This window comes from Lynx canadensis, chromosome B2, assembly GCF_007474595.2.
Source record: "Lynx canadensis isolate LIC74 chromosome B2, mLynCan4.pri.v2, whole genome shotgun sequence".
Taxonomy (NCBI): domain Eukaryota; kingdom Metazoa; phylum Chordata; class Mammalia; order Carnivora; family Felidae; genus Lynx; species Lynx canadensis.
The window spans coordinates 94,897,346-94,969,434 of NC_044307.1; the positions used below are offsets into that span (position 1 = coordinate 94,897,346).

The following is a 72,089-nucleotide window of genomic DNA, read 5'->3' on the forward strand; positions in this document are numbered from 1 at the left end:
CTAGAAGTTTTACTTATGATTCATCATTTCAAGGAAAAAATGATAATCCTATGCATTTCATTATTCCCAACTAATTTAAAAGCATCAGTAAAACAGCAGAGAGACAGAAGAAATCAGGACATGGAGTGAGGAAACCTCAGTTTCATTCTGAGAGCTGTCTCCAGGTAACAGTTGGCCAGTGGTTTAACCTCTCCAGACTGCTATATTTTCGTCCATTACACAAAGGGCTTAGAGTAGATGATGACTCAGCTGCCATTAGGAGATTCAAGATAGAAAGAACTGTTAGGAAACAAATCAAGTGGAACCACAGCTATGATGGAAGGCAATCTATCCTACTACTCAGAGTGTGAATCTGAAGTTGGAGAAGTTTCAGGTCTCAGCTAGAGAACTTAAGAGAATCACTTGTCTTTACACAGGTTGGTAGGGAAGATTCTATAGATAATTTATGTCAAGTACTTAGCACGATGCATGACATACATAACTAAATCAATGATAACAGTTATTAATATTTTATATTTATAGCTTACAGTTTGGAATCTGAATAGCGCACCATATTCTTATATTCTAATGTTATAATAATTTAAGAGGTGTTGACATGACCCAAAGTTTATCCCAATATGAAAGGAAAGGAGAGGAGAGGCCTAAAGATTAAGGCCCGGGTACTGCCTTGCGTAGCTGCAGTGAGGATTGTAAATGATGTATGCAAAGCCCTCATATACAGCTACTTACTAAATGCTAATTCTTAGTCCACTGATGAACATAGTAAAATGTTAAATAATCAAAAGTCCATTGTCTTGGTTCACTGTAAATAATTATATTTATAATGCATACACTATACTGCTCTATGATTTTTTTTTCTTGGTTTAGATCTTATACCCACTCACTGGGCTAAAAAGAAATGCAATATAAAAATGGAATAATACAAAACTATAAGAAGGCAAAATAGTACACTGCCAAAAAAGCAGCTATATTTGATTCCTTTTCTCAAATCATCCTCCAGAGAAACCTAACTCAAATAGTTTTGGATTTATGCATGAATTGAAAACTTGCAAAGGAAAGTCGACGTGAAAAAAAATCTTAAAGAGAATTTAAAGATTTATTAAAATTGGAAAAAAGGTAAAAAAAAAAGTTATGTTTTTCATTACAAATATCAAAAGATAGCCATTTTCTGTTTCCTGGATTTAATACTTGTGGTTTCCCTAATACAGCTATTTCACATTTGTTATGGAAGCAATTTTTTCAGTTTATTGTAGTATACCAGGATTGAAATAATAACCTAACTTTGCAATACAGGTTAATGTCACCCTTACATATAAAAAATATACTTTCAATGACAGTAATTGCAATTTCCTCTCTCACGTTTAAATTACCTATAAAGTAATCCTCTGCTGTCATAACTTTACATATCTAAAGTTCTCCTTTGACTTTGTCTTGCCTTCAAAATAAAAATTAAATCCCTTGCCTAGATTGTCAACATTCTCTATCATGGTGCTTCTAGAAATCACTCTTCCATTGTTTCCCCCATGCCAAGTGTCACTAAGAGTCCAGCCTTCTTTCCTGCTTCCCTCCTTCTCCTTACACTCTCCCCTTCTCCCTATATATCTGAATATGGGTATCTATTCATCTCAAATATTTCTTCCTTCCAAATCTTTGTTCTTCTCACCTTTCATCTAAGGCAAAAATATCCAAGCTCTGAACTTGCCTCTCATAAACATATTTCATGGAAAGGAATCTTTTCTAAAAACTTTCTTGAGTGCACTCCCAGAGTTCACCATGAATTTTCTTTGTTAAATAAGGCATGAGTGGATGGCTTTTAAGTTAACCTTGTGCTCTCTCTGTACTAGGGTGATGCCTACCCCACTCTAGTATGCGGTAAAAATATGTAATTACCCCTAGTAGCTGTCGATTGATAAATAACTTATTGAACTAGGCCCTGTTTTAGGCACTGGCAATCCAGCAGTAAATAAAAGTCTCTGTGCTCTTGGAATTTATATTCTAGTGGAGAGAAAGACAGACACATAAGCAACAACACCAAAAGCACTAATTAAAAGGATAATTTTAGATAGTGGTGGGTACTATGCATGCTTCAAAACACTCACAAAAATGGTTTTGGTCATCACCGTTTCACTAAGGCCCTTAAAATATTTTGTAAGAAAAACATCCCCAAACGTGCTGACCATAGATACTTCATTTACACACAGTACATTCAGACATCTTATAGAAGACCTTAACCAGCTACAACAGCATAATTAGAGAATTTTGGTAGCAACAAAAATCCTGTGAAGGATACTGTTTCAGTGCCTCCTAGTAACATTTCTTTTTTGTTTTTTATTTTTCTTGGCTCTGTACTCAACCCAAGATCGACTTTGGTGACAGGTAATGGTGAGGCCTCAGCCACTCTTACTAGCCTTGAGTGACAGCCAAGGCAAGTGTAGCTTCACACAGTCAGAGATTATATTGTAGGAGCACCCCCAAGACAAACAGCAGAACTTCCATGGTTACCTTGGTTCCTTGGCTTCCACTTCTAGCAACAGGAAACTGAAGCCTGAAAGAAGGGCACCATCTGTACATTTGCATCTACTTTCTTGGAGTGCTGTACTTCAGCAGAAAAACATGAGAACTAGTGCAGGAATACCAACAATATTACAAATAAAGGAAGTATTTTTTTAATTTAAATATAAACTTAAGACTTACAGATCGTACGCAAGGAATTTGGTATGGAGAGGTTTTTTTTGTTTTGTTTTGTTTTGTTTTTTTACCACATATATAAGAAAAAGCTCAGTATTCGAAAGTAATAGAGTTTTGTATTTTCTCCATACAACATGAAGTAAAGGATATGGCAGATAAAATTTACCAATTATGTAATAATTGAATAAGATTTTTGCCTTCTATTAACATGCAAACAGATGAACTAAATTCATTTCATTTTTTTAATATTTGTTTATTTTTGAGAGAGAGAGAGACAGACAGAGAGCACATGAGCAGGGGAGGGGCAGAGAGAGACAGAGAGACAGAGAGACACAGAATCTGAGGCAGGCTCCAGGCTCTGAGCTGTCAGCATACAGCCTGACAGAGTTCAAACCCACGAACCATGAGATCGTGACCTGAGCCGAAGCTGGATGTTTAATCAACTTAGCCACCTAGGCACCTCAGATGAACTACATTCAACAAAAATAATCACTGACCTCAAATTTACATATCATTAATGAAAACAAAAGGCAATAAATATCTTCAATTAAATATTTATAGTTTCTAGCTCCTCTCCCACCTATCTTTATTAATTTCCTAAGATTTCAGTAAGAAATTCATTTCTAAAAGACCAACATTCTACCAGGGTCCTCTAGCAAAATTCAATTTTAATTGTGATTCATAATTATTAACAACATAATTCATCCTTCTTTAGAGTGCAGGAAGTCTTCTAATCTGGGCCAAACCATGTGTGCCTCAGGGATCTATAATTTATTTCCTCTCAGCAAGATAATTAACTTATAAGGGTGCCCTTATTTTCCTTAAAACTACAGAAAATTATCATAGTTTTTTTTTTTTTCTCAATAGTAAATCTATGTCCCATGTGAGGATTTTATAAAGCATGTTTTGATGTGAGAATCCACCCCATCTCTTTTTGGCTTTTATTTTAGTTATATCATTATGCCCTACAGGAACCATGTCAAGTAGTTATTAGTATACCAAATTTTAAGATAAGAAAACTGAAGAAAGAGGTTAGGTGACATGCCCAATATCGCAAAATGTTTTAATAGGGTTGGGACTCTAATTTCCTGCCTCAGCCTCAAGTCTTTACATCTCTATCCCTGAGAAAATCTTTGGTGGTATCATGGGCTGAGATGGAGAACAAAGTGATGGAAATGATACAAAGCAGAGACACAGTAACCAGGACACAAGGAAAAGTAATTCCCTGGTAGTCACAATTAACAGCCAGAGTCAATAATAACAGCTAAAATCCACATACAAGGCCTATGGTCACAAGCCAAGGAACTGATCAGAGGCCAGGAGCTTCACCACTGGTGACTCTTGCTACAATCAGCAGGCTCCCTGGTCAGTAGCAGAGGCACTGGGCATGGTCTGTTTATGCAGAAGCAGAGGGCAGAGAGGGAGCACTTGACCAAAGGGCTTTACATCTGCCTCCTATGAGAAGGCCATGGGAAGCTTAATGGAAGCAATGTCTCCCCAACAGAAGATTTACACTCAACTGCCTCCGCGAACTACAATTTCTCAAGTTTATTTCCTTTATTCATGTAATATTGAATAAGACTTAAAAGTCCCTATCTTCTTTTTTGATGTACTTATAGACATCACTGTTAAGAAATGTACAGTTTTATCAACTAGTTCAATTTCAAAAAAAAAATATTACAAGAATGATGTCAAAATATGTAATAGTAATAATATGTTATTTCCCAGAAAATAATATGTTATTTCCCAGAAACTTAATGGTAGTAAGATTTATCAAAAGTTCTAGCCAGAGTCCTTAAAATAATTATCAATAAATGGAAATAACATTGAAATGTTTTGTATCAATCTCCCTATTTTTAAATTCATTCTCCCCCTTTTTTGTTATTTGTATGTTTACTTTTTATTATGGAAAGTTTATGCAAAATGTATACCAAATAGTAGTATAATAAACTTCTGTGTAAGCACCACTCTGCTGCACCAATTAACCCCTGGTTTTATCTATAACCTATTCAGTACTTCAAACTCCAGATTATTAAAGTAAATCCCAGGTATATCATTTTATCTATAAATAATGCAATTATAGTTCTAAAATGTTTTACCCAATACCATTATCACTTTAAAAATTCACAGTAATTATTTAATATCCTAAAATACTTGGGTACTCTTCAAATTTCTCCAACTGACTCAACTTTCTAAATGTGTTTTATTTTTTTTTTTTATTTTATTTTTTTTTATTTTTTTATTTTTTTTTATTTTTTTTATCTAAATGTGTTTTAATTAAGATTGCAGTAAGTTCTATGGGCGCCTGGGTGGCTCAGTTGGTTGAGCATCCAACTTTGGCTCAGGTCATGATCTCAAAGTTCATGAGTTCAAGCCCCGCATCCAGGGTCTATGCTGATAGCTCAGAGTCTGGAGCCTGCTATGTCTGCTATGAGATTCTCTCTCTCTCTCTCTCTCTCTCTCTCTCTCTCTCTCTCTCTCTCTCTCTCTCCCCCCCCCCCCTTCCCTGCTCATGCTCTGTATCTCTCTCTCAAAAATAAACATTTAAAAAGTTAAAAAAAAAAAAAGATTCCAGTAAATTCTAGACATGGTGACTGGTCAACAGGTCTCTTATGTCGTTTAATCAAGGTTCCTATTCTTTTCTTTTTTTTTCCTTTCCTTCCTCAGATTTATTTCTTAAACGAACCACAGAGCTCTCTATAGTTTGTATCTTGCTGCTTGCTTCCCTATGGTATTGCTTCACATGTTCCTCTGTCCCCTCTATTTCTTGCAAAATGGTAGATGAATAGGACTTTCTTGTTGTTTCATGTACTCTGTGATTATTGCTAAGAAATTCCATCTCTCTGTGCATAAGCTTTCCCACTTGCTCATATGAATGATTCACCCTTCTCAATGAACTTTCTCATTCATTGATGGAGCAGCATTGATTACCTGCTGTACACAACCCAGTGTGGAGCTGGAAAGATGACTGTGGCACTGAAGGGAGGTGCTCATAAGCTAGCATTGCGCTTACAAAGAACATTAACAGTTGATGAAACTTCCTTTTTCTTCCTTCCCTTTAGGACTCAAATAAAATCAGAAATGAAGGAGAAGAAATAAAAACTAACATCACAGGAATACAAAGGATTATAACAGAATATAATTAAAAATTATAAGCCAACAAATTGGAGAGCCTAGAAAAAGTTGATAAATTCCTAGAAACATATAACCTCCAAAAACTAAATCAGGAAGAAATTTAAAAAAAAAAATGAATGGTCTAATTACTAGCAATGAAATTGAATTGGTAATCAAAGAATTCCCACAAACAGGGGTGCCTGCGTGGCTCAGTTGGTTTTGTCTGATCTCGGCTTAGGTCATGATCTCACAGTTCATGAGTTCAAGACCCGTGTTGGGCTCTGTGCTGACAGCTCATGCATGAAGCCTGCTTCAGATTGTGTCTCCTTCTCTCTGCCCCCATCCCCACTCACCCTCTGTCTCTCTGTCTCTCTGTCTGTCTCTCTGTCTGTCTGTCTCTCTCTCTCTCTCTCTCAAGTAATAAATAAACATTTAAAAAAAAAATTTTTTTAATCCCACAAACAAAAGTCCAGGACCAGATGTCTTCAGAGGTGAATTCTATCGAACATTTAAAGAAGAGCTAATACCTGTTCTTCTCAAACTAAATAGAAGGAGAAGTTCCAAATTCATTCTATGAGGCCAGTGTTACCCTCATACTAAAACCAGATAAAGACACTACAAAAAAAGAGAACTATAGGCCAATATCTCTGATGAACATAGATGCAAAAATTCTCAACAAAATGTTAGCAAACCAAATCCAACCATACACTAAAAATCATCCACCACAATTAAGTGGGATACAAAGGTGGGATACAAAGGTGGTTCAATATTTACAAATCAACCAACATGATACAGCACACTGACAAGAGAAAGGAAAAAGGAGCATATGATCATCTCAATGGATGCAGAGAAAGCATTTGACGAAGTACAACATCCATTCATGGTAAAAACTCTCAACAAAGTAGGCTTAGAAGGAACATACCCCAACATAATAAAGGCTATATATGAAAAACCTATAGCTAACATATACTCAATGGTGAAAAACTGAGAGGTTTTCCTCCAAGATCAGGAGTAAGACAAGAATGCCCACTCTCACCACTTTTATTCAACATAGTAGTAAAAGTCCTAGCCATAGCAATCAGACAACAAAAAGAAATAAAGCCCTCTGAACTGGTAAGAAATAAGTTAAATTTTCACTATTTATAGATGGCATGATACTATATGTAGAAAACCCTAAGGTTCCACAAAAAAATTACCACAACTGATAAATGAATTCGGTAAGGTAACAGGATACAAAATCAATATAAGGAAATCATTGCATTTCTATTTGCTAATAATGAAGCAGCAGAAGGAGAAATTAAGAAAACAATCCCATTTACAATTGCACCAAAAACAATAAAATACCTACGAATAAACTTAACAAAGGAGGTTTTTAAAGAAAAACATTGAAGATGACACAAATAAATGGAAAGGTATTCCATGCTCATGGACTGGAAGAACGAATATTGTTAAAATGTCCATACTACCTAAAGCAATCTACAGATTTAGTGCAATCCCTATCAAAATACCAACAACATTTTTCACAGAATAATCCTAAAATCTGTATGGAACCACAAAAGACCCTCAAATAGTCAAAGCAATCTTAAGAAGGAACAAGCTGGAGGTATCACAATCCCAGATTTCAAGATATACTACAAAGTTGTAGTAATCAAAACAGTACAGTACTAACACAAAAACAGACCCATAGACCAATAGAACAAATTAGAGAGCCCAGCAAAATAAACCCACAATTACATGGTCAATTAATCTCCAATACAATGGAGAAAAGATAGTCTCTCCAATAAATGGTGCTAGGAAAACTGGACAGCTACACACAAAAGAATGAAACAAGATCACTTTCTTCTACCATTTACAAAAATAAACTCAACATGGAATAAAGACCTAGAGGTGAGACCTGAAACTATAAAACTCCTGGAAGAAAACATTGGCAGTAACTTTCTTGAAGTTGGCCACAGAAGCATTTTTCTAGATATGTCTCCTCAGCAAAGTTAAACTATAGGGACCACACAAAAATAAAAAAGTTTTGCACAGCAAAGGAAAGCATCAACAAAACAAAAAGTCAACCTACTGAATGGAAGAATATAATCACAAATGATATATCCAATAAGAGGTTAATATCCCACATATATAAAAAACATACAACTCAATACCCTTCCCAAAACATAATAATCTGAATAAAAATGGGCAGAAGACCTAAATAGACATTCTTTCAAAGAAGACATATAGATGACCAATAGACACATGAAAAGATGCTCAACATCACTGATCATTAGGGAAATGAAATTAAAACTACAATGAAATATCATTTAACACCTGTCAGAATGGCTAAAAGCAAGACAAGAAATAATAAATGTTGGCAAGGATATGGAGAAAAAGGAACCCTGATGCACTGTTGGTGGGAATGCAAACTCATGCAGCTAATATGGAAAAAAGCATAAACATTCCTCAAAAAAATTAAAAAGAAAATTACCATATGATCCAGTAATTCCACTACTGGATATTTACCCAAAGAAAATGAAAACACTAATTCAAAAAGATATATGCACCCATATGTTTATTGCAGCATTACTTACAATAGCCAAGATATGGAAACAACCCAAGTGTCCATTCATAGATAACTGGATGTGGAATATATATGCAATGGAATATTACTTAGCCACAAAATAGAATGAAATCCTGCCACTTGCAACAACGTAGATGGATCTACAGTGTATAATGCTAAGTGAAATAAGTCAGAGAAAGACAAATACCATATGATTTCACTCTTATCTGAAATTTAAGAAACAAAACAAAGAAAAAAGAAACCAACAAAAAGACAGACTTAAATACAAGAACAAACTGGTGGGTTTGTCAGAGAACTTGGTGGGGAGGTGGGTAAAATAGATAAAAGGAGTTAAGAGTACACTTATTTTGAGGAGCACTGAAAATGTACAGAATTTTTGAATCATTGTAAGGTACACCTGAAATATAACACTATATGTTAATTATGCTTTAATTTTAAAAAATTTAAAAACAAAACAAAACTTCCTTCAGAAATACAAGATAAAATAATTTAATTCTCTAGCAATGGTTGAGCTGGACTCAACTATTACAAGGACTTTATCTTAATAAATCCTCACCCTAACTCTACAAGAGAAGTATTTATTCAGTCCTTACCCTCCTTCAACATGTGAGGAAACTGAGGTTTAGAGAGGTTCCATGATTTGCCCAGTTATATCGCAAGTTTAAGGTGAAACAATGACTTGAACCTGGACTGTCTGGCTTCTGTGGCCACATATCTGACCACTGGTAATACTGCCCTTCCCTTGCTAACTCTCTGCCCTAGACTCTTGGTGATCAGAAAACTGAGCAAATCTCTAGCTAACTAGTAACGCTTCTCAAGCCATTTCTTCTCATGTAATCATTTATGAGTGGTGAACAACAATGTTTATGCATCGACCTGGAATAAAGTTTGTATCCATGTCATGACAGGTAAGAAGCACAGGCTTTGTAATCACAGCAGACTGGTTTGAATCTTGTAGTTCAATAATGTGATACATTTCACTGAAAGATTTTTGGCTCCCAGTATTCCTTTCCTTAACTCCCTCCTCCTCTCCAGGAACCATATTCTTGAAAGCCAAAGTTTTTGATTTGCATAAACCAAACTTCTGGAGTTCAAAAGCTAAGGCCAAAAGAACAAATACTAGATTCTATCAAAAATATTGAGGACAGTCAGGTTACTCTGCCCTAAAGGGCACGTTTGTGTCTACAGTGTATGGGGGCCCAGGGAAAGATTGTTTTTCAGTGCTTCTACCTATCTAAAAGTCTTATTTAGGGGTGCTGTGTGGCTCAGTCAGTTAAGCATCTGACTTCAGCTCAGGTCATTATCTCAGGGTTCATGAGTTCAAGCCCCATGTTGGGCTCTGTGCTGACAGCCTGGAGCCTGTTTCAGATTCTGTATCTCCCTCTCTCTCTGTCCCTTCCCCATTCATGCTCTCTCTCTCTCTCAAAAGTAAACATTAAAAAATAAATAAATAAATAATAAAATAAAAGTCTTATTTAAACATGTACTATGAAATTCCTGGACCCATGTGAGTTATAGTGATTTATCAATGAAGATTTCTTTTTTAGCATTTATTTCTGAAAGAGAGAGACAGAGTGCAAGCTGAGGAGGAGCAGAGAGAGAATGAGACACAGAATCTGAAGCAGGCTCCAGGCTCTGAACTGTCAGCCCAGAACATGACGTGAACAAACTCATAAACCGCGAGATAGTGACCTGAGCCGAAGTCAGCCGGTTAACCAACTGAGACATCCAGGCGCCCCTCAGTGAAGATTTCTAATGATGGGCAGAGAGGAGGTAATTTTGTGTTTATTGTCTAGGGAATGCATGTAAAGATTCTTCATCCTGTGTTTCACCTGAAAGCTATCCAAAATCAGCCTGTGAACACCATATTGGCAATTCCATGAAAAAATATACCATGCCATCTAGCCTGACCCATCTGCCCTTCAAGCAACCTTTCTGGGACCAGCCTGGTCATGGGCCCTGGCAGAAATTCATAGGACGGAGTGCTCAGCTCTTTGATTGAACCCATGTTGACAGAGAGGGTCAAAAAGTGTCCTAGGAAGGGTGAATGGGGCCAGCGCCCATATGGATTTCAGTATAGCCCCCCAGCATGCTCCACTTAGATGATACTGAGGACCCTGGCAGGGCTCCAGCTCCAGAAGGGGACCTAGAAACTTTAGCAAAAAGCATCCTTCATTTGCTGGGCCAACTGAGGCACAGGAGTCTAAGGGCAGTACTGACAAAGTGTCAGTACTGGAGGAAGGGAAGAAACAACAGAGGCTTGGCAAGAGAATGAGGTCACTTAGGACCCAAGACTCTGCTGACTCCTATCCCATTTACCCCTTTTTCACATGGGAGAGTGGTTGTGTGGAGGGTAAATTATCTATATTTGAAGACAATTGTCTATATTTGAAAACCAACTCAGAATCTCCCAAAGTTGGAGCAGTGGTGACACATACTATCCTTAATTTGAATGTCTTCACCTATAAAGCGGGGATTATAATATCTGCTTCTAAGAACTGCTATAAGGATTTAATGAGCTAATACAGGTTACGTATCTTGCTTATAACGAGGCACTAAAGGAATGCTAAAATATAAATATTTTCATGTAGCTATCTAATAACCATAAATTTGGCATTAAGTATACAAAGCAGCAAAAGAAAGGGAAGCACTTTCTCTATCACCAAGGAATTTATCATTGAACTGGACCAACAACAACTTGTAGATATGGGAGACCACGAAGAAGCACTCAAGTACCAATCTATTGAAAAGGGTGATTGGGATGCAATGCAGAAACAGAGAAAAGGCATGGCTGGAGATTGTTGCATTTAATTGGGTAGGCTTCCTAGAGGATGAGAGCTTTTGAGCCTGATATGTTAGCAAGGTAAGAAACAAGAATGGCAGCGAAGGAAGAAGTCCTCGCAGAGGAGGAGACCTGCAAGCTGATGGGCGCGGTTCCTAATGAGAGATGAGATCCCCGATGCCACCAACGCAGGTTTGGTAATTCTTTCCTATTATGATATTTGTCAGAAGCGAACCCAGGAAACATGTTGGCATGCTGAAAGCTATTTCGTATGTTGCAAAAAAACACAGCAAGAATCTTACTAACACGGATCATTCAAAAACAAAGCCCTGCTGGCTTTTATACTTGACAAAGGAAAATGTGGATTTCCTAACTCGATCGGGATACAAATATATCCACACTGAGTTTACGAAATGTTGGAGCCCCAGGTGAAAATGATGCCAAAACGACCAGTAGAGGTATGACTGTGAGCTAAGTCAGCTGCTTGGCACCATGAAGACTATTAGTTCTTTCAGGCTGTAAAACGTCAAGAGCTTTTGGGCTACCTTACATGGAGAATGAGGACCCAGAAGTAAGGAAGATCAGGCCCAGTTAGGCAGCAGTTCACTTTCCACACAGCTCACAGGGATTAGTAGGCCTCTAAGCACACAGTAGGACCTCTGGAAACCCAGCAGGACCTCCAGTGGTCACTCCCTCCTACGGGGCATCCATCACTGGCTACTCAAGTGCTCTCACAGTGCTGTGCTGCTAAATGTTAGACAGTAGGCTCTAGATGAGTAGCCTTGATTTGAAGCTTTTGCCAATTTCTTCTGGGTAAAAACTTCCCTTCAAGGCCACTTTCAAGCTCCCAATGTACTGTCTCTAAACACAGAGATGGGGAAAGAGGAGTACTGTGGGTTTGGGGGGGACCAATGCCAGTGACTCAGCTTCTCAGCTCCCCCACTCAATGGACCGACTTCTTGCTGCTGCACCCTCTTCTCTCTACTCTGAGCTTTTCTCTTACTACCTTATCTTTGTCAACTTTCCTGCCACCAACTAAATGTCCCATCATTCAAATGCTCTCAGAGAGGGTTTCTGACTGAATTAACCATTCCCCAACTAGCAGGGAGAGCTCTACATGGTTGGAATTCTCTGGCCAGACTACCTCCATCTCTAATCTAAATAGCTATGATGGTGTCAGTGGCTGATGCCCTGCTACCAAGACAAAGAGTTTTTCCTGGAAGGCATGAGAACATTTCAGAAGGTGAGGGTCTAATATGGTGGCCACCCTTAATGGGCTATCCAGCACTTTACATCATAATCAATTAAGCAACTGATTTGTGTTTGTGTTAAACCAACTGCTTTGGTATCATTTGGAAACATCTTCATCTATACTCCATTCCTGGGGTGCCTGGGTGGCTGAGCTGGTTGAGCATCTGACTCTTGATTTCAGCTCAGGTCATGATCCCAGGGTCATGGGATCAAGTCTCATATCAGTCTTTGCACTCAGCATGGAGTCTGCTTGAGATTCTCTCTTTCCCTCTATGCCATTCCCCTGCTTGCACTCTCTCTCCATCTCCAAAATTAAAACAAAACATAAAACCTCCGTTCCTAATGGCTTGCCCAGTTTCACACTGTTCAGTGTCAGTCCACAGGTAGAGGCTCTGTAGTGAATTGCCAGAAGCTTGAATGGGAGCATGGAGACCTGGACCTCTAGGTTTAGCCAACAATTATTTTGTCTTCTTCTGTGACCTTGGACAATCTCACTTAAACTTTCTAATCCAAGTTTCCTCATTTATAAGTAAGAAAATTGCTTCTGCCCCACCAAATTATAGAGGATTATTACTGAAGTGAAAAGGAAGAGGAGGAGGAACAGAACTGTCCCTATAGAAGTGAATTTAAAAAATTTTTAAGCAAATTTAACTTTTTTTTTTCAAGCATGTACGTATTAAGTGTGAAACTGGTGCTACTGTGGTTGAAAGAGGTGGCAGCAAGGAGAAGAGGCTAGAACCTGACCTGTGTGGCTCCCTTCCTGCATGCTCCGGCCTCCCCTAACCTACAGAACCCCAGAAGGCCTCAAAACACCACCAAAAGTGACTAGCTTACACACATGAAAGATATTTTGATATACAAAAATTTTCCTCCTGTGTCAGCTTGGAACAAAAGAAAGTATTTCCCCACAAAAACATTCAGTAATTCTAGAAACAAAAAAAGTATCTCTGAAAATTTTTGTTGTGAACAACATTAATTGAGAAGTGTTTCAACAAGAAAGTGTTGAGGCTACTGGAACCACAATTTCCAATCTCCTACTGGGAGCTAAGTCGTGAATGGCCCTTACTTCTACCAAAGATACAAAAAAATGTGGTATTGTTTTTGCAGAAGGGAAGAAAAGAGAAAGAGGTTAATTTTATCCTAACCCTCTTATTTTTCCTACTATATTCCTATTTACTGCAGCAATCTGATCTGATCTGAATTAGAATGACTGGAAAAAAAAAAAGGCACATATGCAAAAGTGCTTTTATTATTGTTGTTAATAGTAGTATTGTTATTAATATTTTTATATTAGCCTCCAAAACCATTTTCTTGACCTTACCAGTGTTTTGGATATTACTCGATAAATCTCAAGAGGCTTTAAATGTTTAAGAAACATTTGAGTTGTTGGCTTTCTATACAGCAAAATGTCAATTTCAAATCTTTATTCCTATTGAGGATACAAGTCTAACCAAAGTGAAGGTTCTGGAGAAAAACAAATTGAGTAATAATGTTAACAACAATAGCAAAAGCTATAGCTTTGACACTATAACCTTTTAGAGTCACCTTGAAATCAGATGAGAGTAGATCAACAATATCCATAATTTCTAGTCAAAGGTAGAAGGCATAGTTAACCTGATCATCTAACAGCCTATGTTAGATGTATACATCTATATATACATAGATGTATCATTGTATCACTCAGGGTCCCAATAGGAAACAGAACTGCAGATCTTTCTTGACTATAAAATGGGGATTATAATATCTGCTTCTAAGGACTGCTGTAAAGACTTAATGAGCTAATATAGGATACACGTCTTGCTGATATGAGGCACTAAAGAAATGCTAAAAGTTATTATAAATATTTTTATGAAACTAATAACCACACATTGGGCTTCCTCAGGGTTACATCCCCAGAAACCCATGCTTTATGGAAAATTTCCAAGTCACAGCTTGCTAGCCTACCTTACACATACTCAGAATACTTACATTAGCCTACATTTGGGCAAAATCATCTAACACAAAGCCTATTTTATAATTAAGTGTTGAATGTCTCATGTAATTTACTGGAAACCGTACTGAAAGTGAAAAACTGAAGGGTTGTGTGGGTATAGGACGTTGGTAAGTGTATGTGTTGTTACCCTTGTGATCGTGTTCACATGGCTGACGGGGAGCTGCAGCCTGCTACTGCTGCCCAGCGTCACAAGGGCATCTACCGCGTATCACTAGCCTGGGAAAAGACCCAAATTCAAATTCGAATTAAGGTTCCACTGAATGCATATTGACTTTGCACCATCATAAAATCAAAAATCGTAAGTCAAAGTCAAATGATCATAAGTCGGAGACCCACGTTAGGAAAAAATCCAGGAAGGATTACTTACAAAAATTCTAACTGCAAAATTAGTAGAGTGGGTCGGGTATGTGGGAACTACGAGGGATAATGCAGAAACTCAGAATTAGCAGCAGGAGAGCTGTAACCACACCCAGGCCTAAAGGGATAATGGGAAAATGAGATTATAAATGCCCAGGAGAAAGAATTCCAAAGACCAGTGCTGTGCAATAGAAACAGAATGAGACCCACACATTAAATTTAATTTTTTCTAGTGGTCACATTTTTAAAAATTAGACAAGTGAAATTAATAATACACTTTATTTAACCCAATATGTCTCTTCAACATTTAATCAACAGAAAAATCATTAATGAGTCATTTCACATTTTTTTCGTAAGTCTTTGAAACGCATTGTGTATTTTACAATTACAGCATATCTCAATTTCAACTTGCCATGTATCAAGTGCCCGGTAGCCACATATGGTTAATGGCTACTATGCTGGACAGCACAAGTGTAGAGCACAGACTGCCTTGATCCCCTGCTGCAGTAAGGGTGGAAGGAGGAGGGACGCTGGCCAGACTTAACCAGAAGCCAGTGCCCACTAATGTAGTCCATATGGGTCAAGAAGTCTGACTGGAATAACTTTCATTATCATCAGCCATTACACTGAGTAATAGGTATTCTCAAGATCTGAAATGCAGAGATATGGATGAAGAGGTTTATTGATTGACTATATCAAGTATTGTATTAAGTGTACCTACCCTGTTTGATAAGTGTTCCTGGAAGTGCTAGGAATGAGAGATAGCATGGCAACATTCCACAAAAAGAATCACTTGGTATGATTTGGGCAAGAATACACTGATACCAGAATACACTCAACATATTAAGTATCTTCCATGAATGGGCCAGGCACTATGACTCGTTAATGACACTCTTCAACATTATACTAAAAGAAAAATACTTTAGCCTATTAAAATATGCTGTCTAAAAAGAGACATAAAAGAAAAGAAAAAGCCCAAAAAGTATGTTTCCTAAGGGAAGTTCTTATTTTGTTTTATTAGATCGGTGCTGTAATTACATGAAATACATTTATTAGCCTCTTAAATTTGCAAAAAAAAAAAAAAAAAGCTATCACTTTAGCATCAATGGTAGTACAAAAGTATATAGAAGGGATGGGCTTGGATTCAAAATATCTAAATCTTCTCTACTAATAATAGACTAGGTAAAAAGAAAGACAAATACTATATTATTTCACTCATGTGGAATTTAAGAAACAAAACAAATAAGCTAAGGGGGGTGGGAGAGAGACAGAGAGAAAGAGAGAGAGAAACCAAGAAAAAAACTCTTAACTAGACAGAAAAAACTGATGGTTACCAGAGGCAAGGTGGGTTGGGGGATGGGTGAGATAGGTGATGAGGATTATTGGAGTGCACTTGCTATGATAAGCACTGGGTGATGTATGAAAGTGTTGAATGACTATACAGTACACCTGAAGTTAATATTATACTGCATGTTAACTAACTGGAATTTAAATAGAAACTTAAAAAAATAATAAACTATGTTAAGTTGGATATAATAGTCTGAGTCTCAGTCTCCTCATCTATAAATTAAAAGTACAGGAATATATTTTATAATATATAAATTATGTATCCAATACTTTCATCTGCTCAACAATTTAATAAGCATCTACTATGTGCCAGACACTGTGGTAAGTACTAGGTATACCCAGATGAGCAAGATGGAATCCATTCCCTAAGTTTAGCAAGAAATACAGACATATAAACCCCAAGTCTCCTCATAAACTTGGTCACTTGCTGAACACTGTTACTTTTTTCTTTTTAGTCTGGGGATAGATTCCCTTGAATTTTTTCTCTTTAATCTTTTTTTTTTTTTTTTCAGTCCTTATACCTCTAATTGCTTTGTCCTGTCTTGCTTCATGGTCTAAGAGCTCCAATATAAGCTGAATACAAGTAATGATAGCAGTATTACTCTTGATCCCAACTTAAATAGAAATCATTCTAAACTCTCACCATTAAACATGCTTATTGTAGGTATTTGAGATATATGCTTTAAGGTTAAGGTCATCCCTTTTGATTCATAGTTTGCTAGAAGTTTTTGTCATTAATGAATTTTAGATTTTGCTAAATGCTATTTCTGCAGCTACAGTCAAGAACTGAAGGGTGTGAGATTTTACCTTATTTGCAGGTTAAGTTAGCCTGTCACAATTCCATGGTTGCTGGTCCTCTTGCCCCAAAGTCCCATGGGAAAAACAGATGGACCCATGAGAAGCCTGCACAGGCATTAGGCTGCATTACAAGAAATGAAACCTGAGTTTAGGGAACTCAAGTCTTAAAATGTTTGCCCTCTGCTCCAGAGGGAGACATTTTTATTATACTGGACAGTAAGCATGCCTGGCTTTTGCTTCAAGGGAAAGCACTGTCTCTATTTCACAAAGCTGTTCACTTTACATACATGCTTAAAAGACAGTCCTGAAAAAAAACAAGGTCTCAACTTGGAATATGTGCAGAAACATGAGAATTGTGTTCTAACAATTTTTCCAATATGGTGCATAGTAACATCAATACATTTTCTAGAGATGAAAATCCTTGCATTCCTTGGATAAATTCTGCTTCATCATGGTGCAATTTTTATACATATCTGGACTGTGATTTTCTCATTTTTTTAAATTTTTGTGTTTTGCATCTATGGTTAAAAAATAATTGTTACTACAAATTACATTTCTTTTATTGTCCTTGACTAGTTTGGGTACCAAAGATATACTAGCCTTACAAAGATGAGTGAGGTAAGTTTTTCTCTTTATCTAGTCACTGTGTACATATAAAAAAAGAATTTCTGTTATTTGAAGATAAGGTAAAATTAGCCTAGAGAACCATTTACAACTTGTCTCTTTAGGGGAAAGAAAACTGGATTATTAATTCTATTTCTTTAGTAGTAGTTATCCATTTAATTATTGCCTTGATTTTGGTAATGTATCTTTTCTCAGAAATTATCCATTTCCCTGCATAAAGTTTTTCATAGTATTTATTTATGATTTTCAAAATCTTCACTCTTTTGTACCTATATCCTTTTAAGTATACCCATATATAATCTATATATCTCCAATATATTCTCTAAAAAAAACTCCAAAATGTTTCTTTCTGCCCTTTTTCCTTTTTCTTGATCAGTCTTGCCAGGAGTTTGCTATAGAATTAATTCTTCCAAATTATTAGTTTTGGATTATGTTGATCTCTTTATTATTTTTTTTTTACTTCAGTAATAGTTCTCTCATCTTTATTATCTCTTTTTATAGATTTATGTTCATTTACTCTTATTTTCATCCTTTAGGTTCTGGAATGGACCATGAATCATTTATCTTCAGACTTTCTTCTTTTCAGTAAAGTTCCTTACAAATCCTGCTTTAGCTGTATCTCACAAATTTTGATATATAGTAATTTTATCTTTGTAAAAGTTCTGAATTGCGTATTCTTCCTTAACCCATATTATTTAGAAATACAACTTAATATTATCAAATACATGGCAATTTTTCAACTAATTTTTTTACTGACATATGGGCACAGAACTAAAATATATATACACACATATATATGTGTATATATATATGTGTGTGTGTGTATATGTGTGTATATTTATATATATTCATATTCTCCATTACTGGAGATGATGTAGATATGGACATACATATGGTTACAGATATGCAGAGAGTTAAGATATACAAAGAGATTATTATTTTTCAGTGCTTAACCTTATGTGTTTTTATTTTCTTGATCAGCTTATATATATATATTTATATACATAAGCTTAAATATATATATATATATGTATATATATATATATGTGTGTGTGTGTGTGTGTGTGTGTGTGTGTATTAAATTCCATTTCACTTGAAGACCTCAGGGATTTTTTTTTTTTTGTATTTGCACATCAGATATTTTGGCATTCTTGCAATTTCAACTTTTCAGCATCATTTTGGTTCTGGTATTTCACTCGGATACAGGGTAAGGCTGATTGAGTTTTAGAACCAACCTGATAATCTGACTTCTAACATATGAGTTTAATCAATGTACATTCATTGTGATTATGGAATTACTGGTGAATTTGGGCTTACTTCCATTATCTGATTTTTTTTGCTTTTTGTTTTCTTTTTATCATATTGTTTCTTGGTCTTTTCTTAACTGACTTGCTTCCTGTTGGGCTGGTTGTTTTTATATTTCCCATTTTTTTTACTCCTATGCATTTAAAAATCAGATTGCATTGCCATTATTTTGGTGATTCATTTTAGCATATTAAGATTCAAACTCAAAATTTTTTCTAACAAGACCCTGAATTATGTACTATGTCTACTTATAATTAAAAGAATGAGTACAGTACCCTGAGACCCCTTAAAAGCTCCACATCTTATTATTTTTATACAGAGCTTCACTTTTACCCTTTTAAACAAATAAAGCATTTTTTTAAATCAATAGTTAATTAAATTTGCCAACATATTTCATTAAATGCTGTGTTCATTCTTGTTTCTCATGTTCCACATCTTCCCTCTGTGGTCACTTTTTTTTCTTACCAAAGAAAACTTCTTTTAGTGGATGTGAATGAGAAATTCTCTTACACTTCATGCATCTCAAATTTTCCTTATTTTTCCCTCACTCTTGGACGATTTTTTGTGGATACAATTTGACGTTTACTTAGATCTTTTCTCAGCACTTGTAAAATACCACTCCATTCTCTGTGGCATCAATTGTCAGAGTAAAGTTTGCTGTTTGTCTAGTTGTTGTTTACTTGCAGATAATGTTTGTACTTTCTCTGGTAACTTTTCAGATTTTCCTTTATTCCTAATGACCTCATTTCATATCATATGTCACAAAGTGAATTTATTATGACTTTATACTCAGTATGTGAGGGAGAAACTTAAATTCTAGAAATTTTATTAACAATTATTTTTCACATACTGATTATTTAATATTTCATTCTTACTTTTTTGTAACCCATACTAAATAAATATTGGAGTTTCTCAATCTGTCATATTTTTTAGCTGCTTTTCCATATTTTTTTGTCTATGCTACATGATGAATGAGCACTTCAGTTCTCCAAGTTCACTTTTCTCTTTGTGACTGTGTCATTTCAAGAATCTATCCAATATACTGTGTTTTATTTCATTGAATGCATTTTCATTTCCAAGATATGTGATTCAATCTACAGGTACGTTATTTTATTCCTATTTTTGTCTCACGCTTTTCTGCTCTTTTAACAACCATTTCAAAGTCTTTCTCCGGTCTCTCTAAAATTAATCAGAAGTTTGTGTTCTGCTCATTTGGTTGTCTTTCTTAGCATCACTTTTTCTTTTTTTTTTTCCATGAGTTGAAATTTTGGTTCATAGGCTAATTTCTAGTAGAGGTTTTTTAAAATTTTATTTCCCTTTCTTCTTTCCATTCTCATTCCTGCATGTCTAATGGGCTGAACTGCAACAGCCTCCATCCAGCCTATATAGAACTAGTGCTTCTGATAATAAGGACCTCCATGTATGACATTAATACCACTTCCTTCATAACACGTTTTGTGAAGTTCAACTCTAGTTTAGGTGCCATTTCAATGCTCTTCCTCTCGGATACTATAATATAATTGCTATTTCTTTTGATTTCTGCCCCCAGCAAGACTGCATGCTCTATAAGGGCAAGGACCTGACCATCTGTTCAGTTATATAACCAGCACCACAGACAATGCTTGAAACAAGTAACACTCATTAAATAGTTGCTGAAAGAAAGAAACAAATGTTTGCACCACTGAGTAATGTGTCTGATGGTATTGTCATTGCACCATTTTCTCAGGACCCATGTGGTTAATTTTGGAGCTCTACAGGTCATGACTTTTCTAGGTGGCAGATGCTTACTTCTAAATAGTGATTTAGTAAGCACTTGGCTTCTAATTCAATCATTACTTCTTTCTTTCTGAGTTATTTTCACACTGGGTGGATCTGATGGGCCAGCAGCTATGAAACCTGGCAGGAAAAGGGGAGAATATCTGTACCCTACATTTTGTTCCATTGGTATAATTACTATGAAGATTATAGATTAATTAAACCTGCTCCTGGTTATCATATACACTCTTTGGAATAAGGGGTTTCATTCTACACAATCTTGTCATTTTTTTTTCTGAATAGAAACCAACTAAAATTAACTCCAAATCATTGCTGGGCTGTCAAAATGGGAGTTTCTTCAGCATACTCACTTCCTGTCAATACTACCTGAACATCCCAGAATCATTTAAACCTCACAAGCAGCTATGGAGAGCACATCATTTCATTGTAACTCTATAGCTTACTGAAGGTCACAAGGAGATAGTATGTAAAAACATGAAAAAATGTTTCCTGATGTTTATAAAGTATTCTAAACCTACTCTAAAAGTACTCTAAGGTATTATATATTTATTTATATATACAGTTTTGTTTTCAAGACCTCTGATGATTACTATAATGACAAACATATATGTTTCCTTCCTACCCATAGTAAAATTGTCTTTGTTTTCGTTTCTTCTCTTTCAGATTTAGTAGTAATCTTTACCCCAACAATTATGCTAAGATTTTTTTTTCTTTTTTTAATTTTTTTTTCAACGTTTTTTATTTATTTTTGGGACAGAGAGACACAGAGCATGAACGGGGGAGAGGCAGAGAGAGAGGGAGACACAGAATCGGAAACAGGCTCCAGGCTCCGAGCCATCAGCCCAGAGCCTGACGCGGGGTTCGAACTCACGGACCGCGAGATCGTGACCTGGCTGAAGTTGGACGCTTAACCGACTGTGCCACCCAGGCGCCCCTAAGATTTTTTTTTTCTAAAGAAAGCTTAATGTTTATCAAACATGTTTCTTCAATGAAGACAAGTCATAATTTAATTTTTAATTCTTTAAAACAGACACAAAAACATTACCTACTAATAGGCCCTAGAATCTATATTCACCCTATTTCTGTTTTTCTTTGTACAGTGAGGAAAATAAAGATTTTTTTAATTCTCTGAGGCATTTGAATATTTTCCTAAATTTATATCTCTGATAAATTTTCAAATTTATCATAATTATGCACAGAAAGATCACAGCCATAGTTTCTTTCAACTATTACAGTATCTTTATAGTATACCCTTCATTGCACGTAGAGACCAGCTTAGCATATAATTTATGTTTTCAAATCTTAATTTGCTTGAAGCTTTCAGAAGTCACTCATTCCATAGTTCCAATTTCTCAACTGGAATTTTTCTAGTTGTGTACCTTTTCATAATAAAAGCCATTGACAGTCCTTACTGGGTTACAGATTCATTTTGTTTTTTTTTTTTTAAGTTTTTATTTTAACTCCAGTATGGTTAACATACAGTGTTATATTAGTTTCAGGTGTACAATGTAGTGATTCAACACTTCCATATATCACCTGGTGCTCATCACAAGTGTACTCCTTAATCTCCATCACCTATTTCGCCCATGCTCCCACCCACATCTCCTCTGGTGACCATCAGTTTGCTCTCTAAAGTTAAGAGTCTGTTTCTTGGTTTGTCTCTCTCTCTCTCTCTCTCTCTCTCTCTCTCTCTCTCTCTCTTTGGCCCCCTTTGTTCATTTGCTTTGTTTCTTAAATTCCACATATGAGTGAAATCATATGGTATTTGTCTTTCTCCAGCTGACTTATTTCGCTTAGCATTATACTCTCTAGCTCCATTCATGTCATTACAAATGGCAATATTTCATTCTTCTTATGGCTGAGTAATATTCCATTTCATTCATCAATCCATGGACACTTGGGCTGGTTCCACATCTTGGCTATTGTAAATAATGCTGCTATAAACACAGTACCCCTTTGAATTAGTGTTTTTGTGTTCTTTGGGTAAATACCTAGTAGTGCAATTACTAGATCATAAAGTAGTTCTATTTTTAACTTTTTGAGGAATCTCCATACTGTTTTCCACAGTGGATGCACCAGTTTTCTTTGCCATCAACAGTGCATGAGTGTATCTTTTTTCCCACAGCCTCATCAACACCTGTTGCTTCTTATGTTATTGATTTTAGCCATTCTAACAGGTGTGAAGTGGTATCTCATTGTAGTTTAAGTTTTAATTTAAATTTAAATTAGTAAATATACAGTGTAATATTCATTTTAAGAGTACAATTTAGTGATTCAACACTTCCACACAGTATCTGGTGCTCATCACAAGTGCCCTCCTTAATCCCCTCACTGTAGTTTTGATTTGCATTTTCCTGATGATAAGTGATGAGAAGCATCTTTTCATGTGTCTATTGGCCAGGTTACAGATTAGATCGATGAAAGAAAACTATGATCAAGGAAAGATGATAGATACACCTATTAACTTCTCCCAGAAGCTGCTCCTTTCAGAAGGTCCACAGAGAGAGTCATTCAGTATAATCACATTAAAAAAATTATAATGAAAACATGAATAAAGTTTATTGCAACCATGGATTATGAAACACTCAAAATTCTCAAAAGTTATAAATTTATATCTGAAAACTCTCAGAAAAAAAGTATATTTAAGTAAAGTATATTGTTGATTAAAGCATATTTGATGTTTAAGTGTTGAAAGAAAAAAGGGAAAGTCAGATGCAAAAAAAAACCATAAATTCATATCCTATAATATTACACAACCACCTAGGGACCAACAGATTGGGCTACAAACTATGTGAAGAATTTGACTGTCAGTTCTCAGATTCCAATGTGTGTTTCTATGGTGATAAAAACATCATTGTAACTTAAAATAATTCATTTCTACGCAAATTGTTAAATGCCTACTATCCGCATAGTGAAAAAAGACACTGTATTTTGCCCCTAAGGATTCACAGACTAATAGAAAATAAAGACAAATTCCGATGTTAGGTACATTTTTCTGAAGAAATCCCCAATTCTTCCCATTACTAAATGATGCATGTGCTTCTGTAATTTATAATTACAAACAAGTGATCCCTTTATATTAATAAATAAAAAACCTGCATCCTAATCAGGCACTAACATAAAACTTGCCATTCCCATTTGAGAATGCACACAGGAAAAGGACACTTAACTGCTAAGTGTCACAAACTGGATATTCAGTTTGAAGAATAAGTATTACAAAATGCTTATAAAATATTTTGGTTAGAAAAAACAATCAGGTGAGGAGGCTTCATTTATTCCTCATTAAATTAACAAAAATTAAGTGGCTTCATAACTAAAAAATTACAGAGAATCCTCTGTGTCTGCTATTTTCTTATTCTGAGCAGGTCTCCTACATTATGTCTCCCCTGTTTCAAAAATTTAAATAATGAATCATCACCCACTCCAAAAAAGCTTATCAAAAATAGTAACACTAGGAGCGCCTAGGTGGCTCAGTAGGTTGGGTGTCCCACTTCAGCTAAGGTCATGATCTCACAGCTCGTGAGTTCAAGCCTCACACTGAGCTCTGTGCTGACAGCTCAAAGCCTGGAGTCTGCCTTGGATTCTGTGTCTCCCTCTCTCTCTGTCCCTCCCCCACTCATGCTCTGACTCTTCTCTCTCTCTCTCCAAAATAAATAGACATTAAAAAAAAAAAAGGCAGTAACACAAATGACTACCAGTATCTTCTGCAGACAACAGTACCTAACACTGCCATAAGCAGAATGGATGTGTCCCATAGTCTTCCCACACAAGGAGTCTACAACAAATTACTGAACACAAGAATGGAATAGGCAGCACCCTTGTTTGCCCAGATGTTCACTGCCAGGCAAGGGAAAGGCTGAGCAGAGCTTCTTCCTTGCATGCATCTCTGCCATTGTAGTAACTCATAACAACTAGACTATCCTCTACGTAGCCAAACTTCCTCGTGGACTCTAGCTCATTAGAAATGGCTTGATTTACTTTGTGTTGTGCATACAATATGCTTGGCACAGGTAATCATCTTGTATCTGAAGGTTAAAAAAGCTCCCCCCCTGATATAATCCAAACACCACATACACAATATCACATATTCTGCAACTAGACAGCAACCTAATGTCCAGTTTAGCAACTATATCCAAAGATAAACTTTCTGAGGCTTCTGGGAAGATGGCAGCGTAGGAGGACGCTGGGCTCACCGCATCCTGCAGGTCACTTAAGATTCCACCCACACCTGCCTAAATAACCCAGAAAATCATGAGAAGACTAGCAGAACAGATTCTCCGGAGCCAAGCGCAGACGAGAGGCCCATTGAAGAGGGTAGGAAGGGCGGCCAGGCGGTGCGCACTCCACGGATTGGCAGGAGGGAGCCGGGGCGGAGGGGCGCCCGCAAGCCAAGCAGAGCCCCCGAGTCTGGCTGCAAAAGTGGAGGGGCTGGACAGAGTGTGTTTGGACAGGAAGCGGGACTTATGATCTGGAACATTATAAGTTAACAGACCTGCACGGAGAACAGGAGGGCTGGAGGACAACCAGAGGGAGAGTTGTTGAGCCCCGGACAACAGCAGCTTGGCAGGGAACAAAGGGGCTCGCCAGCGCCATCTCCCTCACCCATCCCACACCCAAAATCCCAAAGGGAACCAGTTCCTGTCAGGGAACTTGCTTGCACTGCACAAACACCCAAACAAACACCCAACGCTGGGCTACTACAGATCCATCCCTCCGGCAAGTCTGACTCCCTTCTGGTGCCGCAGGGCCCCTCCTGAAGCAGATCACTGAAGGAAAAGCGAGCTGAGCCTGCCCCTCCCGCCCCTGTGCACCTTGCAGATCCACCCCAGCTAACATGCCAGATCCCCAGCACCACAAGTCTGTCAGTGTGCAAGTAGCCCAGACAGGCCACGCCACCCCTAGGAGTGAATCCCGCCCCTAGGAGAGGGGAAGAGAAGGTACACACCAGTCTGACTGTGACCCCAGCGGTGGGCTGGGGACAGACATCAAGTCTGACTGCGGCCCCACCCACCAACGCAAGTTATTCAAGACAGCACAGGGGAAGTGCCCCGCAGTTCCTCACCACTCCAGGGACTATCCGAAATGACAAAATGGAAGAATTCCCCTCAAAAAAACCTCCAGAAAATAACGACAGCTAACGAATTGATCAAAAAGGATTTAACCAATATAACAGAAAGTGAATTTAGAATAATAGTCATAAAATTAATCGCTGGGCTTGAAAACAGTATAAAGGACAGCAGAGAATCTCTTGCTACAGAGATCAAGGGACTAAGGAACAGCCAGGAGGAGCTAAAAATTGCTATTAATGAGCTGCAAAATAAAATGGAGACGACCACACCTCGGATTGAAAGGCAGAAGAGAGAATAGGTGAACTAGAAGATAAAATCATGGAAAAAGAAGAAGCTGAGAAAAAGAGAGGTAAAAAAAATCCAGGAGTATGAGGGGAAAATTAGAGAACTAAGTGATACACTAAAAAGAAATAATATACGCATAATTGGTATTCCAGAGGAGGAAGAGAGAGGGAAAGGTGCTGATGGTGTACTTGAAGAAATAACAGCTGAGTACTTCCCTGATCTGGGGAAGGAAAAAGGCATTGAAATCCAAGAGGAACAGAGAACTCCCTTCAGACGTAACTTGAATCGATCTTCTGCATGACATAGCATAGTGAAACTGGCAAAATACAGGGATAAAGAGAAAATTCTGAAAGCAGCTAGAGATAAATGTGCTCTAACATATAAAGGGAGACCTATAAGACTCGTGACCGATCTCTCTACTGAAACTTGGCAGGCCAGAAAGGAATGGCAGGAGATCTTCAATGTGATGAACAGAAAAAAATATGCAGCCAAGAATCCTCTATCCAGCAAATCTGTCATTTAGAATAGAAGGAGAGATAAAGGTCTTCCCAAACAAACAAAAACTGAAGGAATTCGTCACCACTAAACCAGCCCTACAAGAGATCCTAAGGGGGATCCTGTGAGACAAAGTACCAGAGACATCACTATAAGCATAAAACATACAGACATCACAATGACTCTAAACCCGTATCTTTCTATAATAACACTGAATGTAAATGGACTAAATGCTCCAACCAAAAGACACAGGGTATCAGAATGGATAAAAAAACAAGACCCATCTATTTGCTGTCTACAAGAGACTCATTTTAGACCTGATGACACCTTCAGATTCAAAGTGAGGGGATGGAGAACTATTTATCATACTACTGAGAGTCAAAAGAAAGCTGGAGTAGCCATACTTATATCAGACAAACTAGACTTTAAATTAAAGGCTGTAACAAGAGATGAAGAAGGGCATTATACAATAATTATAGGGTCTATCCATCAAGAAGAACTAACAATTATAAATGTCTATGCGCCAAATATGGGAGCCCCCAAATATAAAAAACAATTACTCACAAACATAAGCAACCTTATTGACAAGAATGTGGTAATTTCAGGGGACATTAATACCCCACTTACAACAATGGATAGATCATCTAGACACATGGTCAATAAAGAAACAAGGGCCCTGAATGATACATTGGATCAGATGGACTTGACAGATATATTTAGAACTCTGCATCCCAAAGCAACAGAATATACTTTCTTCTCAAGTACACATGGAACATTCTCCAAGACAGATCACATACTGGGTCACAAAACAGCCCTTCATAAGTATACAGGAATTGAGATCATACCATGCATACTTTCAGACCACAATGTTATGAAGCTTGAAATCAACCACAGGAAAAAGTCTGGAAAATCTCCAAAAGCATGGAGGTTAAGAACACCCTACTAAAGAATGAATGGGTCAACCAGGCAATTAGAGAAGAAATTTAAAAATACATGGAAACAAACGAAAATGAAAATACAACAATCCAAACACTATGCAATGCAGCAAAGGCAGTCCTGAGAGGAAAATACATTGCAATCCAGGCCTATCTCAAGAAACAAGAAAAATCCCCAATACAAAATCTAACAGCACACCTAAAGGAAATAGAAGCAGAGCAGCAAAGACACCCCAAACCCAGCAGAAGAAGAGAAATAATAAAGATCAGAGCAGAAATAAACAATATAGAATCTAAAAAAACTGTAGAGAAGATCAACGAAACCAAGAGTAGGTTTTTGGAAAAAATAAGCAAAATTAATAAACCTCTAGCCAGGCTTCTCAAAAAGAAAAGGGAGATGACCCAAATAGATAAAATCATGAATGAAAATAGAATTATTCCAACCAATCCCTCAGAGATACAAGCAATTATCAGGGAATCCTATGAAAAATTATATGCCAACAAACTGGACAACCTGGAAGAAATGGACAAATTCCTAACACCCACACACTTCCAAAACTCAAACAGGAAGAAATAGAAAACTTGAACAGACCCATAACCAGCGAAGAAATTGAATCCGTTATCAAAAATCTCCCAACAAATAAGAGTCCAGGACCAGATGGCTTCCCTGGGGAATTCTACCAGACATTTAAAGCAGAGATAATACCTATCCTTCTCAAGCTATTCCAAGAAATAGAAAGGGAAGGAAAACTTCCAGACTCATTCTATGAAGCCAGTATTACTTTGATTTTTAAACCAGAGACCCAGTAAAAAAAAGAGAACTACAGGCCAATATCCCCGATGAATATGGATGCAAAAATTCTCAATAAGACACTAGCTTAATCGAATTCAACGGCATATAAAAAGAATTATTCACCATGATCAAGTGGGATTCGTTCCTGGGATGCAGAGCTGGTTCAACATTCACAAATCAATTAACATGATACATCACATTAATAAAAGAAAAGAACAATATGATCCTGTCAATCAACGCAGAAAAAGCATTTGACAAAATTCAGCATCCTTTCTTAATAAAAACCCTCGAGAAAGTCAGGATAGAAGGAACATACTTAAACATAATAAAAGCCATTTATGAAAAGCCCACAGCTAATATCATCCTCAATGGGGGAAAACTGAGAGCTTTCTCCCTGAGATCAGGAACACAACATGGGTGTCCACTCTCACCGCTGTTGTTTAACATAGTATTGGAAGTGCTAGCATCAGCAATCAGACAACAAAAGGAAATCAAAGGCATCAAAATTGGCAAAGATGAAGTCAAGCTTTCACTTTTTGCAGATGACATGATATTATACATGGAAAACCCGACAGACTCCACCAAAAGTCTGCTAGAACTGATACATGAATTCAGCAAAGTTGCAGGATACAAAATCAATGTACAGAAATCAGTTGCATTCTTATACACTAATAATGAAGCAACAGAAAGACAAATAAAGAAACTGATCCCATTCACAGTTGCACCAAGAAGCATAAAATACCTAGGAATAAGTCTAACCAAAGATGTACAAGATCTGTATGATGAAAACTATAGAAAGCTTATGAAGGAAATTAAAGAAGATATAAAGAAATGGAAAAACATTCTGTGCTCATGGGTTGAAGAATAAATATTGTCAAAATGTCAATACTACCCAAAGCTATCTACACATTCAATGCAATCCCAATCAAAATTGCACCAGCGTTCTTCTCAAAGCCAGAACAAGCAATCCTAAAATTCATATGGAACCACAAAAGGCCCCGAATAGCCAAAGGAATTTTGAAGAAGAAGACCAAAGCAGGAGGCATCACAATCCCAGACTTTAGCCTCTACTACAAAGCTGTAATCCTCAAGACAGCATGGCATTGGCACAAAAACAGACACATAGACCAATGGAATAGAATAGAAACCCCAGAACTAGACCCACAAAAGTATGGCCGACTCATCTTTGACAAAGCAGGAAAGAATATCCAATGGAAAAAAGACAGTCTCTTTAACAAATGGTGCTGGGAGAACTGGACAGCAACATGCAGAAGAATGAAACTAGACTACTTTCTTACACCATTCACAAAAATAAACTCAAAATGGAGAAAGGACCTGAATGTGCGAAGGAAACCATCAAAACACTAGAGGAGAAAGCAGGAAAAGACCTCTCTGACCTCAGCTGCAGCAATTTCTTACTTGACACATCCCCAAAGGCAAGGGAATTAAAAGCAAAAATGAACTATTGGGACCTCATGAAGATAAAAAGCTTCTGCATAGCAAAGGAAACAATCAACAAAACTAAAAGGCAACCAACAGAATGGGAAAAGATATTTGCAAATGACATAGTGGACAAAGGGCTAGTATCCAAAATCTATGAAGAGCTCGCCAAACTCCACACCCAAAAAACAAATAATCGAGTGACGAAATGGGCAGAAAACATGAATAGACACTTCTCTAAAGAAGACATCCGGATGGCCAACAGACACATGAAAAGATGCTCAACATTGCTCCTCATCAGGGAAATACAAATCAAAACTACACTCAGATATCACCTCACGCCAGTCAGAGTGGCCAATATGAACAAATCAGGAGACTACAGATGCTGGCAAGGATGTGGAGAAACGGGAACCCTCTTGCACTGTTGGTGGGAATGCAAACTGGTGCAGCCACTCTGGAAAACAGTGTGGAGGTTCCTCAAAAAATTAAAAATAGACCTACCCTATGACCCAGCAGTAGCACTGCTAGGAATTTACCCAAGAGATACAGGAGTACTGATGCATAGGGGCACTTATACCCCAATGTTTATAGCAGCACTCTCAACAATAGCCAAATTGTGGGAAAAGCCTAAATTTCCATCAACTGATGAATGGATAAAGAAACTGTGGTTTATATACACAATGGAGTACTATGTGGCAATGAGAAAGAATGAAATATGGCCCTTTGTAGCAACGTGGATGGAACTGGAGAGTGTGATGCTAAGTGAAATAAGCCATACAGAGAAAAACAGATACCATATGTTTTCACTCTTATGTGGATCCTGAGAAACTTAACAGAAACCCATGGGGGAGGGGAAGGGAAAAAAAAAAGGGGTTAGAGTGGGAGAGAGCCCAAGCATAAGAGACTCTTAAAAATTGAGAACAAACTGAGGGTTGATAGGGGGTGGGAGGGAGGGGAGGGTAGGTGATGGGCATTGAAGAGGGTATCTTTTGGGATGAGCACTGGGTGTTGTATGGAAACCAATTTGACAATAAATTTCATATATTAAAATAAATAAATAAACAAACAAACAAAGTTAAACTTTCCAGGTCACCTCAGAAGCTGGCTGCCAGCCTTAGAAACCTCAGTCACTAGGTGATGTCTTTTTCTCTTCTAGACCTCTTGTGAAATTATCCACGCCTATTTTTTATCATTCTGTAACCTACAGTCTAAGTGTTCATCTGAATGCTATCACCATTCTGGATATACAACTAACTGTGAAAGAGTATTAATGACCTGGCCACCGCAACTTCTTTTTTTTTTTTTTTCTTTTTTTTCAACATTTATTTATTTTTGGGACAGAGAGAGACAGAGCATGAACGGGGGAGGGGCAGAGAGAGAGGGAGACACAGAATCGGAAACAGGCTCCAGGCTCCGAGCCATCAGCCCAGAGCCCGACGCCGGGCTCGAACTCACGGACCGCGAGATCGTGACCTGATGGCCACCGCAACTTCTACTGGAAAGAGAAAAAAAAAAAAAAAAAGGAAAGAAAGGGCTGGAATGAGCAGGGGCAGGGAGTTGGTAATTTCCTTAATTTCCTAATACCCATGCAGTGAAAAAGAAGAAAGAAACTGAAGGGTAGAAGAAGCCACCTGTTTCATCTCTGCAACTGAACACAAGGGGTTCAAACAGGTCTTTTCCTCTTCTGTAACCTGTTCTGTGTTCCTCCTGCTGTCAGACAGCACTTCACAGGACCATGGTCTGCTGGGATAAGCCAAGCTTCCCTCCCAATGGAACTGAGCCCTCAGTGGCTATTTCAGGTTGCAGTTCTTTTTATTTTTATTTTTTATTTATTATTATTATTATTATTATTATTATTATTATTATTTTGCAAAAAGCAGGAAGCACTGTCTCTCTTTGGTATGATTAAATAAACTGACCAATACAGTCCTTATCTCTATGTAGTTCTCTAATGGCACAAGGAGCCCCTGAATACCCAGGTAGCTATGTCAGGTTCAAGTTTAGTGGGATTGTTACAAAGTTCTAATTGGATTTACAGTGTGCACCCATCCTCTGGTCTATATTCATACAGCTAACAAGGTAAAGAGTAGTCGTCCATTTGTCCAATTGGTAAACCAGTCCTGACAATGCTGCCTCTTCACTCTCTCTCAAACCCTCCCTCTTGTCCTACCTTCACTGCCACAGCCTCGGTTCAGCTCTTCATCACTTCTCACTGGGGCCATGCACTTAGCACACAGCTCTGTGTGGGACGATTTGCCTGTATTTCTATGAGAGAGTATTTCATAAGCTCCCCTGTGGGCAAGCATCACATCTGACATGACTTTTTCTGCCAGCACATTATAAACTTCCAGGCATATACTCGAAAGTCTGAACAAATGTCTGTAGAATGAACGCATCTCTCAGCACTTCCTCCTCTCCCTGGTCTCTTTCCTCCAATCTAGCTTTCATAATGCTACCAAAATTATCTTCCCAAGATATAAATCTGATCACCACATGCCCTTAGCTAAAATCTCTTTATGATACCTAAAAGCCTTCAGGATAACATGCCAACCACCTGCCTGTGCTGCCCCAAGGGAAATCTCCTTAAACTCCATCCCTACCAAAGCAGTTCCCTACATACCATGCTCTCTCACCCATACCTCCAAAGCTTCATCCAGGCAGTTCCCTCAGTCTAGGATGCCCTTGCTACCTTGACTTCCCAAACTAATGTCTTCATAGTTCAGAATTCAGAGCAAGTGTCAATTTCTCCAGGAAGAATGCCCTAACTCTTCAGTCTAAACTAGATGCTTCTCTGGTCTTCCAAAATACTCCATGCATAGTTTTAGCACAGCATATATCACACTGAATGGTAATGGTCTGTTGACACATACATCTCCCCCACTTAGACTGAAAACTCCGTGAAGGCTTGGGTGTATCTCATTCATGTTTGAATTTCTGCTGCCTGACACAGTGTTTGAAATATATTAGTTGTTAAATAAATTGATAAATGAATATAGGAATGAATGAATCATGCTTTTCATGATTTGTCATTTACACATCCACTATTCCATTTGATTCTCAATTTAGTCCCATGAAATTAAATGTGCAGATACCAGAGTCCCTATTACACTGATAAGAAGACAACAGGGTATCTACCACAAGATTATGCCACTAGTAAATCAAGGATCAAAGTTTCTTTTTTTTTCTAAGATTTTTATTCTTTTATTTTTAAGTACTCTCTACACCCAGTGTGGGGTTCAAACTCACAACCCTGAGATCAAGAGTGTCATGCTCCACCAACTGAACCAGCCAGGTGCCCTGCAAGGATCTAAGTTTCAAGTCCAGGTCTCTCTGGCTTCAAATGCAGTGTTTATAATGTCAATATTTGAGGATGCCTTAGCAGTTCCTCAGCACAGAAATTTAGCCACCTCATGGGCCAAATTGCCTAAAACCTGTTCTGTGCTCTATGAAGTATGTGGTTATTCACCTCAACCTACCTGAATTATTCTGAATCTCTTCTTCATTCATACCTAATCAGCACTATGCTGGTTCTGTCTGTAAGTGGCTAACTCAGATGATCACAGCACAGTGCCAAGGACAGCAGAATTCTATGGTTAGGACATATCTATGAAACTAGGTTGGATTAATTCATCCAACACTATGCACATCTTCTTAACTCACACCAACTTCCTAGCAAAAAAGTCTCCCAGACAGGCAGAGACTAGTTGAGATAATGTGAATTGATCCTGGCAGATCCAGAAATTTGTTCATTGAACACTACATTTTAAAGTAAATAAGAAAATGAAGCAATTCTAGAAGCCAATCACTCTGCATATCTAGGAAGACAGTGCTACTAAGGCAAAAAGAGAATTTCCTCCAGCTTTTGAAAGTATTTCCTTAATTTCTAACATCTGTTCATCACTGTTGCAAAGAAAATTAATAGTTATCTTCATGCTTTTAAATTCTCAGTATCGCCTATTGACACCATTGTTTTTCTCTCTCTTTGCTTAAGTCTTTTGTAAACTGGTAGAAGTCTACACACTGCATTTACTAACTTATTCAAAGGAAATTCTAGAACATTTTCAAAATAAAAGCTATAGTTACATAGCTTTTAGAGCTATGTAGTTATAGAGTAGACTCTATAAATAGGAGTCTACTATTTATAGAGTCTACTCTATACCAAGAACTGTGGGAGAGGCTAAATATTTGTTGACTCATTTATGAACTCAAAAAACACATAAAGAAGTATTATTTATCCCTTTTTAAATATGTGATAACTAATGTGCTGAGAAGTTATATGGTTTTCTCAATATGCCAGATCTGCTAACTAAAAGAACTTGACTTTGAACACGTATATCACTATGGCACACAGTAAGTGCTCAATATTTTTGTGTAAATAAGCCAGCTGTGGTTGAACCTGTTTTTACCCTAAGATGTTGAAGATATTCATAAAAATGATGCTTACTGACACTGCATTAGATTTGACTGTCTAAAATACTTAGTTAAGGAATGTACTTTAAGGGTTTTTTTTTGTTTTTTTTTTTTGGTGTTTTTTTTTTGGAATGTACTTTAGGGTTTAATCACATTACTTTCACCTCAGTGGCCAGTGCACCCTGAATGTTTAATTATGCTACTAGTTTTATACCTAATCAATCTTTTTCATTAAAATCCAGTGAAGCAGACAACTGAGATAATTACTGCAGAATCATCTTAATTAAAAATTTTAGCTTCTAATTAAGAGTCATTGTTTATCTCATCAGGAAACAGGATTCATGACAGGGTTGCCCTATTCATTAAATTTTTTAGCCTTTTTTGAGGTGAGACATAGCATATGATATTCCTACCTATGTGAGCATTTATGTCTACACATGCACATATGCTCAAGTATATTTAGGGGTGTTTTAACTGTATCAGAGGAAAATAATTAATAAAAAGCATGAACTCCAATAGAAATTCTGTCAGTGAAACCCTTGATCCAGTATTTATGTCTCAGCTAATTACAAAATGTTCAAAAGTGAATTATTTATACTTCCATTGCTAGTTTGAATACATAATTATATTCACAACTGAACAAAAGCTGCCTTAAAACTTCTTCTCACAAGTTATGAATTTAAAAAAGGACTGTGAACATCCACTCAAGTCTCAGCAGCATAAAGAAATAATTATTATTTCCCTAGACTCCCATTTCTGGAAAATTTCTTTGCACCATGAGAATCATAAGCTAGGACTTCAGAAGTAAGTCACAGTCTCCTTGGGGCATAGGAAGCACCATCCAACCAGATGGTAAATACAGCCATGATACCTTGTCCCTTGAGAGATGCAGCTTCATTACTCACTGCAGCTGCACACAGCCTCCAAGTGCACATGTATTGTTATGTAAGTCATAAGCATACACTGGCAAATGCTTTAAGTCACTATCCTTCGTTTTGACAGTACGAGACCATTCTTAAAATTTCACAATGGTAATTCCTGAATCCACTGCTCTATTAAGCTTGGGTAAAATTAATCACTGGAATTAGGCTTAAGGATAATTTAAATGTTATGCATAAAAACCACACTAAAAGTTCCTATGTGGAACTATTTATAAGCCAAATGGCTTCCATCAGCTATGACAATGACAAGCACGCCTCTCACAGAATCAAAGTCGACAACAAGCAGGCAAATATTTTAAGCTTACATGGAAAAATCCTACTCAATTTTTCATGCTAGCAGTTAGTTGACATAAAAGGTATGGAGAAGGGGGGTGGGTAGGTAGAGGCAAGAAATAAAGTTCAATTCATCTACAATAAAAGTTTTAAAACTGTCCTCTGAGAAGGAAAGATGTAGGAATTTGGGGGAAGTGACAACCTACTCACCCTGCAACAACCAAGTGTTTTCTTTCTCTCCCAACAACTTACATTGCTCTCCAAGAACAGTGAACACTACAGCTTTCTAATGAAGTAAGCAAATACTGGCTTTGCACTTACTCTTGGACAAGGGACATAGGATGATCTTTAAGTGTGTTGCATCCTCCTAAATGACTTCAAAAATCCTTTCAAACTGGAAAGGGGACTAGAGTCGAAGGTTAAAATTAAAACTTTCCTTGAAGAAGTCTTGGAAGTAATTCATGTTCTCAGTATGAAGAAAAAAAAAAAGATGGAGGTAGAAGAGAATTATAGTCTAGGGTGGGATTTTTTTCCCCAAAGTTACTAAACACACCTGATTATATTATACCAGGCTCCCTTGCTATGAAGCCTTATTTCTCTAACATAAAACAAACAAAAAGCATAAGCTTAAATATGCATACAAGCCAGACTTCCAAATGAATACCAGCATTCAGATTTTTACACACATTCAAAGGTGCATTTTCTTCTGGGAATAATTTGCACATAGTTCTAGATGCTTTCTCTTACAGAAAATAACAAACACTACTTAGCATCCATTTTGCCAGTGTAAGCAATGGGCACTTTAAATCCTGTCTGCTGCATCATGGCTGTTATTACAGCCAATGCCTCACCTGGACTTGTACTGTATATTGATGCTGAAAGAATCCATTCAGAGAAATTACTGACTGGCAGCAGATGAGCTGATAAGGAGAGAGCATCATTATTTTCCAAAACGGTCAATACAGGGTGCTGTAAATTAAAAATATAACCAAGGAATGTTTCACAAACGTAGCACATTTTATAGCAAAGGGGCTGATGAATAATGTGCCTCTGGAGACCACGCACTTTTCTTTCCCTGCACTGACTGTGACATACAGGACAGTGTTATGTTACTGGAAGCATCTGGCTACCAGGGTTAATTGGCTTATAAATTCTTCTGGCAGCAGAATACTGATGGCTTGATAAATGGATTATTAAAATAAAGGAGCAAAAGGGCATAACAAGTAAGATTCTCAGAAAGGTGTTGAGGCTTCTAAATCCTAACTCAGCTGTTAGGATAAGGATAACTATCAGTAGAGTTACAATTTCTTGAGTACTTACTATGTTCCAAATACTGGATTTACATACTATGATGGTTAACTTTATGTGTCAACTTGACTGGATCACAGGGTCTGCAGGTATTTAGCTAAGCATTATTTCTGGGTGTGTCTATAAGAGTGCTTCCAGAAGAAAATTATCATTTGAATCATTGGACTCAGTAAAGCAGATGGCCCTCCCCAATATGGGTGGGCATCATCCAATCCACTGAGGACCTCAATAGATCAAGAAGGTGCAACACCCAAAAAACAAATAACCCAATTTAAAAATGGGCGGAAGACATGAACTGGCATTTCTCCAAAGAAGACATACAGATGGTCAACAGATACATGAGAAGATGTTCAACATCACTCATCATCAGGGAAATGCAAATCAAAACTATAATGAGGTATCATGTCACACCGGTCAGAATGCCTGAAATCAACAACACAAGAAAAAACAGATGTTGGTGAAGATGTACAGAAAAAAGAACACTCATGTACTATTGGCGGGATTGAAAACCGGTGTAGCCACTGTGGAAAGCAGTGTGGAGTTTCCTTAAAAAGTTAAAAATAAAACCACCCTATGATCTAGTACTCACACCACTGGGTATTTGCCCAAAGAATACAAAAACACTAATTCAAAGGGATACATGCAGCCCTATGTTTACAGCAACATTATTTACAATAGCCAAGATATGAAAGCAGCCCAAGTGTTCATGTATTGATGAAAGGATAAAGAGCATGTGGTACATTAGGACACTTGGTGAGCTCAGTCAGTTAAGCATCTGACTCTTGATTTCAGCTCAGGTCATGATCTCGCAGTTCATGAGTTTGAGCCCTGAGTCAGGATTCTCTCTCGGCTTAAAGATTCTTCTCTCTCCCCCTCTCTCTGTCTCTCTCTCTGTCTCTCAAAATAAATAAATAAACTTAAAAAAAGAGGATGTGGTATATACATACAATTGAATATAATATCATAAAAAAGAATGAAATCTTGCCATTTACAATGACATGGATGGCACTAGAGAGTATAATGCTAAGTGAAATAAGTCTGAGAAAGACAAATACCATATGATTTCACTCACAAATGAGTGAAAGGAAAAAAGAGAGACAGAGACAGAGAGAGACACAGGGAGAGAAAGAGAAGCCAAGAAACAGACTCTTAACTACAAAGAAGAAACTGATGGTTACCAGAGAGGGGAGGTGGGTGGGGGCATGGGTGAAAATAAGTACCACTCAGTAATGTACAAAATTGTTAAATCACTACATTATACACCTAAAACTAATATAACAATGTATGGTAACTGTACTGGAATTAAAATTAAAAACTTATTTAAGAAATAGATGAAGAAGGTGGAAAAGGAAAGAATTTGGCCTTTCCTGACTGCTTGCTTGAGCTGGAACATGGATCTTCTCCTGCCTTCAATGTTCCTCATTCTCAATCCTTCAGACTGGACTGAATTTATACCACTGTCTTTACTGGGTCTCCAGCTTGCAGACAGCAGATCATCGAACTTCTTAGTCTCTGTAACTGTATGAACCAATTCCTTACAATAAATTTCTTCCTAGATATACCCTATTTCTTCTGTATTTCTAGAAAACCCTAATACACACACATCCCCTTATTTAATTTATGAAGAATACCCCTGTGAATCAGATATTATGATTCGCATTTTATAGATAAACTCCATATTCTTAATCACTTTGCTCCACTGAGTCTGATATTCAGAATATCTTGTAATATAAAAAAATAGTTTTTTTTAGAAGGCAAGGATTTGTAATTGTCAATACAGAAGCTAAAAAAAAAAAACTATTAAGGAAAAAAAAAAAAAACAGGAGGCACTTAATTCCATTTTTAAAAAATAACCCAATAGCGAAAGAAAGAAAGAAAGAAAGAAAGAAAGAAAGAAAGAAAGAAAGAAAGAAAGAAAGAAAGAAAGAAAAGGAAAGAAAAGAAAACTATCCATAGGATAAATTTCACTAACTTAGGCTGAAATGCAAAGTAAAACAATTTTTGTGAGTTTCACATTATGCTTTTAGCACCATTGATGTTGGCAAGCATGACTTGATCAGATATTTTTCAAAGCATTTCATAAATAATGTAAAAATACCACAAAGCACATGTAATGGAAAAACAAAATAAGTTGCAATTATTTTGTTTGTAAATATTATATTTATCTACCTGTACCTTCAATTGTGAAACAAAACAATTTATTTCAAAAAGAGTGGAGAGCTTCAGCCAACATGATGTAAGTTTCATGTTCACAAAATGGTAAAATTACCCTAGAGAACTCAGCAATTTGTAACAATTTTGTAACTTCTTTTTATATACCAGAAAGAGAGGAGATGGATAGTTGGATGGATGGAGAGATAGATGAGAGACGGAACAATTAAAGGAATTTTCATTTACAAGCAAACATTAGAATTTTTGACCCTTAAAAGTTACCTATTCTTAATTCCCCAAACACAATTTATCCCCTACAGGAAAAGTAGACATTATTTAGCTTAATAGTTTCCTATTGCTGCTGTAACAAATTATGACATAACAACAACACAAATGTGTTATCTTACAGTTCTGGAGATCAGAAGTCCAAAATGGGTTTTATGAGCTAATTCAAAGTTTTGGCAGACCTGCATTCTTTCTGGAGGCTCTGGGAGAGAGTCCACTTCCTTTCCTTTTCCAGCTTATAGAGGCTGCCTGCATTCCTTGCCTATGGCCCTCTCCTCCATCCTCAGAGAACATCACTTCAACTTATGCTTCCAACATCACATCTCCATTTCTAACTCTGACCCTCCTGCCTTCTTATTATAAGAACCCATACGATTACGATTATGTTGGGCCTACCTGGGTAATCTGGGCTACTTTTCCCATCTCAAGATCCTTAACTCCATCTACAAAGCTCCTTTTGCCATGGAAGCTAACATATTCACAAAGTCTGTGGATTGGGGGACATGGACATCTCTGGGGAGCCATGATTTTGTCTGCCCCAAACTTTCTGTTAGACAACTATCACAGCTCGCTGGGGAGAAGGAGGGGAGCAAGGACCTTCTTTATCTAAGGAAGTAACATATTACTAATCATAAAGGTAGCCAAAGGAAGCTAGACCTAAGGGATCTCCCCTAGAGATATTTACTCATTTGGTGATCTCCCAGTTTAAGTCTTAAATACCATGTACATGCCAAGGATTCGAAAATTACCTCTCCTGATCAGATTCTGTAACCAACTACCTACTCAGCACACCCACCTGGATGTCGAGTAGGCACCTCTGACTCAGTATATCTAAAATTGAGCTCCTCGTTCCCTCTCTTCCAAACCTGCTTCTCTTACAGTCTTCCCTACCTCCATTAAGAGCAAATTTCTCCTTCTAGTTTTTCCATTACATGTGCTTTGTGGTACATAAACAATTATGTACTAGACACTGTTTCAAGACAAAAACCTTAAAATTATCCTTGCCTCCTTTATTACTTTCACAGCCTACATCCAGTCCATCAGCAAATCCTGTCAACATTCCATTCAAAATATATCCAGAGTCCCATATCTTTGCCTGTCCCCACCCAGATCCAAGCCACTGACATTACTCTCCTGTGTTCTTTCAGTAATCTACTAACTGGTCACCTTCCCTTTCCTCTTTCCCCTTTCCCCTTTCCCTCTATGGCCTATTCTCAACATGGCAGCCAGCATGGCCTTGATAAAACCTGAGTGCGGTGGATGTTAAGGGGTACCACCAAGATGCCCCCTTCAGAAATGAACTACTTCTGATGCCAGTAGCCTGAAGCATTGGCTGCCAGTGGCTTACAGCTGAGTCTCCTCTTAGACTTGCCCTTATCCAACAGGAGCTGCCTCATTGAAGTTTTGATCTTCCCTTAAGGCATAAACAATGACTCATCAATGTGGAGATGCAAAAGCTCCACCTCTTTTCCTCAACTTCAGACAAATCTAAAGGGCCATGCCAGCTGCAGGACTCCCTGTGGATCAGCTGAGGCCTCTGCTGCAATTGTATCCCATTTCAGCTCTTCCCTTGTCCAGTCCTGCTCCCCAACTCCCTCAGAGGTGTTGCTTCTGAGAACATTTCCAAAATAAATCGACTAAGTACAACTATGCATCTCTGAGCCTGTTTCCAGGAGAACTAGACTTAAGACATTAAATCAGATCACATCATTTCTCTGATCAAAAACCTCCAATTACTCTCCATTTCATATAAAAGCCAGTGTCCTTACAATGGCCTAAAGGTCTTAAGTGAAATGGCCTCTGTTGCTTCATCTCCTACTATTCTTGTCCGTAGTAGGACACTGGCTGTTCCCTTTTCTGGAAAGTTCTTCCTCTACCAATCCACACTGTTTACTCACCTCTATCTTTACTGAAATGACATTTTCCTAGAGAAGCCTTTCCTGACCATCCTATGACACTAGAATTGCCCTGCACTCCCGCACTCCATACCCTGCTTTGTCCTTCTCCATAGCACTCATCCTAACATATGCTGTAAGACACTATTTACCATATGTATTATCTAGCTCATCTCACCAGGAAGTATTTTGTGTCTGTCTCTTTCATTTGCTGCTGTATCCTCTATGCTTCAAACAGTGTCTAGTACATAATTGGCCTTCAAAATATTTGTTGAATGAATGAATGAATGGGTGCCAACTGTGTGCCAGACACCTCTCTGGGTTTATTTGCATATATTATGTCATTTCATACTTACAACAACCCTGAGAGAAAAGTAGTAGGATATCCATTTTTCAACTGAGAAAACAGTCTCAGATAATCACACCAGAATATCACATACAGAAGTGATAAAGCCCAGATGTAAAGCCCCGTTGGTCTAAACGCAAAGCCATAATCTTTCCACTATACTAGGCATTCAGGTACACACTTTGAGCACATAAGGATCACTACCTGATTCACTCAGAGAACCTGTCCCACTGCAGCTACATTACTCTCTTCCCAAACAAATGTAATCTCCACTGAAAAGACAATTTTAAGAAAGAGGTAGAGAAACTGAGACTGAAAGCATGATTGTCCATTTTATAAATGTCCATGTGTTTATTGTTACCGTAGGTGTTATACAAAATATTTAAAATTTCTAGCTTTGTAGTAATTGCTGTTGTATGTGCCCACAAAAGACTAATTAACATGCAGATTACTTCTTGCACACGCCAGAACCTTCCCCAAAGCTAATTACATTGTTAGTAGCACTTGAACCAGTAGGGGGCAGGCAAGGGGTGCATGTGTAGATAGAAAACAAAAGTCTGGGTTTTGTATCTGAATTAATGGGAAAGAATAACTCTCTTTCTCCCACTTAGGGAAAGAAAGCTCTATAAAGGAAGTGGGATTACAAGAGCTTTCTGAACTCGAGAGGAGGAAGTTTAGCAAGTTGACACTATGGTCTTATTCAGTGCTCAACACCCATTAACTTCAGAGAAAGCTTCTAGCCTGGATCAGCTGGGCAGGATGCAATGCAAATGGGAAATGAGCCTGACCCAACCACAAAAACCTTTAGCTCCATACACATGTGGGTCTGATGGAATCCACTGACATAAAAGGAAGGTGAGAAAGCTCTAAATTGGCTTTTACCATCTAAGGATGTTCACACACAAAGCGTGCATTGTACTCACTAATGAAAGACATGTGCTAGAGTGGTTACACATTGCGACTGAATGAAAACTAATGACATGAAACAGCCACAGTGCCTCTAGACTGACCCCTGTAAAACCTCAGGCCCGACTTGTAACAGGCAGAGCTAAACCAATTTATCACTGAATTATGCATCATTTAATAAAGACTGGTGTGACTCAACCTTCCACAAATGCTAAAAGCTTGAGGAAATGGCAACCAAAGTCCCCTTGTCCTTTGCCCAAGCTCATCTTTAACCCTTCAGTGACTGATGGACTGACTGAAGTACAAGTTGAAACCTTATAAACTATACTGTAGTCTGACCTTGTGGTTCCTGGGGTCACTTACTTGAAAAGTACTACTCTGGCAGAGTTAACTCCTGTTTCTGTAGTTCAGTGGAGTGTGAATTAAGTGAAAAGGAGGAGTTCTCCTCTTTGAACCATGACTGGCATCTTGAAACTGTAGCTCAAAGTATGTTTCCATCTGCCAAAAGCCAGCGTTGATTTTACTTGTGAAATTTATAGAGTTATTATCAAAATATATTTTAATTTAAATAAAAATGAATCCTATAGGCTTTTAGGCTCTGCCCATAGTTTTACATTTTCAAAAAAAAAATCCTGTTAACTCTATCATTGTCATACAAACAACAACAAAAAAATCAATGCATTACAGGAAGATGTTTCAATAGGAGTGAATCATGCAGGGCTGAGACTAGGGACATCCACATCAATTTTAGACCACTGGAGATCAATGATTTTAGCAAAACTGCAGCTGAAGTCAAGGAAATCATAGCAATTTCTACCATCAGTCCCATACAGAAGCTTTTTAGTAATAGTCAAAGAATATAGTTAGATATGCTCTACAAAGTTAAGAAACTTCCCAAAATCTTTCCTTATTTTATTTCTCTTTTCAGGTGTACAATCATTTTTTATGAGAATAAATTTGTACCATTTTAGGAATGTTTTGGTGCCTTGAAGTCTTATAAAGCTTTTTTTTTTCTTGACAATGCACCAAAGATCATGTTTCTCTTTAAGTGAACCGAAAAAAGTGGATGAAGCCAAAATACATTTATTATTAAGTTCAGCAGCCATATATTTTGTTGAAGACTGTAGCACTTGCAATGCTCCTTCATCTGGGAAGACACTCTATTAAAAATCTGCCCATTGTGCTTTTGCATTTCATTCCTTCTTTTTCTTCCACCAAGGTAATGAAAGCATCAAGAGTCTCTGCAATATTGGATAAAGAAAATCGAAAGGAGCATTCACAGCCCAGAAAACTGTTACCAATCATTAAGAGTTTGTTATTAACTTTTATTTTTCTTGAAGTGCTTTATTATTTAAGACGTTTCAGACTAGAAAGAGATATCTGGGATGAGAGAAAGAAAGCATTCTAAGCACTTCACATGTATTAACTCAATAAGTACTCAGAACAATGTTATAATAAAGATCCTATCATCATCCCCATCTCACAGCTGAAGAAACCAAGGCACAGAGAGGTAATTACCCAAGGTCATTAGCTGTAAGTGATGGAGACCAGATTCAAATCAAGACAACCATACTCCAGAGCCCATGCACTTATTCACTTCGTACTACCTTCAGAAAGCCAGTGAGAACAACCTGAAGCTTTAGTTTTAATATAAACCAAAAAAAATTATTCAGCCTCTGTGTATTATTAAGGTCCCAACAGGTGAGATAATGCATCTCAGTGAATTTCTCTCAAGTAAAATAATGTAGATCCCAAATTCACTTCAAAATGTTATAAAAAATATGAAGTATTCTTTTTCTAGGGTAAAGGTGGTTAATTTCTGTTAAAAAGACAAAAACATCATAATGAAAAAAGCCAGGATGAGATGTTCAATCTTTTAGCTTCATTATTTTCAAGGTTTAGTTTCATGTTTCAAAATCACCGCATCAGAAATTCTCAAAGCAGACAGCCCCAAAGCAGTTTTTGAGTATCTCCATCCCAATCATATTTGGGAGGTAAGCAACACACAAATTAGAAGTCTAGCAAACAAAAATAAAAAACAAACCATGTTCTTCAGCAAAAATTGAGTAAATCCTAAGCTAATCATTTCAAAATTCAAATGTCTACCTTTAAAAATCAGCAAGATGGAGGGGTGCCTCGGTGGCTCAGTCGGTTAGGCGTCCGACTTCAGCTCGGGTCACGATCTCACGCTCCATGAGTTCGAGCCCCGCGTCAGGCTCTGGGCTGACGGCTCAGAGCCTGGAGCCTGCTTCTCATTCTGTGTCTCCCTCTCTCTCTCTGCCCCTCCCCCGTTCATACTCTGTCTCTCTCTGTCTCAAAAATAAATAAACGTTAAAAAAAATTTATAAAAATCAGCAAAATGGAAACAAAATAAAATTTGGCAGGAATATGGATCTCTTTCCAGGCTGTTCTATGATTCAGCCCAAGTTTTCCCCTCCCATTTTTGGATGTTTGACCACCTAGCAGCTTTGATTTGCATCTTCCATGATTTGAAAGGACCTTACACATCTCTTAAGCATTTTGATTGTTTGCATGGAAAATTTGAAATCAATATCTCCAGAGACTCTTGAGAAATCTGAAGGGAAAAAAGCTTAAAATCAACCTCTAAAAACCAAATTCCAGAGTAAAATAACAAAGTCAAGAGCACCAAACAAGTAGAGAGATGATCATCCTCTACAGTAAATATTACTTTCTTTGAACATTTTACCCTCTGTTATTACAAACAACAAAACATATGCACATACGTGTGTGTGTGCGCGTGCGCACGTGCATGCACGCATAACCACATTCTTTTCAAGGGATTTGCCTTTGGCAGAAAAGAGTAAGGATCCTACTGAAGGCCTTGGAACATGAAGGAAGTAGGTGAGTGACCACTCTATTGGCTTCTGTTTGGTGTCTGAAGATGATCCAGAAGTAATACCGATGGATCCATCTCTCTCCAAAGTGCTGGAGGCCTGCACCAGTCGGTTCCTTATTTTACCTTCTTCTGATCCAGTGTGGTGCTCTGCACCTCACAGGAGACTGATTACTGTTGACTGGTTTATATTGCCAGGCAGAGTTATAGAGAAATTTGAAAGTTAATGAACAATTTAATTCTCCAGAGGATGTCTGAATCATCTGGAGAATTTCGGTAGTATAGACATGACAGCTGTGATATACGTAATTTCACAAAACACTGGGGTTACCTGAGAGCCATTTCTTATCACCCAAATCACTTTAGAATGAATCTTGACAATGATCAGCAATGATACATTATGAGTGGCATGCCAACAGAAGCCCAAATGTGAGATATCAACCATGAGCTAATGTTTCTCTGATAGGCATGATTCAAAGATAGACCATTATGGCCTTCAACTACCCATAAAGATCCATTTTATAAAATACTATTATTATTTAATTATGAATGTGGCAGTAGGCTCCAGGTTTTTACGTATGCCCTGAAGCTATCACTAAAATATTTCAGATAATATAAAAGCATGTACCTGTGTAAATGCTAATAATAACAATACCATGGCAGAGCAGAGCAGAAAGTTAAAAAAATAGAGCAGAACTGTGCGTGGGGGCTCTGGTAATTGGAAGAGTCAATGGCCATATGATTCAAGAAAATAGTCTCCCTCGAGAAGGAGACTGATTGTCCTGCATTTATACAGCAGCTAACCAACACTAAGCACACTTTCCTTTGCATATTATTGGTGCCAGCCCGATGAGGCAGAAAATTGCATCGTGTCATTTAATTTCCCAATCTTTGTTTTCATTGTATTAATCTTTTGGCTTTGCTTCACTTTATAATTTGAAGGCTCAGCAAGAAGCAAACCAAATGGAAATTCAGCTTACTTTCATGTCTAGCTGAATGTGTTTGGTGCAGTTTCCAAAAGTTTAATTCTACGTAATACTGTCCATGAATAATAATAGGCTTCTTCTGCATGCAGACTTATTAGTGTTTATTAAGGGTTGCCTTAAAGTTTCTGGGAAATGTGCCCAAAAGTCAGTCACCAAAACATGATTAACAAATTGGTTACAGAAGGAGAACAGATAATTTTTAAAAACAGAAGTATATCATCCTGCCAAGAAATAAGAACTAAAACCCTCAAAAATGGATTTAACCTAAGTGAGCTTATCTTTTCTTTCTTTCTTCCTTCTTTCCTTTCTTTATCTTCCTTCCTTCTTCCCTTTCAGTTATTCCAATAAAGAAAATAAAAGGAAATATATATAAAACAATGTAGATGATTCAGATTCCAGAGAGCTGCACAAGAAATTAGTATCTTACAATATAAATAAAAGGCATTCACAGTTTTTAGGGGGTGACAGTGGTATCTAGAACTTTGAATTGCTTGGACTTTGGAGTCAGACCAACCTGGCTTCATCTCCTGCCATCTCTACTTGCCAGCTATGTGTGTTTTGATGAGTTGTTTCACCTCCCCAAGCTTCACTCCCATGTCTATAAAATAGTGAATCTATAAGGAGTATCTGGCAGGGTTGTTACGAAAAGTGAATACGAAGTGTGTATAAACACCTAGCGCTGTACCTGGCATCTAAGACACCCTCGATGGGGGCCATGTGACATTGCTGTAGGAGCTGCTCACTGTTGCTACCACTGTCATCAATGTGTACTCAATAAAAGTGAATGAAAGGGTGTAAATATCAGCCAGGTCACGTTGCTTACCTCTACCACAATAACTCCAATGTCACAAATATTGCATTTGAGAATACTGAGCTTTGAAGACGGAGTTTCCTTTTCCTCCTGACTTGTGTTATTTGTAATGATGGCAAGCTTGCAATATATAACTGACCTTAAAACTGGAATATACCTTCTACATAGCTTTTTCATTGGTATAAATGTTATTATTCAACCTATCCACTTCACCAAAGATGTTCAACTACTGATTTTTTCATGCTTGTGGGTCAATCTAAAATATGGCTTATAATGAGGCATAAATAAAAAAAAATACCAGAGAACCAAGGAGGAATGCGTGAAATCACATTTGGAGTAGACAGTGGGTCACTTAGCTTCTCAGATCTCATAATCCTTAAGTCCCTCTTTAAGGCAACATTTTAAGAAGTCCAGTGGGTCTTACAAACATGAGTAAGAAGAAAATAAATGGAGAGAAAAATTTACTACACTTCCTCAAATCAAAGTAATGTTCAGATGAAAATCCCTTTCTAGTTTAAATTTTCTAGTTCTTTCCTGATAACCAATTCCTTTGATAGATCTCGATTCATGTGACACACCAGCCAAGGCAGGTATTATTGAGTCCACTTCAAAGATGAGAAAAACCAAGGATGGGGAAGGTTATGTGACATGTCCAAAGCTATATAACTACTAAGTGGCAGATTTGAGGCTTGAATTAAGGCCATCTGAGTCCAAATTCAGTGTTCACACATCACACTGGTGCCTAACACTTCACAGCTGAAAACCCTTGCCATCTCTATTCTGAGGAAAATGCAGTGATTCAAGAAATAGGCTGAATATCCATAGAAATGGACTGGTAAAGGTTACTTTCTTAAGAAGAACATCAACTTTGACTTGTTTGTTTTTAAAGAATATATCACTTGAGAAGAGACAGGTTAGAATTTTGCTGTGTTTACTTTTGTTAACTTCCCTTTTTAAAAAAGTGCAGCATCACATCTTTTTATTTTAGCTCAAAAGAGTGGAAATACTGTTTTCTCATTTTCCTCAGATTCCCATCATGCTATTTGTGCCAACCAATCCATCACAAATTGTAGAAATGACATCCCTCCCCAAGCTGAACTCCCCAGGCATCCACAAGTAGTAACTAAAAGACCCTGGGCTTCTGGTGACATAGACTTCACTTTTTTCAAGAGTCCCTGGAAATAATGTAAAATTACAAGAATTTGCACTCCTAGTCAGCTCGAAATACCTGCTAAGTTTGTTACTATACATTCGTCTCAAAGTGAGTCATCGCTGTTATAAAATGAATTGGCTTTATATAAATGTCAGTTCTGGGTTATATTTGTCAAGAAACTCAACCTGTTTCTAATACCTTGTTTGAAATCAGAGGATGGATGAGCTTCTGTCATACAGTATGACATGGTATAAATTTATCGAGCCTATTTTTGCCCAGCGATGGAGGTGCCTTAGGAAGTTAATTACCAGCACTTTGTGCTAACTGACAAGCAACTTCTTAGCTCCATGAATGCTATCCCAAATAGTTAATCATGAAGCTAATACAGATAAGGTGGAAGTATGCATGCATCATCAGGACAAGCAAATTATATATATATATATAAAAGATCATTATGAGTTCTGTAGCTAATGTTTAAGGTTGTTCCTTAATGCTATTACCAGTTGCCTTTTCAATTTTTCCCCAAGATTTTTTAACTGTTAAGGTATCTTTTATTAGCTCAATTCATTTCCTATTAGTCTTGGAATTTAACAAGGCTTCATGGCAAAGCAGGTCTGGAAGAAATCTTATTAACTTTCCCTCAAGATAATAAGTCCCATATGGAATAAACAAAGAAATCCAACTCCCAAAAGACAGAAGTCATTAGAGTCAATGGAGGGTTAATGTGGTTTTTAATAGGAGACCCATTACAATTCTCAGGCCCCATAAAGTTGGTACCACACTGGGCATCTATTTAAATATAATCAGAGTGGTTCCATTATTATCCTCCCCTAAGGAAAAAGTAACATCTTTCTCCCTATAGGCTCAGATTTTTCTCAGGGAATTATATAAGGTCTGTCATCTCTTTTCATATAAATAAACAAGACACTGTTTGTCTTTCCTGAAAATTTTTCACTAATTAAAAAAACCTTTATTCCATTGCTCATCAGAAAATGAATTTGAATTGGGAATTAAAGTAAGTGGCTCTAGTGTGAAAATTAGTAAAATTGATTTTTACTAATCAATTAGTAAAAATTAGTGAAAATTAGTAAAATTGATATTTTATATAATTTTGTATCAGGTATGAATGCATGTAATACATAAAAATATGTTTTCTACCATAATTATTGCTGAATATTCCATACTTCATCTATAGCCTCCTCTGGAAAGCATCAAGCCTAGGAAGAAAAGAATGATGACACAATTCAAATAACTAATTCAGGGGCGCCTGGGTGGCACAGTCGGTTAAGCGTCCGACTTCAGCCAGGTCACGATCTCAAGGTCCGTGAGTTCAAGCCCCGCGTCGGGCTCTGGGCTGATGGCTCAGAGCCTGGAGCCTGTTTCCGATTCTGTGTCTCCCTCTCTCTCTGCCCCTCCCCCGTTCATGTTCTGTCTCTCTCTGTCCCAAAAAAAATAAATAAACGTTGAAAAAAAAATAACTAATTCAGAAAACTAAGAATAATTTCCATCATTGAAATTGCGTGAAAAAATAAAGATCACCATTTGGAAGGGCCTCAGGAGAGTAAGGTACAGTCAAAGAAAATTTATATTTGGAATGATAGGACAAATTTTAGTTTGGGATTAAGAAAACCTTGGCTTAGATACCCTAACTGGAAGAGTGACTTTGGCCAGATCATTTCACTTATAAATGCTTTTATTTCCTTGATCAGGGATCATTTCTTGATCAGGGACAACAAATAGATATCATCTGAAGTCCCATAAATACTAAACTAGTAGGGGAAGTCTGGAGGACAGATTGAACACAGCTCAGCAGGAAACAAAGTTCAATTAGTAATATCTGCCAAGGAAGGGGAAGGTGGGGGCATGTGAGCATGAATTCACCATCACCAGATTAAAGGATTCCTAAAATTCTCTTTCAAATTCTCACATTATTTGATTCTATTAAACTATTACCAGAAGAAATTTCTTTTCTTTTCCAGTATTTTTACTTGCTAAAAAGAAATGTCCATCTCAACTCAAAGCAGAAAGATGTGAGCCACTAACTTTGGAAATATTGAACAGTATGATGCCCAATTTGACAAAAGACAGACTCAAAATAAAGAAAATGTGGAAGGAAAGTTGGGCTCAGCGGGCCTGAAGATTCCCTATGAGTCCAAGAAGTTTCTAGATGGAAAAGAGCACTGTTACTCCAACTTGCCCTCCCTCACAGACTAACAGGCAAACACCAAATTAACTCCATAAAACTAGAAAATTGTTTAAGTTGGTAAAGATTTCCCTGGAAATGATCCATTTCCCCCCAATCCAATGACATAGCAATATTCATTGCTTATAATGAAGGATAAAGACTGGATAATGCAGATTAAAGTATTGCCAACTTCAAGGTTTACCAGTAAGCTGATTTGCAAGACAACAATATTTCATATAATGTGCTGTAATGTTATATATCAATGTTTAATAAGCACTTCATAAGTTTTGGCAAGCAAATGAGAAATGGATTACCACAGAGAAGTGATGAAATATTTATAATGCACAATAGCTACTATTACATTGTAGCTGTTCAAGAAATCTTAATAGTAAATTGAATGGAAATATAATACTGTAATGGATGTGGAAGTGTTCAATCGGCCATTTATAATGAAATATGAAAGTGTTTAAAGAGAGTAAATACATTTGTAATGGTTTTTGATTAGCTATAACTATATATGATTCAACCATCCATTATGAATAGTGTGCAGATATTATGATGGTGTGTAATATTACAGTAAAGTGGCAGCCTTGGAGAAATTTGTTACGAATCTTTAGTAAATGTCAATAATTAAATCCAAGCATTACTTTGGAGAAAATTCTTTCACCTACCATACTTTCCTAAGAATTTTAAATTATATTTCTTTAATAAGTGCTCCTTATTTGTGGTTAGTGGTACGGTTTTTCATTTTTTATAAATCATAAAATTGACCTCTGTTTTTGTTCATAGAAGACTTTCTATTTATAGTAAATGGGCCAAAAACAACAAGGAATTATATCATACACACACACACACACACACACACACACACACACACACACTACCAGGAAAGAAAATATTCTCTAAAATTAAGACAATTGTATAGAATTATCAAAAAACTCCAGTCTCTGTACTGTTAGTACAATTCTTGTATCTCAAACAGCCTTTCGTTCCTTCAACAAACCCTTCATCACACCTCTGTTTAACACCCTTAAATAGCTTTCCGGTTGCCATAGGAAACAGACAACAGTCCCTACTAGACCTACAGAGTATGCCAAAGCTCTTGTACACCCAGCCACCTCATACTCCATTCTGGTTCTCTAAGTTCCAGCTGCACCTGCCTCCTTTTGAGGCCTCAAAATAAGTCCATCTAGTTCTTGTCTCAGATGCTTTACATATATTCCCTCTGCCTGAAACACCTCTCCTGCCCCACAGCCCCATTCGTGCTTCAGAGCTCAGCTCCTTCATCACTCCCCACATGCTTGGTCAGGCTCTCCTAGGAGGTTCTCATGGCACTCTCTACTTCTCTAATTATCCCCTTGTCACAATCAGAATTAAACAATTAATGGTGTAAGTTGTCTCACATCTAACTCTTCTACAAGAATGTAAATTCCATGAGGGAAGGGACTGTGAATCTCTTATGTCTCAATTGTCTCCAACCTTGGGAAAGTATCTTGTGCATAACAATGTTCAATGAATATTCAAAGAATATTAATGGGTATATAAACAAAAAGCCCACTCACAGACATTGTGTTAGTTACCAAGAAGACAGGAACAAGGTAGAACCCAAAATTACTTCTGGGGCCCCTGGGTGGCTCAGTCAGTTAAGTGTCTGACTCTTGGTTTAAGCTCAGGTCATGATCTCTTGGTTTGTGAGATCAATTCCCACATCAGGCTCTGAGCTGACAGCACAGAGTCTGCTTGGGATTCTCTCTCCCTCTCTCTCTGCCCCTCCCCTCCTCAAAAATAAACATATAAACATTAAAAAAATTACTTCATTAATTCTGATCTTGGTCTTATGGAAGCCAACTGCTGTAATCAGATCAGAATATTATTCATAAGTTCAGATATTTGTTTTTTTAGGCTTGTAAAGTGTTCCTGCCAGCAGATTGCAACTCAACCTGTGATATTTTTACCTAACTCTTTCACTTGCTTATTTAGATCCTGGCTCAGGATCTGGCCTATTTTATCTATCTTTGATTCTATTAATAGCTAAAATTTCACTCTCCAAAGTAAGTCCTAATTGTACAAAAGAAATATTCTTGTATATTTCACTGCTCCTTTATTCTGGGCAAAGCAACAAACAAGGAAACAGCATAACAAGAATAAATGGGATTATACCAGTCAGAGATTTCCAGAGAAACAAAACCAAAAGATCTATCTATGTAGCTATCTGTCTATCAAGTGAGAAAAAAAGGAGAGATTTAAAGGAATTGGCTCATTTATTTTAAGAAGTCACCTGGCCTCTTGATTGTGGGGGCTGGTGAGTCCAAAATTCAAAGGGAAGACTGGCAAGGAGGAAAATCAAACAGGATTTCTACATTATGATCTTGAGACAAAGTTCCCTTTCCTCCAAAAACCCTCATTTTTTACTCTAAAATTTTCCAATTAATGGGATGCATCCCACTCATATTATGGAGGGTACTCTTTTTTACTTAAAATCAACTGATTGTAAAAGCAAATCACATCTACAAAATACCTTCACAGTAACATCTAGACTAGTGTTTGACGAATCGGGTAGCACACCCTGGCCAAGTTGACACATCAAATTAATCATCAGAAGGACTCTGACAGATTGTATTCTTAACTACAAACATTCATTCCTTCCTATCCCCAGTGAGAGGAATATACTTTCCTGCTCTATGAATTGACATTATTTGCTTTGGCAAATGAGATACATGCTCATTCTGAGACAAATTCTTCCATGTGATTTGATGGTTTGTCTGTTCCCTAGTGTCATGAGAATGGGTTTATTACATAAAGGGACTTTCTTTTATTTTAGACCCCAGAATTAAGTAGAGCAGACCAAAATCTAGTCACCAACCTGGATTAGAATTTAAGTATAAGCAAAGCCACTATCACTGATGTACCACCACTGACATGTAACATAAGGAAAAATAAACTCTTATTTATTTCATAAACTACTGATATTTGAGGACTATTTGTTATACACAAATATCACTAGCAAAAGCTAACTAATACAAACACTTTTGTGAAGCTTGCCACCTTTGATAGTACAGCTGATCCTTGAACAATGCAGGGATTAGAGGTAACTGACTCCTGCACAGTCAAAAATCCATGGATAACTTTTGACTCACTAATAGTCTGCTATTGACCAGAAGCCTTATTGATAACATAAACAGTCAATCAACACATATTTTGTATGCTATATGTAACATATACTTGTATAACATATACTGTATTCTTAAAATAAAATAAGCCAAAGAAAAGAAAATGTTAAGAAAATCGTAAGAGAAAACACATTTACAGTACTGTATTTATTGAAAAAAATCTGTGTATAATGGAATTCAGGTCTGTGCTGTTCAGGCGTCAGTTGTGTAAGGCATTGTACCAATCCATTTATGGTTTCCAAAAAACCATTTATGTTACCAATAATAAATATGCATTAGCTATATGCAGCTCATTATTACCTGGATAGATACACAGCATGGCCTCTACGGTAGAGATTTTATGTTTTATAAAACATAATGTAAGCAGAGCTATTTAAAATTTCTTTAGGATTCACTATGTTTCAGACAATCTTCTGAGCCCAGCATGTCCAGAGGTGAACGTGACAGTTTCTCCCTTTAAAAGCCAAGAGACTAGTGAGGAAGATTGTACATGTCAATGTGTAGAATGACAGGAGTGTTACATTAAAATATACCTCATGAGTTATGGCTATGCCTCTCTGCTGCAGCCTTCTGACCAAAGCCTTCCTCACATGCCTTAAGACTTGATTTGTTACTACTTTCTTCTATTGGCTCCTGAGAAAGATCCACTGTCTTAAAACCAACATGCATAAACTCACCTTTTCATCTAAACACTCATCTTTCCTCTTTGTTAAGAGAACACAACTGAATGGCAGATACAATCATGACTTGGAATCCCATCTTTCCTCCTAGTCCATAAGTCCCTTTTGAAATTCAAATCAAAACAGCTCTTCTCAACATTCAAAGTTGTCTGTCACCTGTCCCAGCCAATGTCTACAGCCTTACCTCCTGCCACACCCAACATGAGTACTCCACTCCAGTCAATTTCCTCACTGCTGCCCCAATGTGCCCACCATGCTGCTTACAAAGGAGCTTTTGTCTCTCAGCTTCACACTCGGACTTCTCAACTTAGCTTTGTGGTGCTGGCACTGTACTCTACAAATCAATTCTCTGTTTTGCCAGGTGGGCTCTGCCAGTAATGTGCATCCAGGGAAAGGACAGGGAAAAGAAAAGGCTCTTGCTCTTTCCTATTTGCTCCCTGCTTTGGTCAGCCTCATGAAGAGTTCTTTGCCCTAGAAGGGGCAGTTAGTTTGGTCCTAGTTGCAGTGGCAGCTCTAGTTTGCTGCTTTTTTCTTTTCCCCAAGACTTCCAGAGCCAACCCTGGCATGCCCCACACAGATACCAGCACAGTCCCTCTTCTGTGGTTTGAGTCCTACCTTCTTGGGACCATTGCTCCAAACTTCTAAATTCTAATAATCCCAACTTCTTCTCTTTGTTCCACCAACCCTAGAGATAACTGCTGCTTCTTGCAGGCACTGCCTCTTGTCACACCTCTTCATCTTCTTTCACCTTTTCATTTTTCTAACACCTGGTCAGTAATTCTTTACAAGAAATTCTCCCTGATAAATAAGTGGTATGGTTTCTGCTACCTGATTGGATCCCAACTGATACACCCTAATATAGCATACTTACTCTTAACTCTTGATTTGGTTTTGGTTTTGCTTTTACCCCATGTTTTCCCCTCAAGTCACTCTCTTGAGTGACTATGGCTATCACTCTCTTATCCTCCAGTACTTGACTCTAGCCATTTTTCCTTGATGGAGGCTTCTGCCCCAACCATTCTCTCCCTCTGAACTCCAACAGTATGGTGCTTACAGGAAGATACACTCTCCGTGGAATGCAACACGGAGGGCTGGAAAGGAACCTTTCCAGGTCTCAGAAAACCTGGTTCAGGGCACCTGGGTGGCTCAGTCAGTTAAGCGTCTGACTTTGGCCCAGGTCACGATCTCATGGTTCATGGGTTCGAGCCCCACGTTGGGTTCTGTGCTGACAGCTCAGAGCCTGGAGCCTGCTTCAAGATTCTGTGTCTCCTTCCCCAACTCTCTCTCTCTCTCTCTCTCTCTCTCTCTCTCTCTCTCTCTCTCTCTCTCTTCCCCTCCCGCTTTCACACTCTGCCTCTTTCTCTCAAAAAAATGAATAAACATTAAAAAAAATTTTTAAAGAAAGCCTCATTCAAGGACCAGCTCTGCTACTTACTAGTCCTATGAATTTGGGTCTCTCTGGGATTCAGATTTTTCCCCAAAACAGGGGGAAATCTCTCAACCCCCTTATAACTACACTCTTTCAGAACTGTTTTCTGTTTCTTTCTGGTGAATACTGTCTTTCAAAGAAGATTATAACCACCTTAAGGTCAAAAGCTTTGCTTGAACTGTCTTTAGTATGCCTCCCATCCTACCCCATCCTTAGGATGCCTGGCACAGTTCTTTGGACTAAGCACACAGAGAGGGATCTCTAAACCTCTTCCAAGTAAAATCTCATAATTATATGGAAAATCTGTAAACCAGAAGTTGCAAATTAGTGGTATGGAAATCAAATTCTTCCCATAAACATGATTTGTTTGGCCCATGGTGATTTTTTGTTAACTAGCTGCCATGATTTTAAAACTAGGTTTTATATACAAATTCAAAATGCATTTTTTAGATTTCACAGATGAGAAAATTTATGATGAGGAGGTAAGGGAAATTGTCCAATGTCAAGAACTCCATCAAGATGAAAATGGTCACTGAACTATGAATGTCTCTTTTGATTTTGGGGTTCCAACCTCCTTGCTTCTGTAAAATGATACCATAAGTGGGGATGGAGGAAAGAGTGCTATAACAAAGGAAAGTTTAAATCTTGAACTATATTGGTCTTTGTCATTTGCCAAATTCTCTCATTTATCACCAATGTACAACAGGTTTTAATACTCTACATAAGACTACCTTAAAACATTTTCAATGCAATTTTATTTTCAAGTAATTATAAATGATCGACATTTCATTTGTATTGGCATTCATAATTCACAGAATTCACTGTGATTGATTTTGAAGAAAACTGATACCAAGGTACTTATTCCCTGTAATGTAAAATTAATAGCAGATGCATGACTGAGGAAAATTTTTTCCTGCTGTTTTCATAGCTTTCAAAACTCTCGGACTATACCCTGAGTATATCCCAGATGCTATGCTGTCCCCCTCACCAACTTAATTCACTGCAGCATTTAAAAGTGGTGGCTACTCTCTCATAAAACTCTTTTCTTGGCTTTCTGCTTCAAAGTAATGACAGCAGCCACCATTTCCCAAGCCCTAACTATGTGCCACATAGCAGATTAGGTGCTTGATAAACACTACCTTGATTAAACATAAGGGAAACTTTGAAAGTAATATTATCCCCATTTTACAGAAAAAAAACAGATGAAGTTCAGAGACAATAAATAGATTGCCATCAATGACCCCGTTAGCATGAGGTGGCACCAGTGTTCTTGACATGGTACCATCTCTCTCGGTGTTCTTCTTCTGTTTCCTCTACTTCTTAGCCTCTTTTTCTGCTGGACCCCAATATGTTGGTATTTCTCAGGCTTCCATGTTCACCTACGTCACTGACGAATATAATACACCAGCAGTACATGGCCATCCCGCTTCAAGACAGTACATAGTTGTAGTTAAAAGCGGGATTTGGTGCCCAATGATACTCTACCTTTTCCCAGCTATATGATCTTAGACAAGGTACTTAATCTTTCCAGGCTTTATTTTCTCATTTAGAAATGGGATAATAGAGCTATCCCAAGGGTTAAATGAGATAATACACTTAAAGCAACTGGCATTTAATACATATTCAATAAATATTAATATTAATATCAATATCATTAAGAATGCATTTTATAATGCATTTAATACTTATTCAACAAATATTAATATTAATATTATTATCATTGTATTACTATTATTGTAATTCTTATTATTTCAAACTTCCTGGTTCATGCCACTGTAAGTATCCCAATAGCCCTACAAACTCCACCTGTCTACAACAAAGGTTTCATAGGCTCTTGCAAGCCTGTTCCTCCTCTGCATTTTCTTTTATGATGAATGGTACTGGCACTCTTCACTGATTCATTCAAATCAGAAATCTAGGTAATTTCCTGCTCCGAATACAGGCATTCGCCTATGGATTGAAGAAAAAATGCCCCAATTATTAGCTAACCTGTAGAATCTATCATCCATACTTGCATAAGAGGAGTCTCTTTCAAAATTTCAAATCTCTTCACATCTGCCCACCTCCTTTAAACTCCCTCAGTAGGTTACCATGATCTTTAAAATAAAATTCAAGTCCTTCAGCAGAGCACACACAGCCCTTCAACATCCAGTCTCTGCTGATTTTCCAGTCTAACCTTCTACCCCTCCATTCCCCAAAGGCACAAAATCACTATTGATGCCCTGAACAGAAACTAGTCATCTGTGTCTTAGAATGCTGGCAAATGCGGTTTCCAGGAGTCAATAGTGCCCTCCTGACTAACCCTTCCTGCCCTTCTAAATGCTGCTCATGCCCTCTTCTTTCCACATCTCTGACAGCTCCCAAAGTTTGTTAGGCCCCTCCTGGGTGATGCTCACAGCTGCCCTTACCTGTTCCTTAGCTGGTTCACAGAGAACCCTTGCTGTTGGTCAGGCTGCTCAATCTCACTTTCTAGACTCTGGGATTCCTGAGTTGTTTATCAGCCCCATAACCTAGATCTAGACAGTATCCAAGAGAAGCATGCCAAGGAAAAACTCTGCTAGAAACTCCAGCTAAGTTCTGACACAAAAAGCAGGCATCTGGATGGTACAATTACAAATCTGTATGTGCAAACATAAAACTTTAGTGATGAGAACATCTTTGAAATCCTTTTAACTTACATATGAGAACCAGAGAACTTCGTCAGGTGAATTATTCAAGTTCATACAGCTGTTCATACAATCTAGGCTCATCCTAGAACACCAGTTTAGAAAAGGGTAAGCGATCTGAACCTATGTCTCAAAATAGAACACAATTACCCTTCAAGCTCACATAAATAATGTATTTACTTGTAATCTGTCATGTTATAGAAAAGGTCTGGGACAGTGTGGAGAAATACTTAAAATAAGACTTTAGTTTTCTTACAGCTAATGAAAAAAAATCTACAATGGTGGAAGATGGAGATTGTGAAGTGGACAGGAGTATGAAAGCTGAAAACAGGTAGGCTAAAATCCCTAGTGAGATTAAAATTTAAAGTCCTGCTGTAGGAGCTGGTGCATTTTCTGAAAGTGGATTACAAATCTGCCTGCAAGCTGCTTGACAGCCAACACAGAGAGGCAGGTCGAATCTATTCTTAAATCATAGTATAAGATAAAAACCAGCCAGTGGCTGTGGAGAAATCTAAAAGGAATTTCTCCCATGGGTCTCTGTGAAGAAAAAAAAATGTGAAATAAAGTAAATAATGCCTTTAAAATAATTCTGAGTTTCACAATATCATTTGTATAATTTTATTGGATAAAGGCCCAAAGCCTTAAAAAGTGCAGTTGAGGAAAATTGAGGGGAATTTGGTGGAGGGCTAAATGAGATGGGATATATCTATCTCTCCAAACAAAACATGCTGCGCACTCCATGAGGGCAAGCAGCCCCTGTCTTGTTCATCGTTGTGCTCTGTAGTGCACCATCTCCCAGAGTAAAGAGTCTCAATGGTTCAAAATGTTCAACCCAAAAACCAAATGAATCAATCTCCACCTCAATCAAATGAGAAAAGTAAAATGTGAGAAGTACAGCTTTTCAAGGCAGGACCACATTATTGACTAGGATCCCAGCAGACATCAGTTCCAGGCCTTACATTGGTATGCAAAGAATCTGAACAACAGTTTCAGAAGAAACATTTCAAGTTTGCAGTTAATATTAAATTGGAAGAGACAGCAAATAATGAGAAACAAAGGAGGCAGATAAAAGGGTTTTAGATATTTCAAGTACCTACCCAGCTAATAAATGCAAATGAAGTTCAGTGCAGATAAGCACAGAATTATGAGTCTGGAAGCAAAGAAGAAAAAGGAGGACTATCTGCTTAATGGAAATGAGCTGCACGGTGCTGACCAGGAATGAGATCTGGGGAATTATTGCAGAAGAAATCCCTCAAGCTTTCAACCCACTTTGCTGCAATGGAAAAGAAACATGATGATGAGCTGTATTAAACCACAATACACAACTATCAAGTCACGCTCCACATTGGGTGAAAATGAAACCACAGCAAGGAAAGAATAAGATTTTTTTTCTTTAATTTAAACTGTCATTCTATTCAGGGCAAACCATCCTCAATGTTTTTTTTTTTTTTTTTTTTTTTTTTTACATCTCAACCTTAAGTAATTGTCTTCTTCAGATTTATTTGGATGTGGTTTCTTATGATTTGCTTGTATTCTCTGCCATTTCACATGCCATCCCACAATTATTCAAGGATCGCCAGAATATAGCCATCATGCCTGATAGCAGGAGCCATCACTGTAAACACTAGAAGACACTTGGATTACAAAGGTTGAGTGCTTCTTCTGCCAAAGCCTTACATTTTCTTTGTTGGTCAAAAAGAGAAGCATAGGTTCATAGCTTTTAAAGTTAGAAGACATTCTAAGTACCTAGTAGCTAATACTAATACCATGTTACAGCTGAATTCTCCCACTCAGAGGTCCAGTGATGTCACCTGACCACATTACAGTTTACTCTAGAACTATCTGAGTCAAATTCCACACACAGTTGAAGGAGACAGGCATGGTAGAAGGAATACCTAAAGGCTTCCCTGGCCAAAAAGAGACCTCCCTTTTCTGGCTTTGGTTCCTGAAATCCCATGTTCATTCATTCAGCAAACATTTCTTGAGTCCTTACTAAGGATTAGGTACGGTTCTAAGTATTGATGATATAGCAGTAAACAAAAGAGATAATATCTTTACTTTCACTGAGCTTAAATTCTAGTAAGGAGAGAAAAACAATTAACAAATATACACAGAAATGAGGCAGACACTCTCAAGTAATGGGAAGTCCCAGAAAGATAATGGAGAAAAACCAGAGAAGGGTACAGGGATTACTTAAGGAAAATGATCAAGAAAGACTATTCTGAGAAGGTGACATTTAAAGTCTTAAAGAATGTGGGGCGCCTGGGTGGCGCAGTCGGTTGAGCGTCCGACTTCAGCCAGGTCACGATCTCGCGGTCCGTGGGTTCGAGCCCCGCGTCGGGCTCTGGGCTGATGGCCCAGAGCCTGGAGCCTGTTTCTGATTCTGTGTCTCCCTCTCTCTCTGCCCCTCCCCCGTTCATGCTCTGTCTCGCTCTGTCCCAAAAATAAAAAAAAAATAAAAATAAAAATAAAAATAAAAATAAAAAAAATAAAGTCTTAAAGAATGAGGAGTCCATAGGGAAACACAATTATGACCTGGATAAATTAAGGCATTAAAAGAATAATCATTTACTAAAATCTTATTCCAAATTAATTTCTCAGATTTTGAACCTAATAACTTTGTAGACTATGTTTTAAAAAAAGGACAGAGAATAGATTTTATTTCATATGAAGGAAGGATACAATGGGTTATAAACACAGGATTCAGACTAATGAGCAGGCCCTCAACCTTGGTGAAGAAGAAAACCGGGGAAAATGCTTCCTGAAAAGGACTGTAACCTGAAGGGATAGAAGAATCTGAAACACAATTATCAGAGTATAGTCCACTAGATTTAGTCCCATTTTCCCCAATAATACCCTCACTATAGAGATGGCATTTTCTTCACCTAATCAGTGGCTTCCACATAGATAACTTATATAAACGAATAGTGGTTCACTTTTCTTCTGAAATAGGAAAAGCTGTAGGATGCTGTGGGGGCAGCCTCTAAATGATCCTCAATGGCCTCTGCCTGCTGTTATTCATGCCCTGTGTAGTCTTCCCTCCTGAGTGTGGACTGGACCTTGACATTCATTTCTGTAAACAAAATTCAGGGAAAGTGATGAGATGTCACTTCTGAGATTAAGTTGCAGAGACCATGGCTTCCCCCTTACTCACTTACTCACTCTGAGACAAGTCAGATGCCATGCTGTGGCCTGCCATGGAGAGGAAGGACTAAGTCTTGCCAACAACCACATAAGTGAGTTTGGAAGCAGATCCTCTCCCAGATGAGCCTTCACATGAGACTGCATCCCCAGCCAGTGCTTTAATTGAAACCTTGTGAGAGAAATTGAGGCAGAGGCTTCTAGCTAAGCCATGTCCAGATTCCTGACCCAGAGAAACTTTGAGATAATAGATGTTTGTTGTTTTAGGTTGCTAAGTCTTTAGAGTTATGTGTTACAAAGCAATAGATAAGTAACAATTACACCAAGAAAGCACTTCTTTCAAATTGTGTCCTTCCTCCCTTTGACATCTTGTACTTTCACCCAACACTGCTTATACAGTAAAATTCTGTCTCTCCAGTCTTCTTGAGTAAAAAAGAAGCTGAAGGTTGGGACTAGAATGAGGCTACCTACAAATGTAGCAAGTTAAAGGAGAGTAATAATAATTAGCCATTAAATTACTTTTAATTCTGAATATAATTTCATAACAATATCACATGGGATATTAACAAACCCTTGCAAAGTGTCTGTTATCTATAATTTTAACTGTTTGCTCAATCAGTCAGAAATTGACGATTTTCTTTCCTGCAGTTAGTCTGGGGCATCCCTAAGCTGAGGTAACCAAGGAATACCTCACCTTCTCCATCTGAAGAAGAGAAGCACATTCCCAGCCCCCCATCAACTATATGTATTAAAGTCAATCTCTACTTCAGCTACTGTTTCCTGGTAGCCCCTTGAGGTTCCCACTTTGACTTCACCATTCACAGAAGCAAAGAAAATGTGACAAACTCCCAACTAACACCAGCAAAGAAAATTAAATCAATTGAGATCATTAAGAGTTTGTAATTCAAATTGAATTACTTTTGGATTAAATACCATCATTTCTCTAACATAAACTCATTTATTTAGCTGAACCAAGGAGGAGATCTCATTATATCTAAATTAATAATACACTCCTTGCTTATCTTTGAAAAGTTAAGGAATTTCTCCAGAACACTGTACAAGGTTGCTCCGATCATCCCAAAATAAATATAATACTAATCAAAACAGACAGCCCCTACAGAGTACCGCCACTGGCTATTAGCTCTGAGGCACTACACAATAGGTCTTCTTGAGCACAATAACTACAGTGATATTAGACTTTGCAAATTCAAGGAGGCAGTTCTGGACTACAGAAAACTTCCAAATGTAAAGACAAAAAAATGCATTAAAAAAACCTTGGAAAGCATTACTCCCTTGCCTCATGGCCTCACCATGAGGGGAACCAGTCCAACAGGGACAATCCAAAGGAGGAAAGCCTAGGAGAATTCCCCCACTTCCACCCCTTTGTTTTAATCTTTCCACAGCATTGGCCTACACAAAAATCAATACATACATCAACCTTTTATCATCAATAGGTCTTTCAACTAGGCTGCCATTCTGGAAATAGCCATAGATTCAAGGCCAAACTCTCTGCTGTGGCACCACTGAATGCCAAGTAGGAACACCTAAAATAGAATTTGGCCCTAACAACACTGATCCTCCCCACCATCATTTAAAATGTGTTTTATGGGAAGCAATAGAAAAACATGCCTTTCCTATAAACCACCTATAAACTACTCTTGACATATATCACTGTATATGTTTAAGGCATGTAGCATGATAGCTTGATTTATATATATTGTTAAATGAATACCACAATAGGTTCAGCTGACATCCATTTTCTCATTTAGGTACGATAAAAATAAAAGAAGAAAAGAAAAAAGAAAAAAAAATTTCCTTGTGATGAGAACTCATAGGATTTACTCTCTTAAGAACCTTCCTATATATCACACAGCAGTGCTAACTATGGTCATCATGTTGTACATTACATCCCTAGTACTTATTTATATTATAAGTGGAAGTTTATAGCTTTTGACTATCTTCCTCCAACTCCTCCTCCCCCACAGCCTCTGTCTCTGGTAACCACAAGCCTGATCTTTTTTCTATGAGTTTGATTGTGGTTTGTTTGTTTGTTTGTTTGTTTGTTTCAGATTCCACATATAAGTAGGATCATACAGTACTTGACTTTCTCTGACTTATTTCAGCTAACATAATTGTGTATATGTACATACCACAACTTTGTCCAGTCATCCATCAATGGATCCTTAGATTGTTTCCATGTCTTGTCCATTGTAGATAAGGCTGCTATGAACATAAGGGTGCAGATATCCTTTCACATCAGTGTTTTTGTTTCCTTTGGATATATTCCCAGAAGTAGAATTTCTAGATCACATGGTAGTTCTATTTTTACTTTTTTGAGGATCCTCCATATTACATTCCATAGTGACTGTACCAATTTTACAACCCCACCAAGGGTGCACAAGAGGTTCCCTTTTCTTTACATCCACACCACCATTTGTTATTCTTTTATCCTTTTAAATGATAACCATTCTAACAGGCATGGAGTGATATCTCATTATGGTTTTAATTTCCATTTCCCTAATGACTAGTGATGTTGAATATCTTTCCATGTACCTATTGGCCCTTTATGTATCTTTTTTGGATAAATGTCTATTCAGGTCCTTTGCTTATTTTTTAATTGGATTATTTGGGGTTTTTTCTACTGAGTCGTATGAGTTCTTTATATATTTTGAATATTAACCTCTTACAGATATATTATTTGCATATATTTTTCCCATTCTGTAGACTGTCTATTCACTTTGTTGATGGCTTCTTTTTCTGTGCAAAAGCCTTTTAATTTAATATAGTCCCACTTGTTTATTTTTTATTTTGTTGTTTGTGCTTTAGGCATCACATTCAAAAAATCATTACCAAGACCCATGTCAAGGAGTCTTCTTCCTATGTTTTCTACTAGTTCATGGTTCGAAGCCTTACATTTAAGTCTTTAATCCATTTTGAGTTAATTCTTGTGAGTGGGGTAAGACATCGGTCTAATTTTACTCTTTTACATGTAAATATCCAATTATCCTAGCACTATTTATTGAAAAGATTATCTTTTCTCCATTGAGTATTCTTCACTCACTTGTCAAATATTAGCTGACTGTATATGCTTAGGTTTATTTCTGGATTCTCAACTCTGCTCCACTGGTCTATTTGTCTGTTTTCATGACAGTACCATACTGTTTTGATCATCATAGCTTTATGGTATAGCTTAAATCAAGACATGTGATGCCTCCTGCTTTGTTCTTTCTCAGGATTTCTTTGGCTATTCATAGTCTCTTGTGGTTCTATATAAATTTTGGGATTGTTTTTTTCTATTTCTATAAAAAATAACATTGAAATCTCAATAAAGACTGAATTTATAAATGGTCACTGGTAATACTGGCATTTTAACAATGTTATTTCTTCTAAACCATGAACACAGGATACCTTTCCTTTTATTTGTTTCTTCTGTGATTTCTTTCATCAGTGTCTTATAGTTTTCAGAGTAAAGATCTTTCACCTCCTTAGTTAAATTCATTCCTAAGTATTTTACCATTTTTGATGCTATTATAAGGGATTTATTTATCTTTTTCAGAAATTTCACTGTTACTGTATAAAAATGCCACTGATTTTTCTATGTTAATTTTGTTTCTTGCAACTTTACTGAATTCATTGATTAGATCTAAGAGTTTTTTTGGTTGAATCTTTAGGATTTTCTATATATAAAATCATGGGATTTGCAAAAAAGGCCAATTTTACTTCTTTTTCCTGACTGATTGCTTTAGCTGGCACTTCTAGTACTATGTTGAAAAGGTGCTGGAAGCCGAGCTACCCAGTCTGAGTGGCAGGGCCCAGGCTGTGGACGGATTGGTGACTGCAGGGCAGCCCAGTGACAGTGAAGCTTCTGGGACTCCCGCTTTTAGGTAATTTGGCCTTTAAAGTACCTGGGGTATTGTCTGTTGGGGAATTGCCCTCGGCAGGCCCCCTGGGAAAAGAACCGTTAGGGAAGAAAATAAGCTTCCGCAAGAAATTGTGCGGCCTTACGTTTATCCCTTGCCATTCCCTATTGAGACTCCTCTACTTACAGGAAGGATAGCCTCATGCATTTGCCAGCAAAGGCAGCCAACGAAGGAGAGACATATGGATCCGAAAGCCCCACTCCGGTAACTAAGGAGTGTATCTATGGACACAGGTCACTCTGACCCCTAGGCCCACCTGGCGCCCAGGAGGCATTCCAGATGATGATTGAACCTAGTTGGTTAAAGTACAGAATGGTTCATTGGTTCCTAGGTGCATTGTCTCTCTGAGAATGTATTAGGCGTGGGTTTCTAAGGCCCTCTTGGGCCCCTCCTGGCACCTCAGACCCAGGCAAACACTTTTGTTCTTCAAAACCACGAATGGTTCAGGGAAGCAACTAAGAGGTCATGTCCCTGTTAACTGTTCCACTTGAGGTGTTGAAAGATAAATGGCCTTTCGTGAAAACAGCAAAGAAAATACTTTATAAATTATAAACATAGATACATAATAAAAACAATAAAATAAGTTAATCAATAAGCAAAGGGCAGGAGGGAACATTATGACAAAACAATCATGTTATTCCTTATTGGGTGGTTATACAAAGGAACAATTTTAGAATTGGGAAAAGTTAGAAAAACATAGATGACGTATGTTACAAGAAAATCACTAGCATATATAATGCCACGTTTACTGCAGTAAATCGGCCAGTTCAACACACTGCTGTTGTCTGTGTCCATTTTTATTTTTTGTTTTATTTTATTTTCACTTTTTCACCGATGCCATTCATCCTTCAGGAACCCCTGGTTGCTGGAGCTGGTCTCTGGCAAAAAGGAGTGATGAGAGTGAGCATCCCTGTCTTATCCCCGATCTTAGAAAAAAGCTTTAAACTCTCACCATTCAATATGATGTTAGTCATGGACTTGTCATATATGGCCTTTATTATGTTGAGATATGTTTCTTCTATGCCTAATATGTTAAGAATTTTTATCATGAATAGATGTTGAATTATGTCAAATGCTTTTTCTGCATCTATTGAGATGATCACATGATTCTTTTCTTTCATTCTATTAATATGATGTATCACATTAGTTGATCTACATATGTTAAACTATCCTTGCTTCCCAGGCATAAATCCCACTTGATCATGCTATATATGATCCTTTTAAGGTGCTGTGGCATTTTTTATTTTATTGAAAATTCTGGCATCTATATTAATTAGGGATGTTGGCCTATAATTTTCTTTTCTAGTAGTGTTTTTTTTCTGGTTTTGGTATCAGGATAATACTGGCCTTTTTGTAAAATGAGTTTCAGAGTGCTTCAGTGTTTTAGAAAAGTGATGTTAATTTTTCTTTAAATGTTTGGTAAAATTCACCAATGAAACCATCTGGTTCTGAGCTTTTTCTTCATTGGGACTTTTTTTTTTTTTTTTTAATTGAATCTCCTTAGTGGTAATTGGTCTATTCAGATTTTTTATTTCTTCCTGAGTCAGGTCAGTCTTGCCGTATATTTCTAAGAATTCTCCCATTTCTTCTAGGTTGTAACATCAGATTCTTCTATCAGTTGTAATGTCTCTTTTTCCATTTATAATTGTATTGATTTGATCCTCTCTTTTTTCCTTCTGGCTAAGGTTTTGTTAATTTTGTCTATCAACTCAAAAAACCAACACAGTTTGGTTAATCTTTTCTATTGTTTTCCTGTTCTCTATTTCTGCTCTAATTTTTATTATTTCCTTTCTTCTGCTGACTTTAGACGCAGTTTGTTCTTCTTTTTCTACTTCTTAAAGGTATGGAGTTAGGTTGTTTATTTGGAATCTTTCTTGCTTCTTAATACAGGCATTTCCTACTATAAACTTCCCTCTTAGAACTGCTTTTGCTGCACCCCACAAGTTCTGGTATGTTATGTTGTGTTTCTTTTTTTGTCTCAAGAAACTTTTAATTTCACCTTTAATTTCTTCTTTGATCCATTGGTTATTTCCATGTGTTCATAAAATTTCCAGTTTTCCTCTTGTTACTGATTTCTAGTTCCATGCCATTGTGCTCAGAGAAAACATTTGATATGAATTCAATCTTCTTGAATTTGCTGAAACTTGTCACCCAACATGTGGCCTTTCCTAGAAAATGTTCCATTTGCACTTGAGAAAAATAGTGTATTTTGTTGTTGTTGGACAGAATGTTCTATATATGTCAGTAAGGTCATTTTGGTCTATAGCATTCTCAAATCCATCATTTCTTTATTGATTCTCTGTCTGGATGATCTACCGATTGTTGAGAGTGGAGTATTAAAGCTCCCAACTATTACTGTATTACTTTTTACTTCTCCTTTCAGATATGCTAGGTTTTGCTCTATATATTTAGGTGCTTTCATGTTGGGTGCACAAATTGTCATACTTTCTTGATGTGTTGACCCCTTTATCATTATACAATGACCTTCTTTGTCTCTTTTTACCACTTTCAGTTTAAACTCTATTTTGTCTGAGATGAATACAGCTACCCTCCTTGTTTTGGTGACCATTTCCTTGAAATGTCTTTTTCCATCTCTTCACTCTCAGTCACTGTGTGTCTTTAAGGCTAAAGGGAGCTCCTTGTGGGCAGCATATTTGGATCTTGTTTTTTTCTTATCCATTCAGCCTTTATATGTCTTTTAATTGGAGAGTTTAATCTGGGACACTTAAAGTAATTATTGATAGGTAAGGACTTACTATTGTAATTTTGTTAATTCTTTTCTAGTTGTTTTGTAGATCCACTGTTCCTTGTTTCTTATCCTATTGTCTTTTTGTGTTTTAATGTCTTTTGATATCAGTTTGACTTCTTTATCGTGTTCCTTTGTGTAATTACTACAGAACTTCCCCTTGTGGTTACCATAAAGCTTACATATCTTAAACTTATAACACCCTATTTTAAAACTGATAGAAACCTGGAAACAACTTTGAGTACCCCTGCTACAACCTTCCTCCTGCTGCACCAGGGGAGTGGTTAAAGTAAACAAACAATGGCCAAGAATTACAAACCTTCAGCAGCTTGCCCTGTTTCACAAGGTGGAACGGGGTTGACTGGAAGACCTCCTTCTGGAATATGACCCCCCATCAGGTAATATTCGAGTGGCAACTGGAATGTCACCTGGAACAGCAAGACCAGGCTCTGGTGGTGGTCCCATAGGGACAGGAGGAATTCTGTCTTCTCAAATCAAAGTTGATGATTGTCCTATAACACAACAAGGTTTGAGTGGAATGAAAACTGGAATGAAAGGTTCCCAGAGGCAAATTTTAGACAAATCTTATTATCTTGGATTTCTTCAAAGTAAAATAAATGAACTTACAATAGAAGTTAATAAACTTCAGAAAGAAATAGAAATGTACAATCAAGAGAATTCAGTGTATTTGTCATATGAGAAGAGAGCTGAGACTTTAGCTGTTGAAATCAAAGAGTTCAAAGACAACTAGCAAACTACAATAAGCTGATAGATAAACTTAGTACCAGTGCTGAAATGGAAGAAGTAATGAATGATTACAACATGCTTAAAGCTCAAAATGAGCTATCCACACAACATATGGATATCATATTTACTGAAAGACAAGCGAAGGAAAAACAAACTAGAAGAGTAGAAGAAGTTGAATAGGAAAAGCAAGCAGCAGATGACATTATCAGAAACACATCTCCTGAAAAACAAGTCAGGTACATAGAAATGAAAACCACAAATGAGAAACTGTTGCAGGAATTAGATACACTTCAGCAACAGCTAGATTCACTGAACATAAAAAAAAAGGGAGCTTGGAAGCTGAAATAGCACACTCCCAGGTTAAATAGGAGGCTGTACTGCTGCACCAAAAACTTTATGAGTTGGAGTCCCATCAAGACCAAATGACTGCTGAAGACAAAAGCATGGGATCTCCAATGAAAGAAAGAGAGAGATTACTCAAGCAAGTTAAAGAAGATAATCAGGAAATAGGCAGCAAGGAGCAACAGCTAATAGACATAAAAGAAAAAATAAAGCAATTTAATGAAGAAATTAGACAACTAGACATGGATTTAGAAGAACACCATGGTGAAATGAGTCAGAAGCATAAGGAACTAAAACAGGGAGAGGAAAATACGGACACTTTTATTGAGACTTTTGAGGAAACTAAGAATCAAGAACTGGAACAGAAGGCACAGATAGAAGCCAACATTGTTACACTTTTGGAGCACAGTAGTAGAAATATAAATTGTATAAAACAGATATCCTCTATCACCAACCAAGAGCTGAAGATGATGTAGGATGATCTCAACTTTAAATCTACTGAAATGCAGAAATCACAAAGTACAATTAGAAATTTGACCTCAGATAGCCAATGTCTACAGTTGGATCTACAGAAAATGGAGCTTCTGCAAAGTAAGATGACTGAGGAACAGTATTCTCTGAAAAGCAAAATTAAGCAAATGACAGCTGATTTGAAAACATATAATGATTTTCCAGCTTTAAAATCATCAGGTGAAGAAAAGAAAAAGAAATTACATCACGAGAGAACAGTATTAACAACCCGTAGAAATGCCTTTAAGAAAATAACAGAAGCTAAATGTAAACTATGAGATGCTAAAGACACAATTGCAAGAAAATGAGACACATTCTAAGCTTACAAATTTAGACAGGAAGTGGCAACACCATGAGCAAAATAATTTTGGATGAAAAAATTCATAGCAACCAAGAGTCAAAAGAGTGATTACCAGTCAATTATGAAAAATGTGACCAAGCAGATTGCAGAGTACAATAAAAACTTCGTGGATACTCTACATAGCATGAGCAGAAACTGAGTCTGAACCAACTGCAAGTCTCTGTAGCAGTGTCCTCCACTGCTAAACTTTGGACAAGCTGACTGAAAAAAAAAAAAAGAATAGCTTACCCTTGAAGAGTTTTACCTAAAATATTTGAGTGCTATAATTTTTGTGACCTCTTTGAAGAGTGATATTTTAAATAATAGTTCAATAAAAAGTTTGCATACAAAATAAATAATAAATAAAACTGATAGCAACTTAACTTCAATAGCATTCATAAACCCTACACTTTAATTTCTCCTTCTCTCACACCTTACATTATTGCTGTTACAACTTATATGCTTTTTATACTATGTAATTAATAACAGACGATTATATAGTTTTCTTTTATTTTTTTTTTAACGTTTATTTATTTTTGAGACAGAGAGAGACAGAGCATGAACGGGGGAGGGTCAGAGAGAGAGGGAGACACAGAATCTGAAACAGGCTCCAGGCTCTGAGCGGTCAGCACACAGCCCGATGCAGGGCTCGAACTCACGGACCGTGAGATCATGACCTAAGCCGAAGTCGGACGCTTAACTGACTGAGCCACCCAGGCACCCCAATAACAGACTATTGTATAGTTTTTAATACATTCATTTTTTTTATCTTTAAAGTTAGCATTGTAAATGAATTACGCACCACTATTACCATATTTCAGAATCTAATTATGACTATATATTTACCATTACCAGTGAGACTTACACTATCTTTTTATGTTTTTATGATGTTAACTAGTATTCTTTTACTTCCACTCAAAGAACTCCCTTTAGCATCTCTTGTAAGGCAGGCCTGGTGGTAATGAACTCCCCCAGCTTTTGTTTGTGCAGGACACAAATGACAAGCTCATTGCTAACATCATACTCAATGGTAAGAGTTTGTGTCTTACACAAACAAAAGCTGTCCTTTGTTTCTGAAGGACAACTTCTCTGGGTATAGAATTCTTGACTGACAGTTATTTTCTTTCAATATTTTGAATATGTCATCTCATTTTCCCCTGGCCTGAAAGGTTTCTTTTGAGAAATCTGTCAGTTATCTTATGGGGGCTCCCTTCTATGTAACTTCTTTTCTCCTGCTGCTCTTAAATTCTTTCTTGGTTTTTGACTTTTGACAATTTAACTATAATGTGTCTCAGTGTAGCCCTATTTGGGTTCAATTTATTTGGGGTCTTTTGGACCTCATGGATCTGGATGTCCATTTCTCTCCCCAGGTGTAGAACATTTTCAGCCATTGTTACATTAAATATATTTCTGTTCCTTTCTCTTTCTCTTCTGCTTCCGGAATTCCCACAATGTGAATACTGTTTCTTTTCATTGTGTTCCATAGTTCCCATAATCCCATTCACTCTTTTTCATTCTTTTTTCTCCCTGCTCCTCTGGGTAATTTCAAATGCTCTATCCTCAAAGTCACTGATTCTTTCTTCTACATGGTCTAGTCTACTTTTGAAACTTCACTGAACTCTTCAGTTACTGTATTTTTCAACTATAGGATTTCTGAGGTTTTTATGGTTACCATTTCCTTGTCAAATTTCTCATTTTGTTCATGCATTATTTTCCTAATTTCATTTAGTTGCCTGTCTGTGTTTTCTCGTAATTAACTAAACTTGCTTATGAGGATTATTCTGAATTCTTTGTCTGACAGTTCATAGATCTCCATTTCTTTAGGGTCAGTTATTGGAGCTTTATTAGTTCCCTCGGTGGTGTCTTTACCTGATTTTTTATGATCCTTGATTCCTCATCTTGAGTAATTTAGCAATCAGGATCTTCTTCCAGACTTTACAGGTTTGCTTTAGCAGTGGCAGCTCTTCACCAGTAAGTTCAGTTTGGGTTTCTGGGTTATGTCTTTGGGCAGGTGGAGCCTATTACCATGATCTATTTTGGGGCAAGGCAACTGTTCAAACTCTGAGGACAGGGATGGGGGATGTGCCACTGGCTGGTAAAAGTTGGATAGGGCTTCTGGCTTGATTCCCTACCCAAGTGAGCTGCAGATGGACTCCATAGTTTCCTGGATTCTGTGGTCAGGTTCATGAGATAGTTGGGTAATAGATAAATTCAGTAATAGGTGGTACTGTGAATTAGTTTCCCTGTCCTCATAGGGCAGCAGGATGGGACCCAGGACC

The 72,089-nt window shown here is 37.4% G+C and overlaps 1 long non-coding RNA gene and 1 pseudogene across 1 annotated transcript; one reads left to right on the plus strand and one right to left on the minus strand.

Moving 5' to 3' along the window:
- Positions 1 to 19,592: 19,592 nt before the first annotated feature.
- LOC115513387 lies at positions 19,593 to 37,859 on the minus strand. The gene is made up of 3 exons (XR_003968675.1): positions 37,768 to 37,859; positions 24,137 to 24,140; positions 19,593 to 19,603 (listed from the first exon to the last, which is right to left on the minus strand). It is a non-coding gene; the product is annotated as an uncharacterized LOC115513387 (long non-coding RNA).
- A 30,312-nt stretch (positions 37,860 to 68,171) lies between these two features.
- Positions 68,172 to 69,970, plus strand: LOC115513388 (annotated as a pseudogene).
- The last annotated feature ends 2,119 nt before the right edge of the window (positions 69,971 to 72,089 follow it).